Source organism: Homalodisca vitripennis, chromosome 2 (genome assembly GCF_021130785.1).
Source record: "Homalodisca vitripennis isolate AUS2020 chromosome 2, UT_GWSS_2.1, whole genome shotgun sequence".
Lineage (NCBI taxonomy): Eukaryota > Metazoa > Arthropoda > Insecta > Hemiptera > Cicadellidae > Homalodisca > Homalodisca vitripennis.
The window spans coordinates 143,938,119-143,999,047 of record NC_060208.1 but is presented as its reverse complement, the minus strand read 5'-3'; the positions used below and the strand labels follow the sequence as shown (position 1 = coordinate 143,999,047).

The 60,929-nt window shown below is 33.0% G+C and overlaps 1 protein-coding gene across 1 annotated transcript; it reads left to right on the top strand.

The window, feature by feature from the left end:
* Positions 1 to 6,327: 6,327 nt before the first annotated feature.
* Positions 6,328 to 59,936, top strand: LOC124354834 (cartilage oligomeric matrix protein). The gene is made up of 23 exons (XM_046805584.1): positions 6,328 to 6,473; positions 12,253 to 12,423; positions 29,742 to 29,965; positions 30,738 to 30,882; positions 31,295 to 31,324; positions 31,893 to 31,966; positions 33,011 to 33,068; positions 36,854 to 37,024; positions 38,957 to 39,076; positions 39,217 to 39,317; positions 39,459 to 39,680; positions 40,227 to 40,376; positions 41,294 to 41,398; positions 41,518 to 41,625; positions 43,005 to 43,173; positions 44,288 to 44,465; positions 47,985 to 48,160; positions 49,240 to 49,345; positions 52,195 to 52,316; positions 53,409 to 53,496; positions 54,995 to 55,178; positions 58,679 to 58,916; positions 59,518 to 59,936. Exons 1-23 carry the CDS (start codon positions 6,401 to 6,403, stop codon positions 59,616 to 59,618), a joined length of 3,114 nt encoding a protein of 1,037 aa, XP_046661540.1. The 5' UTR covers positions 6,328 to 6,400; the 3' UTR covers positions 59,619 to 59,936.
* Positions 59,937 to 60,929: the final 993 nt, after the last annotated feature.

Genomic DNA, 60,929 nt, shown 5'->3' with positions numbered 1-60,929 from the left:
TTATCCCAAATATACCACAGTCCGTATTTTGAATAAATGTACTAATTCCGATAGTGAAAACTATAATTAATATGATAGTTACATTGATATATCAGATAATCTTACGTTTAGTATATAAATGTTTATAATAATTAATCAAACCAACAGGCAAAAAAATACTACACAAACTTTACTGTCTGTTTTACTTACTATCAAAACTGCCATCAAATTGATTCCATTCACTTTAGGTTGTCCGTCATTCCAGTCTTCTTCCGTCATCTTCTGCAATTTTCATTATTCTTACATTAGTTTTATTATTATATTTTTAAATTTGTAAGTTACAAACGGTGTTTATAAAACGCATTAAAAATCGAAGAAAAAATTAATTGAAATATGGGGAAAATATAAAAACTGTTTTCTTCGACCATACACTCTTTTTTTAATTTCAAATCTTTTGACTTTTAGTTTCTTGTCAGAAGCCAAAATTAATAAATAATAAAAATTTAGACATTGACTTCCCACTAAGGTTAATAATTGCGGCCTATCAATAAAATTAATTACTATTGCGCTAGGTCTCATCAATGATAGTACTAGGCCTGACCGTTGCAACACGCTGTAGGCAGTTCTTTCAATGAGAATATCGTGTATGCCATGTTCCTACACAACAGAACTGTAAGTTTATACGGTATTTTTCGTGGTCATCAGGTTTTGTATGGAAATGACTTAAATGATTTAAATAATAAACCAGGTTAACCGCACTCCAAACAGTGTTGGAGGCTCTGCGTTCGATCCACAGCAGAAACCCCGGTAGTCACAGTGGTCCGATATTGACCATTGCGAAAGGTACTAAAGGTGAAGTTTTCAAATTTCAATCCTGTGCGTTAACTTGTCCAAAATGTATCGTTATAACAAAATGGACAGACACTCAGGAAGACTACTTTCATTATCAACCGGTGGACGAAACTATGCTAAATTCTCAGCCAATGAAACTTTGCGAGGCTACATTTATATATAAATACGTTTTTAGGACACGACCCTAGTTTTTACAATTACAATAAATACATATTTAAATATTTTCTTGCTATATTCTGCACAAAATAAATCACAAAAGGAGTTCACTTGTACCTACAAAACCATGCAAATAAATAAACACTGCATTATTCAATAATACACATAGGCTATATTGTTGATTTTCAGGTGGCAGAAGTTTTTTTGTCTCTTTAAAGCTTCAGCTTTCGGCTATTCTGGCTTGTTTAATTCACTGTGGCTGTTTTCCTGTATGATACAGGAACCTCCCCGGGATTTGAACCCGTGATGACTATATCCACTGGTCTACGGAGGAGGAAATGGCAGAATTTGCAAACACTCTTGTATGCTAAGTGTGCACGAATGTGAAATATGTAAGGGAGTAAATTATTGTTGCACTGTTATCTAATTTATGTTTTTAATTTTACGATTTTGAATTACCATCCATGAGATCCTTCCTCAATCATATGACCATCATTCCTTGTCTGTTTTTCATCGATAATCCCAGTCAACTTAACACAATAAGAAATCCTTTTACCGCTTGTTTTGAAAATGACATTTCAAGCTAAAATGTTCAAGCTTTATGAAAACCACCAATCCAGCAAAGTAACTGCATCACGTCATGTGTTAATAAGTTACTGGATAATGTCATGATTATCACAACATCAACAAATCCGTGTACTAGGCTAAATTTGTCTATTTTGTATTTCTCGTTGTTCACGTGATTACTTATAAGACCAATATAAAAAACCACATACAGAAAGCAAGTCACCCGAATTGGGTGTTTTACAGTAGCTTTCAATATCGATGTTTCTAGTAGAGGTAGTGTTTTTTACAAATTTCAACTCTCTAGGTCAACTCGTTCATCAGTTATCGTGCGTATACACAGAAATCGCATTTCGTTCATCTGAAACTATGGGAAAGTCTTTGTAAAACGCTCGGCCAAAAGAGACGATTTTATTACTTTTTATTTCTTTATATAAATATAGATTATAATTTTTAAATATAATATATTAATGTAGACTATGTTGTGGCAATTGAGTATGTTTGATGTTGTATTCAATAAAGACATTTTTCATTTCATTTCAAATCACATTCCGTTCATCTGAAACTATGGGAAAGTCTTTGTAAAACGCTCGGCCAAAAGAGACGATTTTATTACTTTTTATTACTTTATATAAATATAGATTATAATTTTTGAATATAAAATATTAATGTAGACTATGTTGTGGCAATTGAGTATGTTTGATGTTGTATTCAATAAAGACATTTTTCATTTCATTTCAAATCACATTCCGTTCATCTGAAAATATGGGAAAGTCTTTGTAAAACGCTCGGTCAAAAGAGACGATCTTTCTAGCGTTAAAAAGCGACTGTTATAACATTTTAATATAACCTAATTAGAAAACTAATTAAGTAGAAAAGACTTTAAAAGATAAAAAATATAGTTAAAATAATATACAGAAAATGATAAATAGCTAATTTAAACCTCTTTCGCGTTAGCTGAAGTTGATTTATATGTATAAATATTCCATGTGAGTATCAAGCTAAAACATATCCATTTTATCTGTCGATACGAGCTCGGCTACAGATCATTCCTTTTCTTCCTTTACTGGTTTCATGGAAATCTACAAACAATTTAGCTCTCGTCTCTGTGACTATAATCGTGTCGTGAAGGCAGCAAATATTACGTGAATTGGTTCCCAACCCTCATGATTGTAAAGTTAATTACATATGTAGGTTTTGGTACAATATTTTTATTTTAGTTTCATCAATGCCTAAGATAACAAAATTAAAATTAAGATGAAACTCTCTGCCAACCTTTTTAAGTATCATTGCTGGACCAAAAACAGCAGAATATCGTATTAAAATGTATTGAAAATTAATTACCTAGTTTTGAAATTAACTAGTTTTAAAACGCTAGTTTTCAGAACACCTTGTTATGTTAATTTGAAACTTGGTATGTATCTTTATTAACCATATACCTAACTACAGAAAAATAATAATAATTGTGTACAGGCTTTATTTTCAAAATAGCGGTTTCTTAAAAACATTAAATGCAAAAATCCTTATAAAATAAATAATTACAGTTGGCATATTTTATTTATATAATTTAAATTAAAAATCCGACAACACCAAATTTGAAACATTTTTGAAATAAAAGAAATAGTTCGTTTCTAAAAAGCCAAGTAGTGAACAATATCAACTGTAATTATGTGACAGCGCTGCTAGTGAACTATAAAAATAAGCTGTTTCAATTTTAGCTACGCCAGTCAGCTGATCATAACACTATACTGATGAATTGTGATCATATCCTTACTAATTTTAGGATTTAGGTATATTGTTATTAAAATATAATAAAATGAAATGTGTATAATCTATGAAAGTAAACAACTTTTTTTATTGGGATTGCAAATATATTTATCTTGATTTTTTACCATAAAAAAGTACAAAATAGAATTTGGAATTGCTTGGCTAACTCTGGTGGCACAGTTCAAAATGTGGAATGGCGGAGGGTACCGGTATATTGAATGTCACCTGCTCAATATTAAACTTAAACTGTTCAGCAGCGAAAACTGTTCTTTTAATCAAAAGTTAGTCCTTACTCTGTTCTATAACATAAAAACTTATGTTACATTTATTAAAGTCTTATGTTAAATAAATCTTTTTGTAGTTTATACATATTGTTTTATTTTAATATATTTTAATTCAAATATACACAATTCTACAATTAGATATTATGAACACATCCGATCCAACACAATCCAACAATAATCAACTGCTTACAAATATCATTGTAAGCATTGTGTCACGAAATTAAAGTTGAAATTGTTTAGTACTAGGTTTTTTTTTTAAAGCTAATTATTTCATTTATTTACCAAACAATTTTCTTAAATTTAGCATCATTGGATTTAGGCTAATAATATTGCCTAAATAAAATGTAATAACTTTATTCTTCATCACATGAAGTTTATAGATAATTACATTTAATTTTTTAAATAGCCACCACTTTGTACATAAAACAATAATAATTATTTTTATAATTACGTTTTTAGGTTATAAAGCTATATACCGAATTGTTTATACAATGAGGCGTTCTGAAATTATAAACATTTACGTGAAGAACACGATGTGGCTGTTTTGGTAATTATAAAGTTTTTGAAACTTTGAATGTGATAGTTTTGGTGTGTCTTTCAAGCAGGATTAAAATCTGAGAAGTTTGGTCGAGAGTTCTGGGACAACTGTACATACGTGAAACCAACTGTTAATTGTTTAAATTTGCAGATTGTTGAAGTGGAATATTCCAATGCTAGGTTTTCTCTCGCAACAAGTAAACTTTAAAACGCTCCATTTAGCATAATTACAACGATATCACAACTAATCCAACTGTATCACGATACAAAAATTGAAATCTTATCAATAGCAGTGCTACGGTGCTGGTCGAGAGTCGAGAAGGCGGTGGTGGGTACTGTAGTGTTCATACACAATAATTTATATGTGCACTTCTCGGTTGTCTTCATTCTCCAATTGTTTATTTAATCAATTATTAATGTTTGTTGCTATTGTTTCATTGTTAGAAGCTCTCAGGACGTTCCGATTGAACCTTGGATTAGGATATATTTCCTAATCCACGATACAAAAATTGAAATCATATCAATAGCAGTGCTACGGTGCTGGTCGACAGTCGAGAAGGCGGTGGTGGGTACTGTAGTGTTCATACACAATAATTTATATGTGCACTTCTCGGTTGTCTTCATTCTCCAATTGTTTATTTAATCAATTATTAATGTTTGTTGCTATTGTTTCATTGTTAGAAGCTCTCAGGACGTTCCGATTGAACCTTGGATTAGGATATATAGATTTCAGTTTTATTGGTATCTCTGGTATCAGTTTTATTTTATCAGAGATTTATTGGTATCTCTCGATCTGCTTTATTTCGGAAACTCACATTTGCTAATAGTATTGACATACACATTCCTATTCAGAATCTTCCATATTTATGTCGTAATTAAATTCAAAATAATAAAGTATAAAGTACACATGTAAATGGATAACAAATCTTCGAATTCTATAAACAAAACGTGAATAGTTTCTAATTCAAACTCAGGAATCCTAAAATTTTTAGGAAAAATAAATTAAATTAACATCCATATTAAATTTACATATTTATAAATTAAACTAAAGTTGTGTAGATGTAATGAGTATCGCATATTTAGATGTGAATCTAAAACTATTGTCACTTGAAGTTATTATTAAGAATCGGTTGTACTGGCGGCTATTTTGAATGTAGCTCCGTTAAAACACATTTACGCCTTTCCTCCCTTGCTCATTGACACTCGTAGAATTATGGAAAATATCTCCCGTTAACGATATAGTTATTTCGAATCCAAACGCTTATTAGCTTTTCTTCTTGTTATTCGTTATTCACACAACAAGTGTCAAGCATTTCAGATTTTTTTTTCGTTAAACATAGTATATTTCGTAACATAAAGTATATACCTACAAAAAAATTTGAAAGAGATTGGTTGCGTATAAAGTACATATCTAAAAAGAGACACGTTTTATAATTCTACGACCAGCATTGCCGCGTAACAATGTTTGACGTTTAACATTGTTCTTATGGATTTAAAAGGTCGTATCAGTTCATTGGTTAATTTTTTTAATTTTATGAATCTTTTAGTTTTAGTAGTTCCTTTCTTTATTCCCGCAAAACATAAAATATATGTCATCTCCTAAATGGTAATTTTCATATATATATATATATATATATATATATATATATATATATATGTATGTATATATATACACGAAAAACAATTTAGCTTCTATATTGATGCGTGGACATAGTCTGGATTTATATTTTGTGACATGTTTGGTTAATTAAGACCCTCGACTCCGTGTTGTTGAGTAAAACTTGGATTTAATTTATAAAGCATCAATTACTTTCACTTCCCGAATTTTACAGTTTCATTCATAATGCGATCTCTAGGTGTTCTTGTTTATAATAAAACCTTTTGAATGATCATTAAGTTTACATTCATTGCAAAAGTATTGAACCGTGTTTATTGTCAAACGTGGTATTCATTGACCACAAATTGTAAATATTTGATAATTTAATTCATATATGGGGTAGAAAGAGCGTAATTCTTGAATTTATTCTTAGCTATTCTCTCATTTAATATTCTAGAAATGTGACTATTTCCATAGTGTAATCAACATTACGTACCAGCACTTCCAAGATGTCACAATTTCAAAATCATCTCTAGATTTGGACAGTTTCCCGCTACTCCTTACCACATCCTGTGCGGTGGGACGGTCAAGGAGGGCGGGGGGCGAGGCCCCTGCCTCGGGTCCGCTCAGTCAGTGTCAGCCTCCAGCCTCCGCCGCCGCAGAGATGCGGTCTCTCCTCCCGCTCGTACTGGCTGTGGCCACTATAGGACATGTCGCCGCTATATCTCTTGACTCAGGTGACGAGTCTTAATGTTTTATTTATTATATCTATGTTTTATAGTGTATTTATCGAACCATTATTTTAACAAAACCTCACAATAGCGTTAAAAATGTATTCATAAAAAATACAATTTTAGCAAAAATTACACTGCTCCAAAGGAATCGAAAAATGTCTATCTCACCTTTACTTGAAGGATATGATGTAATACGACTAATATTATATTTATTATTCAACTTAACGACTACCAATCTACTTAAGGCTAGATTCTTAAAATACTGTGTCCAAACAAAAATTCAAACCTCTGAGGTAATAAGTTTTATTAGAAATTTCGAAGGGAATCCCACATTTTCTAAGAGGAAATATGCTTTGTACAGTATCATTATTTTTACGAGCGATATATTGTACTTTGCTGCATTAAGGATTGCCAATCTTTTAAGGGAAGGATTTTAATAAGAATTAAATAAAACCACTTAATGTAATAATCTACAAAAGTACCGCTAAGCTGATTTTTTCAATATTTTCGATTTCCACCTACTTAATTGGCCGTAGAGCAACAGAAAGTCGAGGCTACTCTTGTCCCGGGCGCCACTAACTCTAGGAACGGCCCTGTGTAAGGAAATATTACCAGGTGCATGAGCAAACAGTACCCTCCGTCATGATATAAGCCACGATTTTATGTATTCTTGACTCTTTCTTGATATAAAACTGGTTTATAAATTTGAACGTTTGCCAGGGATACAATATTACTCGTGGCATATTAATTAGTTTTTTGCTAGGAATAGTATACAACTGCAACGTTCTCGGGTAAACTGTGTTATTCGGTTGTGATAAAATTAACACCTACGGCTCGGTCACACTCGACATCGTAATAGCGACAAAATATGTAGTATATAGTATGTTCTCTGAGCCCAGAGATAAAATTTCTGCCTAATTTAAACCTATTACGCAGCCGGTCACACGAGCAGTTTTTAACGTTCGTATGCAAAAGAATTCAACGTCCTTTTTACCGGATTAATGGAATACTTCCTTTAGTAATAAGTACAATTTTGTGAATAGTTGGTTCAATAATGGTGCTTTAACCTTGATTAACTAACATCGAATGACACAAAAATTAGACAAATTCACTGAGAATAAGGCATGGTTTATAACTCCGCGATTTTAATTAAATCCAAACTAAAAATGTTTTTAAACTTTTTTGAGAATTTTAGAGCAGGTATTGTTAGACAGTTTTTTAGACATTTGATGTGTTATAAAAGATGAAGATATAATGATAGTTGTTAAAGGCACTTTTGGTTTCTTGTAACAAAAACTTACGTTGTAAAACAAAACAACGATTTATTGGCTGTAACAATACTATAAGAACTTCCAATCGACATTGGTTCTATTGGGATTTGATTTTTGAGCCCCTGCCTCTATGAGCTTCTAGCCTCTGGAAGTTTTACTACCTTTAAAAGCTTTCTGTTTTTCGCAATTTGTATCCTCCGAATCCTTCCGGTATCAAGAAGTTTTCATTCTTTAGAAGGTATCGGTCTGTGAGAGTTCTTGGTGTCTAGCAGCTTCTAGATTTAGTAAATACTGGTCCCAGGAGTTGCCACGATCAATAAACTTCCAACCTTTACAGGCCATAAGCATTCGGCTTGCGGATCTTCTAGCCTTTAGAAATCTCTAGGTTCCAACCGCCATTAACATCCTTGAATACATGGTTGCTTAATAGCATTTATTTATAATACATCCGTACCAACTACGAAGAGACCTAAGAATGCTGGAAGGTTTCTCTTCCTTCCTTCCAAACACATACGACACACATTTCGACATGCATTAACTGTCCTCGATTAAGATTCGTTCCTTTGAATATTCATGTTAATTTAGGATAAAAGCATTAAATGTCTAGACTAGTACAAAAACCTTTTTGATCCGGGAACTCTGTCCAAGACTCAGGAATTAATAAGTTTTCACGCCTATGTTTCCAAAGGGCCAATAGTGATGAGCAGATAGTAAAAATCTTTCTACACTTACACATTCCATTGTGTAGGTTTAATAATACAACTAAAAGGTTCAATACATAAATATTTTGAATTTCACAATCTGTTTTGGATCAAACTGTGTCATCTTGTGCACTCCAGCCTTAGATTTTCGTACACCTTGCAGAGGGCAGGAACATAGAAGGGTGTTAAATCTTTGGAGGAAATAAACCCATGCCAATGCAGAAGAGAGGAAGGAGCAAACAACCACTAGAATCACTCAGCAAAATTTGCAACCAGGAAGGTTTATGCCACTCCGCTTTCAGGGGAGTGAGTATTTCCTCAACATTCCTCTACAAAGCGATAACAAGCCTACTTCGAATACTTCCCCTAATTGGATATATATATATATATATATATATATATATATATATATATATATATATATATCTGTAGTATACAGCGTTCGTAAGATTAGTAAGTAGGAGGTAGGTATTTTGTTTGTTTGTTCACTTTAGGTGATGAAATCCTGCATTGCACTTAGTTCTTATAAGACTTATGCGCTGCTTCCGGTGTTATAGGATATTCAGGTTGGGCAAGGAGGGGACTCAGACCGTCTCCTCTCTAGATACCATGTTACAACCACCATGAGGAGGGGTTTGTGAGTACTATTTCAGTTTGCCGCCTTAAAAAGAGGAGGCTGCTATGATCCAACCTCTTATCAGTTAAAGCGAACAGAGGACTGTCATCAACTCTAACAATCTATTTTCACAGTAAACCCAATCAAACCTTTACTTCAATATATTGACAGAGATATGCCACTCCTGAAAAGCCATTGGGTTGCCCAGATATGACTTATCGGCCACGGCTGTACTCAGTGTACTTACATACATGAATTATTTTCCCTACACTGTACCAAGGACCCGAAATGTATTTGATATTAAAATTATATCTGTCTAGTTGATTACAGCATTAAGTAAACTAAAACATGCACATTTACTTATTCAAAATGGTGGTTGTTTTGAAACAATTCATAAGTAAAAAGTAACAGCAAACTCATGTCCAGAAACAAACACCATTCCACGAAAGTTTTGAGAAGTTTTGTATCACTTGTTACATTCCAATATTGTAAGTGAATTTAATTACCATTAATGATTTTTTAACTCTATGCAGATGTTCGATCAAACTAAAACTTGATTTGTGACACATATTTCATAAATTTTTATAAATATAAAAACTTCAATAAATGAAGAGAAGCACTAGTAGTGCAGGATAATACAATGTTCTTGTAACAATATAATGTATATTTTTCGTTGTTAAGATTGTTATCTCTACACCAGCGTTATACTAAAAGGAACTTTAGGCCAACGTCGTTAAAAGGAAAATGGTTCAAATTTGCTAATTTGTATTTAGGCCTACCTTCTCAGGAATTGAACCCAATACCTCTCGGTTCAAAGCCGCAGTCTTACTCCTACTTTGTGTGAATGTTAAACTCTGTATGTACATACAAATTCTCAGAGGTTTATTGATTATTTTTGTAATCAGCAGTGTGCTCAGCTCAGTCGTGTGAACGTAGACACACGCGCGCCCAGTGGGGCAATCTCGGGCCCTACAGTGCGTGGGGGTCCGTGGGCCGGTAGGTTACGCACAAGTGCGTAGGTGCCGCCATATGGCGAGTTAGGAAACTATCAATTATTGAGCCTCTTTCGGTCCCTGGCTTAGTCGATTTTATTTACTTTCTACGTGTCACAATATCACAATAGGGTCCATTGTCAGTGTTACAATTGTAATTGAAATAACTATTTTACTTTCTTCAAAACCTTTTGTCTCAATTATTTATTATATACAGTGGGATCATAAAAGAATGGTGCGGTTTCGAACATGGTTTAAAGAAAACCTGAATGACTTCCAGTTAATGTTGTTTATTCATCTAATTTGTCGTGTAAAACAGTTTTTTTTACATAATTAATACGTTTAAATATGTGCACCCTTAGTCGCTCCACAAATGTCCAAACGATACTCAACTTCTCTCCAAACATTCGTTAACATCTCTTCGGTTATGGCTGTCATTGCTTCATTAATCCTGTGTTTTAAGTGGTTCAGGTCGCAATTTTTTTTTAATAAACAACGCTTTTGATGTACTCTCACAAGAAAAAAATTAGAAGGTGTCAGGTCTGGACTCCTTGTCGGCCTACCATCGATCTACAACCGTTACAGTTTCAATTCTTGCATTATCTTTTATAAGATTTTATACGCGTGTAATTTGAGTTTTTATGTAAAACTGTTGTTTTTGGAATACCTAATTCAACACTTCGACGAGGGATGGACACCTCAGGACTTCCAATTTCCAAATATTTAATTAGTTCAACCGTTTCGTCTGGTACACCTGGTCTGCCAGTTGATTTCTGCTTCTTAACTGATCAAGTTTCTTCGAATTGTTTAAACTTACGTGTTATGTTATTTTTGTGTGGTGGATCTCTTCACGGATTTTAATTCAGCCAACATCAAAAGACACTTTGCTTTATTTTTATCCGAGAACGTAGCAACTCACAAACTCACCGCAACAACAGTACAAGAACTGATTTTGAGGTTAGAACAGCTTATAAACTAACTTTTGATTTGGAGGCTTTCAGAGATACCAATATAACATGTAGAAATTTCCCTACTATTTTCCTACGAATTAATGAAACTACACCATTCTTTTATGATAACCCCGTATTATAAATGCATTCATTAGTTTGTTGTTAGAGAGTGTGTTCACTATGGAAAGTCAAAAAGACTCATCTCTGATTATTAGTTCACTTAAACTAATTGTATTATTTACATAATTTATCCGGATGCTAATAATAAGGACTACACAAACACTTTTGGAGTAAGAATTAATTAAAACATTTATTGCTTGTAAACATATATTCTAAAATTGAGATCAATCCAAATCTAAATATTCAGCACTAACAATTTTAAGTATTGCCATTATAAATCAAACCGTAAAGTACGCCAATGGAGCAAAATATTGACATGTTTACGGTGCCAGAATGTATGTATGTTTGCTCTTAAATCCATTTTGAATATAAAAAACATTAAGGATACTATTTATTTACTACCCCATCAGATACAGCTAAGATCAAATTAATATCCTAAAATAACCATTAACCTAGGTTTTAATTACATTACATGAAATGTGTTACTTTCTTTCTTCCTAACGTTTCTCCCCGACCTATTTTAAACCTATTTATGATATAACTCCTCACACTTTATCCTTCCTTGAATTGCTGGCTCAATCTCTTGAGGCACATTAAAAACTCCTTGTCTTGATCTGAAAACTGAAAATGATTTTCAAACATTTAGATTTAGTACATACAAAACTCTACAGCTTTTTAAAGGTGTACATACGTCGGCTAAGAAATACGTTAACATTTTGAGAATCTTAGCGTTTATATCTCACGTTTCTTCATTAAGATTAAAAAACATACACACAGTATCCTTGAAACTTAAGGAAAAGGGAAATATTAACTTTAAAGTGTCCTCTTTAATCATAAGGTACGTTATTTGTTTTGTTCTAGAGAATTTCACGCTTAACCTCAGATTCTATGTACGTGAAATATCTTACATAAACGAGCTAACATCTTCACTTTAACGTAATAAAAACAACATCTATGTTAATTGAATGATGATAAACAATTTTATTGTTGATGATTGCATGAATTTAAATAAAAATCATGTAGTATCTAGAATAAATCGTAAAGTAGCCTACTTAAGAACAATAGTGTTCAACACAATATTGTACAAGATACTTATCACACTTCTAAGCTATGGCGGATGTTTTTGTTGCAGAGTCGGGTAAGGTGCTAGAGGAAGCCCTCCACAACGATCAGCTGGTGATCAGCGTCAAACACATCAAGCCTCGGCGTCGTGTGAGGACAGGCGTCGAGACGCTTCTTGCCATCGACTTCCCCGGCAGTCGTCAGAAGATGGTGATGCAACTTGATCGCCGGTCCAGGCGAGGTCAGTGATAATGATTGAATGCTACTAACAGTTCTATTTATAACCTGTATCTCATGCATTTTTCTCGGAATCATTTAGCTTAGCAAAACTCTGAAGTTCCTTACTGGCTTTTAATATAACTATACGTAGTTCTCTTCATTGTATCCGCCATGACTTTCTTTCTACTATTTCTCCAGCCTTAAATAATCTAATTTTCCCTTACTATCATGTTCATCATCTAACATTCACTTTCCTGTATACAGTCGTTAAAAGTTATCATACTTTTTACTTCTTCTTTTTGGATAATTTCATATTTTTTCTTTTATAAATAGATATAATGATGGTTTTCTTTATCATATTTTTTTTCTTTTAAGAAATTCTTCTTTCTTCAATCTAGCTTTTATTTTTTCATATTCTCCATACTTTCTTTATATTCTATGTTTTGACCTTTCTTCTTTAGCTTTAAATGACAAAATTAATAATTTTAGTTCTCTGTCTTTCCTTTATCCTCTTTCCTCTGTTTTGTATAATAAAACAGATTTGTCTTTTACTTTGTTCACTTTCAAACCAGTCATCTTCTCCCTTTCTTACTATATTTTCCTAGGTACTATTTATCTTCAATTTTGTATAGTACCAGTAGAGGTATTTAATAAAATACATGTATAGGATACATGAATCTTTATTATATTTACCTAAACTTAAGTCCCCTTTTAAGTTTTTTAATTATATTTACATTTTCTGTCAAGTTCTCACGAGTATTATCTAAGCTATTTATTAACTATGACAGTTCATAAGAGATATAATACACTGATTCATAGACGTATGTAATATCTATATTTATTATTATCTCTCACAATTACTGGTGGAGTCATTTGTGGGGTTCTCGGTAGAAACAATATAATCAGATCCACTGATGACGTGGCAAAAGATTGGAACATCATAGACCAGTTGCAGTTACACGATTGTGGTAAACCGCAGACTCTTCGACTACTACTATTTTTGCTGGTATTGGTATAACGATGAATGTCTAGTAGAGGGTTGGCAACCAGAACTGCATAAAAACCCGACACATCGACAGATATTCTTTATGAGTTCAGTTTTGTTTAATTTTTTATTAGTTACATCAGGGGTTCTATGGATGTTATGGATCATTGTTAAATACGTCTACAAGATTATTGTATACAACAGCCTGGTATGAAAAATAGTGGTAAATATCAGTACATACACAAAAACTTTTTAATATGGTGCTGAAACTGAAACTGATTGAACAAAGTTTACAAAAACTTAATTGTAACTCTATCTTAATTTCTTTTTACACTATATAAGGTGGCTGCATACATAAACTAATCAACTTTCAATAGGTAGGATGTCATAACTATAATCCTTTTATGTAATTCAACTTTTTCATTACATTTTGTAATGTTATGTATAATTTTCGTATACTAGCAAAATGTGAAAAACGTAAAATGTTGCCTTTTTTAATTTAAAAGAATTTTCTTTACACTGTCGGCAGCTTTTAAGTAATTAAATATGAAATAAAGCCTTTTATTTGTTATATGTAAACAGATATCAATATCATCAGATAGATAATAATACATTCCTGGAAGTGATTATCGAAAATGAACCCGTTGTCACTACATGTATCATGTTATTCATACATCTGAAAAATATCTTCCTTTTCCACACACATTCACCATTCTGTTGTTGCGACGGTTAAAACCAAACAACGAAATGTAGTTACTGCTAGTTTCCAGAATTTAACGATCACGACACTATTAACTGCGTAAAAAGTAATTTGAACAACTCAGCAACTTCTTATACGAGTAGAATACAATCTTTGGTTAATTGTATCACACCTCTTTATGTTGGATTCCTGTAATGTCCTCTTTTCTATTATATTGCATCGTTCATGTTAGATAGTGAACTTATTAAAACTACTAAATGTCTATTTACAAGATAGAAGAACATCATATCACGTGTCGCTTAACAGGCTTCGCTGAGCTTGCGTGCCAAATTTCAAATCTATAGCTCGTTTTTACTATTGAGATGTCTTGCGGACAGACAAGCAATCGTACATAAAATGATAGGCCATCATAGAAATCATTCTTGTCTACTTATACATGAAATTTTATGCAAAATTTAAAGTCATCAGATGAAGTCTCTCTAGAGAAAAATCTTTCTAAAATGTATCTTGCCACGCGTACATTTACAATTTTGTTCATTAAGTTTGGTTTCATAATATTGTTGAAAATAATAAAACTCTACACGCCAAGTTATCGAAAGATGATACTGTATATTTTGGGGTAGTTAGGATACATGGTTACATGTCACACGTTAAAATCTCATATTATTGTACTCCGTTTGTTTACAACATTTATTTATTTTGCTATTTTCTCGTTGCGATCATGTTTAAAGCGTAAAATGTTCGCTAAGACAGCCAAATCCCATTTAGTAAATGCACCATCATGGTACTCAGTGTTGTGTATATAATATAGAAAACAGACAGATAGAAATTACATATTTTCCAATCCCTCGAGTGATAGACTTCGCTACCATTCAATCAACAAATTTACAATTTGGAATCGGTTGGGAACGATAAGAGAGAGCGTGGGATTTAAATGTAAAATTATTGCATAACCAGCAAATAAATTATTTTTAATTTAAATTTAATTTCAACACAATAATTACCTTTTTACAATTTAAGCACTACTAATCTATAAATTAAAATTGCTTCTTAAAGATTATAAATGTAGCTCGTAACAACGAGGAGTAATTTAATAAGTTCGCTGGAAAGAATAACAATATAGTACTAAATTCCCTCCCCCACATCAACATCCTATTTTAGATATGAGAATGTGCTCATGTACAACACGATTATTAACGAGATTTGTGAGGGCCGCGGGTCAATTACCAGTTAAGCGGCCTACACACGTTCAAATCGGCTTGTCAATTCGATGTGAACAAGCCGAACTGACAAGCCGAATTGACTGTGTGTATGCAAAAGTTTGTTCAAACGATGTGAGCTCAAGCCAGAAATTTGAACCGATGGCATGATGGAAATTCATCATTTCGGCTTGACACATCGGCTTGACGGCAAGCCGAACTGATCGTGTGTATGGGAGCGTCAGTTCAGTTCCTCAAATCAACTGTCTGCGCATGCGCACCAGTGACAGGCGTCTGTTTAGCAACTGTCCCGCGTGTTTGCTGCTGTGTCCGTAGTCAGTGAAATTTATAGCCCTTTTCCAAGTGACAGCAGACTTTGAAAAAGTAGTTTTTTTTTATTTACATTACACTGTGTTGTCAGTGCAATGAGTTCTTGGAGTAAGGATTTCCTTCTTCAGTTCATAGAGTTGTTTAGGGTAAAATAATGTTTCTTCGTTCATCCGCAAATAATTATGCCAATCTTGGGGTGAAACCGAAGTTCTTTTAAAAGGTTAACATGGGAGTACTGGGCTTGTTTTCAAAGCCAGTCCACTGATCCCGCTTGAGTTGACGCTTTCTTCTTTTCACAATTACACAAGCCACTGCACCATATATTAGTAATAACTCATCGACCGAAAACATTATTTAACTTGCAATTTTCGAAACATAAGCACAACAAAATTTTGGAGTTAATTAACCAGATCGAACTGACAAGCCAAACTGAACGTGTGTATGTGATTGCTGCGTCAGTTAGAATTGACAAGCCGAACTGACAAAACCGAACTGACAAGCCGAATTGAACGTGTGTAGCGGCCTTTAGACAAGCCCACTTGACTGAAGTCTGGATTGTTGTACTTGAACTTCCTGCTCTGGTCTCGTCTATTCCAAGCCAGGGTAGTAACTATTCATGGACAGCGGGGAGCATTCCCCCCAAGCTGGCAATTATAAAATAGATTCGCGTAATTTGTAAAATTCCAAATATTAACTTTTATAACGGTTTTCGCTTCAAATCAGAAATTTGTTTTTTTGCTGTTAGGTAAATTGCAATTGCAATCTATGTCGGTATGGAAAGGTTTTGCATAACCTCGCCGTTCATAGTCCTCAGATCGGAAAAAGAAACTTTTCGAATATATGTGTTTACATTAATAGGATTATTTTACGCAACGCAGGCTTGTGAACGATTACTTTTGTGCGTGATTTATCTCTGATTTAGTTTAAACTTAGTTTACAAACACGTACTTGCACGTTTTGGATAACCAGGCAACCTACATTAGCTAACAAAACTTTAAAGATGGCACCCCTTTCGATTTTTTGAAAAAGTTGTATCTCAAGTAATGCATATAATGAGCCAAATAAGAAAGACACTTTTAGTACAAAAATATTTTGAAACCTTTAATTCATTCCTACACATTTTCAAAGGGAATTGATATAACGGTTGTGCTGTTAAGCGCCATAAGCAAAAAATAAAACAGTCAAGTACTTCACAATCATTTCTTGCAAGTGTTTTGATGTTTATTCAATTTTTTTAAATGGTAGTCATAGAAAGTTTTGAAAATATACATAAATTTAGAAGCAATATGATGAATTAACTCGATAAGTACCGTAATTCCTAGCGGATTTCAATTACAAGTTTCATCGTCATGGTCATTTACTTTACTTTGTGAAATTCTTTTTCCTAGTATTTCATATTTTATGCTATTAAGTTACATACTCTTAAATGGTAGTCTTTTACATCGATACAGTATTTTTATTTGTCATGACTCCATACCAAACAAAAACGAACATTTAGGAACTATAGTAGGTTACTTATGTGCATATATAATTCACGTAAGGTTTCAGTATGGTTGAGCTTACAAATATTTGAAAAAAATATGTAGCCTAGATGCCATTAAACAATCATCATAGCAATAACTTTGAACATATTGACGTACGAAACTATTAGGGGATCAGCAACTTTTTATTTCAAGATAACAGCCACAAATCAAATAAACTTTCCATCTGGTTTTACAGAAAGCAGTATTTTACATTAAGGTAAATCGGTTAAAATTATAGGATTGTTTTTCTTCATACGATCTTTAAGGGGATCTATAGGGGGATTCATATGGATGACCCAAATCAGGTACTCTAACTTGGTGATTGGTGTAACTGATCACCGAGTTCACTTTAACTAAGAAATTTCAAAATATTACCATTCTTTATACTTATACTCCAGTGTAAGTGTAATTCATAACTCTACATAATACTAGGCCCGGCCAAGAGATGGTGCCAGCAATCCTTTCGCCCTGGACTTTAGTAAATTTTCCCATTTTCTCCATTCCTCGCTATAATTTCTACATAAATTATTACATTAAGCAACTCTGATTACTCCCTCCATTATATAACCATAGCTACGGCCCTGCACACATCCCACTTTATCGTACTTTTCTAGTACAGTACGTGGACTATACGGCTCTGTAGCGGTCACTGTGGTTTCCGGTGACAGCCTACCTATCTCTCTCTACTGTACCTGTTCTGTCCTGCCTGTCCCCGTCTAGACAGTTTCCCAGAAGCTGTCTCTGCCGCAGTGCCCAAAGATGGACTCGTTTCTCGATTCGCTACCGTTTTTGTAAGAGCGAGATTCGTTAGGTTGTGGTCTGATGGTTGCACAATGCGTTCCCAAATTTAACGTTCTCTCGACGTGTGGCGATATATTTCTGGATTACTGGTGAAACAAAATCCAGTTTTTATGCTTATATACTCGTAGATGCCTTTCATTAATTATTATGTATGTGGCCTTCCCACGGGAAAATAGATTTGACACGAGCATGTCTAGCAGGAGGATGTGTATGAATATCACACAATTCAGACAAGGATGATCCAATTACCATCTTGACACCAATTTCTGAATTTAATTTTTCGTTCAATAGGGCTGTTTCCAATAACAGTTGTCTTCAAGTGACCAAACTTGAGTAAGTACAGTAGATAAACAATATAATATGAATTACAACTGGGTTAGAAAACACTTTTTGAGTGATTTTCTCACCAGAATTACTTTATACTTTTTTCATTTTATCTTTTTTCAGAAGATGGCTTAAAATTGTTATGGCCGTGGCATACAAAGGAGCCTTCTACATCGCTGATGTCAAATGTCTCTTTAATTTGACATTTTCAAGATTTTCTCTTTGTTTCGATTTATTTTATATTTCTACAAGACAGCTGTAAGACGTCGTAACTAAATAATTCTAATGTTCATTCTAATGTATATATATATATATATATATATATATATATATATATATATCCATAGTTAAATAAAGTGTTATAAACAGTTCAAAGAAACTGGTAATTAAACGAGATTGAATATGAGAAATAAGAAACTGATTAAGTTAGTGAACACATACAAGATAGCCAACTACTCCATCATAACTCAACTCTATTGTTTCACAATACCTTTACCTTTATTCTCTATGACACTCTAAAACAATAGATGACTAGTTAGAGAATCTGTGTTCCATTCCTGCCACGCTCTAACTTGTCGCCTCTGGAGTCGTAGGATGGTCCTTGCAGACGCGACCGGGGGCGGCGCGGACGCCTTACAAGGTCTTCTGTCTCAGTCCAGAGCAGCCCGAGCCGTCTGGATTAGTGATTCACGCGTTTGTCTACTCCCGGCCTCTGTAATATTAATTGTGTTCCAACAATTGTGTTGTTTCAGTTTGTTTTGGATTTTCTCAACAATCCACGTTTAGTAAATACTAGTAGAGATGAATATTCTAAAACCTGGAACGCATTGGAAAAGGGATTCTTTATTCTTCAATATGTGGACAAGTCTAGGATATACTAACCGGGTCAGTAGTACCGACGACCGACCACTTAACTCCTTATAAGCTAAAGACAAAAGGTCAGATTATGAAACAGCTGAGTTGACCGTACTTTCCCGCGTGACACCTGATTGGTCAAGGGCGAGTCGCACCTGTGAACAGCTGGTGAACACTACGATCAGCTGATACCTTGATCTTGAGACCAACTCACTGAATACAGATTGAACCAGAAAATGTTTTTGTCACAAAACAAAGTGTTATTTTTCAATCAGTACTAGGAACAAACCAATGAGCCATTTAAACATCTGTCTGGATTTCTCAATGAGTGACAGAAGAAAAAAATACTTCTTGGAATGGCCAAATTAGCTATTTCCATAACAACTGGGTTTTCAGCGTGTTAAATTAATGTTCTATGAACAGGAAGTATTTTAATATAATTAATATTGTTATTAAGTTGACAGGTATTACAGAGTATAGTGGATTTATCAGTAGTCTGCTGTTCACGTAGAGACTACGAATCTTTCCGCTCTGCTTCTGGGTTTCCGGCACAAATTTATAATCTGTAAGGAAAAGGATGGGTAAGGCTATAAACCGAACAGGCCTTTTGTATCTTAAATAATAATATAATGGAATAAAATGTTTCAAGAGGAAAAACTTTTTTACTTCGAGGCCTCAAGTGTTTGAACCTAATGCCTCGTACACTGAAAACTAAATAGAGTTTAATTAAATTTCATCGTATTGATTAATTGTTAACTAAGATATGATATTTATTTTTGACAGCGTCTTTAAATTTTAATTGCATTATCTTACAGTTCCTAACAATCAAAACGTAAAGCTAATGTTAGAGCAGCAAGATACCAGTGCTGTCACATAATGACAGTTGATATTGTTTGGTACTCAGTTAAAAAAAAAAAAACAAAAAAAACAGAGTTATCTCATTTTGTTAACTGATTTTCTTAAACTTAATATTTTTAATTATTACATAAAATATAATAACTCTAGCTTTTTTACAATATGCCATTTTGTTATTTACAGTTAAAGATGTTTAAATTCACAATTTTGAAGATAAATATTGTAAAAGATTAGGTTTTTTTTAATTACTTCTATTTATTATAAAGCTATATACCAAATTTCAACTTATTACAACAATCTATTCTTAACATTAAAATCTTAACATTAAAAAATTAAAATGTGCCTGTTTGAGTAATTATAGTTTTTTAAAGTTTATATGTGTTATTTTGGTTTGTCTTCAGTTCAAAAAGACTACATGAAAAGGTGATACAAAAGAAACAGTTCTTGTAAATATATTACATACTACTTTGAATAAACTCTGACAGTGCCAACAAAATTACTCTACAAACTTAATTCGCCCAAATGAGGACATCATTAGATAACTAGAATGGGTTACAATTCTAAAGGAAAGATCTAGCACGTTAGCCGTATATACAGTACAAATCACCGTAGGCTACATTTCTCACATAATCCTCACATACAGTATATGCAAAAAGATCTATTCTATTTTATCAATGTAAAAGCGTAAAGGTTCATTACGCTTTTGCTTTAATTTAATTGTATACAATTATTTAACAGTACATTATTTAATAGTGATTCGTCTAATCCAGAAGATTTTTGTAGTATCAACTGGAGCTCAAAGGGTTAATTAATATCTTTTCGAAAAGAATTAATTTGTTTTTTAAACATAAACCTTAAAAATAACTAAAGAATAGCAAAACAACTAATACGTTCATCATATAACAGAAATTTAACGGAATATCAAAAATTAAGTTCCTTAGAATAAATAAAACCAGTATAATAACGATTGTAAACGTATAGTACTGTAATTGTATTGTAGCTACTGTTTATTTTCTATAAACTATCGATGAAAAATAGAAACGAATTTTAAAAATTATTGTAAATAAATACGACAAACACTCATTGGTGTAGTTGCGATACTTCGCATTAAAAACGTTGTTAATCTAATCAATCTCACATATTAAATATTATTATATTTAGAACATTAAGATTTATGAATTCAGAAAACCCTACATAAGTCGCGTATTAAAGTCCTCGTTCTGGTCAAAAAGAATGCTTTTTTAATGGTATTGTTTGATGATACCACCGCTGACTTAAAAAAATTTCACTCTCAGTATACACGCGAATTATCAGATCTCGGGGTTGGTTGAAAGTATTTTTTAGTAAAGTGAGGGTTGCCGATGACGCTCACTTTGTAAACTACGAGTGTTCCAAGATTGCTGCAAAGAGATTCCATTCAATAAGTAGGATATTATCAGGTACAACGATCAAAACATTTACTCAGTGTTATTACTCTGAATGACCTGAGCAGTTTCCTCTCGCACATTTTCCGGTCTTACTATTTAGGGACGCGAAGCTCTTTGAAGTAAACATTCACGCTAAACGAAAATGGTCTCGACAATTGTTATATCTTCCTATTGCCATTACTTAACTCTGGAATACCTACTTAGTTACCCTCGACATCTTTGTCATATAGGGTGGAAGGTAGCGCTCAAAGGCGTGGGTAGCTGTATGAGTAGTTATGCCAGACCACGTGTCGCGTAACAGGTTTCGCTACGGATAGAATGTAGAACATTCCATGTATGGATATGCACTATCATCGAACTCCATCTTACCTGTGTAGAAATGAAGTTTCATGCAGAATTTGAATTCGTCTGAGATATCCTCACGAGAGTGCAAATAACACATGGCATGACCAACAAGGTTCAGTACATGAAAGTGATTGATAGACATATTTAAAACACATTAAAGCATCCACGCCAAAGCGTAACCTTTAATAATGGCAGTGTTTTAACAATAGCCACTCCACCGGGCACAGTCCATTATTTTGGATGATTCAGCCTTCTTCGCGAGACTCAAGATTTATCTGTAGGCCTACTTTTGAGTAACGAATAGAACCAGACCAGGCGCTCCCAATACGGGTTCTGTGGGAGTCCAAGGGTCCTGTAGGAGTGAGCATCCGGCCGCTCCTTCAACCTTATACTTCCTTTCACTCTACCGGTTCTGCCATAGAAAGCAATTGAGGAAGGGAGTTGTAAGTCGCCAGTGTACTTTTTTTATAATTTCAAGGGTAAAATGTACTTGTTCGACATTTGAATAGGCCTTTTGAAAGCAAAACTAATAAGGAAACAGAGTTAAATTGATTTTGTAAGTTAGGCGGTTGATTTTGTATTGTTATTTTTTATTAATAAAGATGAAAGGAGTGTTACTTCTATTAAATTAATGTGCACAAAAACTTCAAATACAATTATTAAAACCAAAAACCAAATTGTTTGTCATTAGGCTAACTCTCATCAAATATGAGGGCGATCCATTTCACTAATCAAGATGGCAAAAACCTTGAAGGACAGATAGACCACAATACAATAAAACGACTTGCGTCAAAATATTAGCATACTCTCAAGTTGCACTGTAATAAACTTCAAATTTATAACAGGATTTTGGACAGTTGCCTCGCTATAAATCAGAAAACTTTAAAACTAGAGAACTGGCACCTAATCTTATTATTCAGATGGTCGTCATGAGACTATACGCATTCTCTTGGTGATTGATACAAGGGTAACAAGTGAGTTACCGGTGCTAAGATTGAAGGATACAGGGAAGACGTTACCGGTCATAGATAGTTCCCACGGTACGGGCGGTATGCGGTTAGCTGGGATAGTTACCGTACTAGGTACTCGCTGCTGGTAGCTATCCTAGGACTGGTTATGGTAAATCACCTTGGTCTCTTCTGGAACTTGTTTTGTCGTATATAATCTATTGTTGTACATAGAAGCCGACAAAGTAGGTTCTAAAGTTGCACTTTTAATAGTACTGTTAACAAACGAGTAGTTTCAGGCCAAACCCACTATTTAAGTGTTCTTAGCCAAACTCTCGCAGATGTATAGTTAACTTTAGTTTAGAAGTAGCCTTGCAAGAACTAACAAAGAACACTTCAAATATTTTAAATGTCAAGCACTTGTTTCTCTTCGATCCGATTGAGATCCCACAACGAAACTATCAGCACTTATAATCAATGGAGCATATAAATTTAACGAAATAAAAAACATAAAATACTTTAAAATTATGCAGATATTTTAAAATTTAATTTTTGCCTAAACGCACAATTTTTTACTTATTGTACTACATAATCCTATGTTATAATAAATCCCATAAAACACAATAATCAATAATAATATGTTCAAGATAACTTTTTGCTTTACTACCTCAATTTATAATTAAAACCGTATTTTAGCTCGTAAACGTACTAGTTTATGCCTGGGTTACTAGTACTTTAAATTTAGAACAAATCTGAAATGGATTATGATTTTTTTTGTAGTACATGGAACGAATAAAATAGATACAGCTATTGTATTATATTAAGTGACTCTTGATAGTTTAATGCCAAAACGTCAAGAGATTGTACAGAGATTTAACATTCTCTTTATTATAACAGAATATTTATTAAATAAACATTATAACAGTTGATTGTCGTAGATTGTCAAAAGATTGGGTATATCCCTCCTTAATTGTCTTAGCGTTGCACACGGCTATCACAGCTTGTACACTATCGTGTGATACGTCATGTTATAGATCTCGGTAAAAGGATATTTGTGCATGTCAGAGTCTCAAGTTGACTACATTCAGTAAACCTTCCAACTTCAATTGGCGTTAGAATCTTCCTTTCTTCCATTTTGGATGGAACTGTCAGAAATCAGTGTTTATGCCTTAGGTTTTGTCTCCTCATTGATGACGATGATTCAACACAAAAAAATCATGTGACATCAATGGCATGTCAGTGTGGCTACTCAAACGTTGCCTAAAGCACATTTTGAAACCACTGACAAGACTGGTTAACATGTTCTTTGAAATAGGAGTGTTTCCAGCCCAGCTAAAAACAGCCAAAGTGATTCCAGTTTTCAAGGACGATTCTTGCCTCGCAAGCATCTATCGTTCCAACTATCGTTCAATTCTGCCAGTTTTAAGTAAAGTATTTGAACAACTTTTTCTTGCAAGACTCATGGATTTCCTCAATAGGTTTGACATTTTGTCTTCAAGCCAATTTGAATTTCGAAAAAACATGTCAACAATTGATGCTATCACAAACCTTGTGGATGCGATCGTGGAGGGTTTTGAGGGTCGGGAGCACACAATTGGTGTATTTCTCGATCTTTCGAAGGCCTTTGATTGTGTTCACCATGCTACTCTTTTGCGAAAACTGGAATCGTATGGGGTACGTGGTCTGCCACTGAAGTGGTTGAAATCGTATCTCAGTGGCAGATATCAGTTTATAGAAATTTCCAATGTTCAGTCACAGAGAGTTCCTTTGAATCAGGGAGTCCCCCAGGGATCTATCCTTGGACCTGTACTGTTCTTAGTTTATGTGAACGATCTTGGACTATCAATTCAGAATGGAAAGACAGTCCAATATGCGGATGACACGACTCTCTGCGTCAGAGCAAAATCAAATACCGCTCTAGAAATAGAAACTTTTCTTGAACTGAATTCTTGTATTCAGTATTTCTCGGACTTAAATCTTAAAACAAATAGTACAAAAACGAATTATATAAGTTTTTGTCTTCGTCAACAAGTTAACGAAATTCGACCCATTGTCATGGTAGAGGACACCCTTTTAGAGGAAGTGGAATCCACTCGATTTCTAGGAGTATATCTCGATACAAGATTAATTTGGACCAATCATGTTGAGCATGTATGTGCAAGGGTTGCTTCAGGCGTTTTTGCCCTGAGGAATTTGGCACAGGTTTGCTCTTTTGACGTTCTAAAGATGGCCTTTTATATCCTCATTTGACCTACGGCATACGCCTTTGGGGTGGATGTGCCAGGATCAGATTCAACAGAGTTTTCAGGCTTCAGAAAAAAGTCATCAGAATCATGTGCAAATTGAATCCTAGAGAGTCGTGCCGCGATGCTTTCAGGGAGCACGGTTTTCTGACTTTACCCTGCCTCTATATCTTGGATGTAGCTCTGTATTGCCGATTCCGATGTGAGTTAGTGCGTGGCAGGGACGTCCACAGGTATGATACTAGAGGTGGGGACAGCTACAGGATGCAACATCATAGAACACTGGCATCTGAGCAACTTTCTTCACAGGCTGGTGTCAGATTAATTAATAATCTCCCTGAGAGCATAAAAAATGTCAACAACCCAACCCTGTATAAAGCTCGATTAAAGGACCTTTTAGTGTCTAAAGTGTTTTACTCTGTAGATGAGTTCATGTTACGCCGCTGGGACCACTAAATTTTCGTAACAGTACCGATACTGAAGCCATGTATGAATGAGAGGGAGAATGTAATTTAATGTATGTATGCGAGCAGTGAATGAATCTTAGAATAGCAAATTGCAGGATTTTTAACTTCATTTATTGACGTTTGCAAATACAATGTAACATTGTTTGAAAGCAATAAAAATATGATTGATTGATTGAGTTATCTCATTTATTTAGTGGGCCTGCCATGTCATTTTCATTATGTGAGGAGTAATTTTGAAATCCGTAATGAACATACTGAAGTAATCTTTTTGCATGTCCTCAAAATTTATAATTTGGGGGTGGGATTTTTCGACACCAGACATCAAATTACATGCAAATTAAATTGACCATTCACAATTTCATATATTTACATAATTATTTTACATGTATAATTTGTTTTTAACATGGTCGCAAATCTGTTTAAATTATTCAAATGAAACAAAAATATTATCAATTGTATTCGGTTTAACTAATGGCAATAATTGGCAATAATGTTTTTCTATAGTACATATAAAAAAAATTTACGTTGGCGTTAAAATCCAAAAACAATAAACCCTCAATCTAACTTTAAGACGGATGTTCGTAAATTACATGAGCTCTACATTCCTTTACTATGAAGCTCAAAGGCTGATTAAATTGTTAAAGCAAAATCTTGAACAGTTGTCCTTAAAATAACTTATACATCCAACTATTGAGAGACATCTCTATTTCAGAATTTTCACGAACAACCATATTTACTGAAAATATTTTTTTCTTAGATAAACAATTTTTATTTGTTCCAAAATCAAAAGCGTCCGTTTCAGAAGAATTACTTCAACACCATAATGAACACGTGATTTACAATGTTTAAGTAGGTACCTATTTACATTTTTCATAATTACTAGATATAATTTTGTTAACTTTTTTATCTTCACAACCACAAATTTTAATATGATACCAGAAGAAAATACTTTTAATGTTATCCAGTTCAATATCATGAATGGGTGAATGATGAACATTTTTATTTTTTCACCAACACACCAATCTTTTGAGTTTATAATTCCAAAATCAAGTACCTATGCAGTAACCGTTTATGTAATTTATTGATATCTAATGTTAGGAATGTTTACTTTAGTACTTAAAAAACGAATGGGGTTTCTTAGTTCCTCCTAAGATGTGTGAAAATCTTTTCGTCCCTCAGAAGCAACGTTGCTGTTTAATAGAAATAACACATTTTTCATGTTTGCATAAATTTTTGGAAAACAGAAACTATTTGTTGCCCTTACAATTTCATGACGTCCACTTAGACCCGTATCTACTTATACCGTGCATAGAGTAGCAGTAGGGTATGCACGTAAAGATAAACGGCCAAGAATACTGCTATGTTAAGCACAGCTTATCCCAAACAATCCTGCATAAAGATGGACAATCATGCGATGTGGTAGTAGCCAGTGTTGGCAGCGAAATGGCATATCATCTGCATACTGATGACACCGGCCTATATTTAGGCTTCCGGCTCTGCAATCAGCAAGTTCAAGGTCACACATTTGTCACAATTCAATCAATTGTACTCGCCTACGTTAGCCCACCACTTGGTTTTCGCCCATTCATTAGGATGCATGGTGATGTGCCAATTTAAAATATGGTCTTGTCTGGCTGCTAGTTCTAATTTTAAAAGTATTATAGATCCACCTATTTACTACATACGAATATATTGTTTCATGTTGATGGAATCTTATAAAACTGAAATTTAGGGAGCAAGGCTCAGCATTCATTATAACTTTGTGCATTCTTCTCTAAGAATACAAAGTTGAATATAAATTGGACAAATAAAAGAAACTGAATGTATTTTTTTGTTAGAGAACCTTTATTTAATTCAAACCCGTTCAATTGTAGCAAAATAATTTAACGTTAATAATATTGTATTGTAATAAGTCTTTAAAACCAAAAGATTAAGGAAACTGGCTGTATTCCAGACCCGGCTAAGTTTGCTAATACTAGTCTTAATTTTCACATATTTACTGTCTTACTCGTGTAGTGCTTTTTCGAAAGATATATGTATTTTTTTTATTTATTAGATAGAGCATTAGTTTTGCTGCATATATATATATATATATATATATATATATATATATATATATATATATATATATATATATATAACCAAATTTTAGAGCCCTTTAATGGTATACAGTATATTATTTATTTATACCAAAGTTATATGTCTGTCACTAACCCGTTTGTATAAGAATTTTTATTACAGGTAGAACCTACTCATTTTGTACCTTATCTGTACAGCAGCATCACCATTTGTAACGATTAAATAAAAATACAATAAAAACTAGACAACTTAAATACGAACACAATTTTAATTATGTCAATAATGTGAATTTATACATGTGTTAGAATCACAATATTACTTCTCGGTAAACATTTTGTGTGTGTAACTATTGCCATCATTGTTTATTTTCTTTGTGTGCTTCTAGTTTCTATTTAGGCTACATCTTTGTCTTAATAGCTCACTTGCTTTATTAAGAGCTACATATAATTGACTATGACTCAAAACTGGTTTTCTCAAATAGATACCAATTTTATCCAAGGTTTGTCGTTTAGCTTTATTTATAGCAAAGGTTATTAGTAATCAAAATTGTGTTTTGTCGAAGAAATAAGGCATGTTATGTCAGTTGTTATTTTATTCGTGGAGGCGGCCCGCCGTTGAATTATGAATTACAGCCAAGTCCTCAATTATGAGTTCTTTAAACTAATAATATAGATTTAATGGCGACGTAGGTACACAGAATCAACATACACACGGAAATAGCTCTCTAAGTTAATAAAGCATATTGACAGTTACGACTTCTTCTAGGCAATTTACCCGCGCTTTATCGTCTTCTTGCCCACAGGCAGTTACTACATATACCATAAAATTCTCCATTTATTGTTGTGTCTCTGAACGATTTTGCTCCTATGACATGAAAACGTAGCACTCTAATGTAAAACCACTGTACAGTGTACATCATTTGGTTAAACAGCATACACACATCCACCCTATAATTTTTTCCATTCCTTTTATTTTTTAATATGTCTTAAAAAATTCCTAAGAAATTTATGAATATTGATGAGCTTCTTGATCTTGATCTTGATTGTTCAACTCAAACTATGCTGTAAAAGTTGTGAATTTGTTAGCAGGATTTTCAAAAGCCACTTCTTCAAGTTTATAACATTATGCATTCCCTTTTCCTGAACAGCCAAGCTAGGAATAATATGTAATTATCCATGCATTTCATTTTGATGCAGTCTCAAATTTCTAATCTTCCTACTCTGATGTTTGCAGCTCATTTGGAGGATAGAGGTCTGAGATATACATATAAATCTGGCCTTGAACCTTAAAAGTATAAGGCCCACTGTAAAGTATATTTTTGCTACATGCTGAAACACTATGGCACTATCATATTTTCTCATGTTGTCAATAAAATGTCTACTGTTCAACATTATGTGTTTTAATTGTTAGTTTGTTTTGAGCTGAGGTAGCCATACTAGTCCATTGTGGAACGTTAGTTAATTAAGTGCCCTCTCACTGATGAATCTCTAAAGCTATCTTATTTTCTTTACAGTTCAAAACATTTTTTGGGGACCAATTTGCTTACGAAATTAAATATATAAATTTTGCACTAATATTAACTTATTGCGGTAAAAAGCTATTCATTTATTTTCTTATTTTCAAACCAATATCAATAAAGTTTTGTTTTTTGTCCTGTTTTTCACTTAACAATTTAGTACAGAAAAGAGAAAGCACTAAGATCACATTGGAACAAGCATGATCCGAGGGGAGAGCCTGTACTACCCTTTACAGGACCTGGTACAATGCTAGTGAATTCTGTGACTGGTCCTAGTTTAATACTGACTTCAGCACCTCGCCTAGTTTGGATTATCTTTGGTTGAGAAATGTGTATCACCAAACAAAATTATAAATGAAAACTTATATGTTGAGTGTTTCATTACCCTCAATTGAAATAAATATAAAATATGTTATTAATTTTATTTTACCAAATTATGCAAAATTCCGTTTAAAACACTTTTTGAGAATCTAATTTGGATTGTCCTTTTTGAATTAAGTTGCAGTGTGAGGTACCTTTTAGCTCTTTTCACCTTCAAATGAACAAGACAAAATAACAAAAATGAACAATAAATAGCATTGGAATTTCGGTTATGGAAAAAAAAACACGCTGAGCTGCTCTGGTACCCCTTTTTAAAGCTTAAAAATCATAGTTTAAGAACTACAGTTGTTCTTTTGAATGGTTATTATCATTTTAATAAGACCTTAAGAACTTGGCTCATGTGTCATAACTTCTCTGTTTCAGTGGTACTTGAAACAACAGAAAATGGCCGAATGAGGGGACAGCACTTTTCCGTGGACTCTCTCACCGAAGACTCAATCATTAACTCTCTAGTCCTATCAATCCAACAGAACAGGCCACAGCCTCATATCGCTCTGTATGTTGACTGTGTCAAGCAAGGTGTCATCAACACACCTCGCACTCTTCGAGACATGTTCCTCACCATGCGCAACCCTCGGTTACAAGTGGTGAGTATCCTTTCATATTACATATACTCAGCATCCCCACCACTGTATCCCCATATAACAAAAGTAGTCAACATATGGATACCAAGGATCTCTCCTACCCATTCTGGTAACCAGAATCTCCTCCATGTCTCAAAATTACTTATATTTTTTGTACATGGTTTGCACAATATCTCAGCTCTCAAAAACATTCTCAACAGAAAAATAACCATGCATCTACTCCACATTAGTTTAATTAACCATATCGTGAACAAAAAGCAGAAAGTCCACAAAAAGTTTATATTTTTATAAAACTGACTTTGGTTTAAAAATTGAAAAGTCAGTTCAGTTACAAATTGAACATTCAATTGTGCAAATTTATACAGTCATTAGATAATTGATAATAAAATTCAAATATACCTAAATTTATTACCATAACCACATTATTGTGAGTAAAAACTGTGCAAATAAAAATAATCATGGACAGAAAATCATACGATGATTTTTAACCCCAGTTCAGAATTTTTTAAATAATGTACTTTAGTTTTCTCTGGACTATATTTTTAAGTTTAAAAAGGTTTTTCTGCCAATATCACAGCTTAAAACTGTTTGCATCTATGAGAAAATACTAAGTTTCCTGATCATTTAGCACCTGACAAAGCAGACCTGTCCGGTACAAAGGTACCCTTTCTGTTCCCTTGTCCAAGACACCCTACATCAAACAGCATATTTAAAATGAGCTTCACTTTGAGGATAAAATGTCTCATATATGAATGAATACTACCACATGTTTCAGTATCGAGAGAGGCGGTACACGATGGAAGTTGACTCAGATACAACTATAGAAAAGGTACTCAACCGCAACAACTGTCCAGACACAGTCCAGATGCAGGCCATTGAGGCTGCTGCTCCCACACTAAACGAGATACAACGTGTCAGAGGTACACACTTCTCCTTACTCACAATACTCCTTATTCTTTAAATAAATATTCATACATTAGAGTAGAAACAATGGGAAAATAATAAGTGAAGAAAATATCTTTCTACTTCACACTACTTCACGGTACGCATAAGTAATAATGTACTTACTCCTTTACTATGAATTATTTGAATATAACCTTTGTAAATAATGAATGAAATACTTTAAATTATATCTCTCTATCTTCATTAGTCTAGAACATTTTTTTTTACAAAAATTAAACATAAATTATAATTAGTAGTTACACATTTAGAATAAACTTTTGTTTATAGAAGCCTATCTCTGAATTTGTAGTGGTAGATTTGAAATGTGTATTAAACAAATCTAGAATTATGATTCCTTCAAATAGTCTACTAATTAGTGTGTTTTTTCAGGAGATATTCCCATCATCCACGACTGTGATGGTAAGTGTATAAACACATTTTTATTTAAATTCAAATGATATTCCATCAATCTAGTAATTTACTGAAATTTTCAAAAATGTTAGGTACCTAGTTACATCAGTAACAAGTATGGATAAGCAATATTTCTGTATTTATACTCTTCAGTTACTTGTTTATGTTATGTTAATAGACTGGTGACAACTAAATTTTTGGCAGGGTTATCCTAATTTAAAATGTTTTAAGCATGATAGTACAAACTATCATGCTTAGTTTAAAGCTTTCCATATACGTCTCCTAGGTGGGAAAATACTGAAACCCTTAGAAAGTGCTCCTACAATACAAAACATGCATGGCCACTAAAACTGAATACTTTATACCTCAAACAGCTTTCAAGGTACTGTATATATATACAAACAGACAGATAAAAAACATTATGTTTCATCCACCTGAGATAGTGGCTTAACTAATACTAAACAAATTAACTCTTTAGCCTACAAAGTTCACTGAATGATTGTCAACATAACAGTGTTTTACTTGTGATGAAAAAACAATGGTACTTTTATCTGATGCAGTAATAATTGTGTTTCAGACAACATGCTGGTAAAAGCCATCAACGAATTAGTCACTATTGTCAAACAGCTGAGAGAGGAGGTCGAAACCCAGGTATGTTCAATCTGTTATTTTGCATAGCCACATCATTATGTACAATAACAAAGCATTGGATTGTGTCTATTATATAAGATTGTGAGACAGATGTCCGGTAACCCAAAGTTGTAGAGTTACAGATCACATAAACTCTGTATTTCTTCTTTAAATTCTTTCCTTTCACATCATCGTATCAGGTTCTATTTACTCTACCTCACATAATCTTCCACATTTACAGTATATTCTCCTCCATCTCCATTGATGTTTTATATTACCATATCTTATTTTTCTTTACAAAATACGTTACTTTTCTCACTTTTACATCCTGAGTAAAGCTCAAGTCTTTTCTCCCTTGGTGCTAAGTTTTACATGTTTCCTAAAATGATCTCCTTTGCCCCCTTCTTCTTTTATTTAGATACATGCCAGTTTATTTTCTTCCAAATTTTTCCATTCTCTCTACCACTATCATTCATTTTTTTCTCTCTTCTTTCAGTACGAAAGTCATACATTCTACGAGTAAATCAAACTTTTTAGAATAAAATAAATTCTAAATGAATTTAGAGGCAAAAACATAAAGTTTAAAAAATACAAATTCTATATTTCATTTCAAAACAAAATTAATTTAAAGAAATGGAAGTTAACTGCAAATTCTTTTACATAATATAGTTTGGTATATGATACAACTCATTTTGTTCCACAATGGAACAAAATGGAATGGAAATCTATTGTTAAAACTGTTATACAAGGAATAGAGTTGAGTAATGTGCTCTAATATATAGATGGGATATTATTTGATTCATCTGAGTACTTACTATTGTATTAGCAGCGTACTAGTAGCATATCAATATTATATAATATAAAATAAATAGCTTGATGTGATTTAAGATCAGCCTGTTCAATATTAACATCAGTGATTTTCAAGCTGAGGTATTCACATATTTTTCTAGAATTGTACATTATAAATGCAATTCATTATTATTATATGATTATTGTACTTCTGTTTTAACTACTCAAAAATGTAAATTGTAAAGTTTGACTAAAGAGGTATGGTTGTGATTACAGAGGGTGGAAACGCACAAACTGCGGCAACTACTGGAAGAGTGCGACATGTGCCAACCAGGTGAGAGCTGGACATGATCTGACGTGACACAACACACGTCGACCTGTCGTCACCTTACTGTACCAAGGCTGGATAACTCAACTACTTACCTCATCTCACTTGCTCACACCGCTGTAAACATCTGTTTATATACATTTTATACCAGAAATATATCCTGAATTTTTTACTTAACACAAAATTGTGTGCAGTGAGTTTATTTTAACCCGGTTCCAAGTTATCCAGCCTTGGTAGAGTTTTGATTTTATTGGCATATTTTTTATTTCAATGTAAATTTAACATTAATTTAAGTCAATCCAGTTTTTCAAAATTTTTGTGTTTTGTACTAGCAAACAGTTTTTGTTTCAAGCAGTTTATACCTCACCAAGGCTGGAAACTATTATATTTAAATATTAGAAGTAAAAGGTCAAGGCTATTATAATGTTGTCCTTGAAGGGAAAAAATTAACTGAGTTTAGTCTTTAGACGAATAGTCAAAATTATTTAGAATGATAACCATCTACAAAAGGGTATTTTTATCACGTCAGAATGTACATCTACTACAAATTACAAATACAATGACATGGCATGAACAACAACTGGAATTTCAAAAAGTGATCCTTTAGTGAGAATAATGGAGCTAGAGATTTGAATAGATGTAGAAGTAAATTCTGTAACCTATTCATCAAGCAACAACATTCATTGGGTACAATTTGTGTCTTGTCTCATTGTCTCATCAATAAATATAGGAATTGAAGGAGTTTTCAATGTTATAATTTTATTTATTCCATTTGACCCTAAATTATAAATGATAAGAACAATTATGAATGAAACAATTCAAAATGTTTATGTTTGTCTCATAACTGTTTAATGTAAGCACCATTTGTCGCATGGCACACATCCAGTTGATAGGCCAGTTTTCATTTACCTGGATCAGTGTTTCTAGATTACAGCCAGTTGATAGGCGAATCCTTCCCAAAGTTGATCAGTGTTTCTGGAATAATACCTGCAACAACTCCAATAAAATTACCTCAGTTTCTTAAGTCGGAGAGGTCAGCTGGTAGTGAAGGAACATGTACATGATCCTTTATAGAACCCCAAAGCAAAAAATAGTTCAAAACATAATATAGAAGACAATTTTAGAATATGTTCTCCACTATTCTCTGAAGGTAATCGTCTACAAGTTAACTCTGTTACTTTTGTAACTACTGTTTTGGGATTGGAACTCCATCTCTTTGGATTCACTTAATCTAAATAGAAAATTAATTAACACGTTCACTGCTGACATGGAAATTCATTATTGTGCAAATGCTGAAATATTTTATTTTATTTTCGGATGTTTATTATTTCTTAATTTATTATGTACATGTTCACGAAATGTTTTATTCAAAAATTAGCAATATAATGTAAAAAATAATAAATGACGTTACTTGGCGTCATCAGCATATGGCATCTGGTTTTGATGGGATATGCTGATGACGCCAAGTGGCGTCGTTCTTGTTTTTACGAAACTAACTCGAATTATAATATAAGTATTGATAAATGTATTGGGTACTTACCTTGTATCCATAGTTTTTATTCTTTACAAAATATAATATTCACAACAAGTTTATATTTACACTATATACATTGACACTTTTATACTTTTACTTGTGGTGATTTATAAAACAGTCACCCAGACATAGGCCAGGTTTACTGTCGCACGCCTCACATTGATATATTGTGTCTTTACGAATACCTTTACTGTAACACATTACACAACATTTTCGTAGCCTTCTTCCTTTATATCCCATTGGGAGCTTTGTCGGTTGGTGTTCGGAAATATTTGCCATATTACGGGGCAACGGCTGGTTGTCTGCGGCATTCAAAAGATTCCTTATTATGTCAAGTCTGAATGTCAACAATGTCATTTTATCTCCAATATTGTTTTGACGAAACAGTAAAAAAGCATTCAAAACTGCCATTTGTAAAATGTGCACAAATACCTTTTTGTACCAGCGGATTGTTTTTCTTTCTGCTGGATAATAACTAAGCATCTGATCCTGCCTATCTATGCCGCTCATATACTTGTTGTATTCTATTATTGGAAGAGGCTTTTGTTTTTCTACTCCTCGTTTATTCACTGACACGTTCATCTCATTTTCAAATTGGCTGGATATATATAGAACGTTTCTCTTATCCTTCCATTTTCCAACTACAACTCCTTCATGATATTTTGCACATGTTTCACCCTTCTTGAGTTTAGCTTGGACAACTTCTACTGGATTTTGTTGCCTATCTACACGCAGAGTCCCTGTTATGTACGTTCTTTGTTGTAACAACTGTTTAGTCAAATTGACACTGTTATAAAAATTATCTGCATAAACTGAATGGCCTGCGTTCAGACGTTCTCTTAGTAGATGCAGTACTACTTTTTCAGTGTGTCCCACACCACCTAACTCATCCAAAGCTCCAGAATATATACAGAACTTCATTGTAAGTCCATTAGGTTCACAAAGAAGATAAAACTTTATACTGTATTTGTGTTTTTTGTTTTTTATATATTGTCTAAAGACTAGGCGACCACGCCACAGGATCATCGACTCATCAATGGACAGTTCTCTTTTTGGTGCATAAATGTTAAGCATTTTGTTATTGAAATGGTCTATCAGGGGCCTAACTTTCTGTAGTCGATCAGTACTATCTTGATCTATTTTGGCAAAGTGAAGGCAACGTAAAATACCCATAAACCGATCACGTGACATGTGTTTCCCAAAACAAGTTTGGAACAGTTCATCTCTTTTCCAATAACTCTCTAGTCTTGGCATTTTTACTATTCCTGTATGTAGAAAGAGGCCCAAAAATACCTTTAGCTCTTGGATATTTAGGTCTCGCCAGTAACTCATGCGTGAGTGTTGTGCATGGGAACTAGAAAGAAATACTTCTTCTGCGTATATATTAGTTTCCCTAACAATTGATTGCAGCATAACGTCATCTAAAATTAATGTCAAATAATCCATAGGCTTATTATTACCCGGTATTGGAACCTTAAGACCAGTAGGTTGGTTAAATATAAAAGTTTTCAAAGCAGGATTGTCATTCCATACTAACTGAGGTAAATCAGCTCTTCTCCTACCTTGTGTAGTTTGGACTGCACTGGCAATGGCAATGGGAGCAACCATAGCTGGAACAGTAGGTGATGGAAGCGTCTGACTGATCCATCCTGTTCATCTTCCTGGGTGTCATTACCACAGCTATCTAAATCCCAATCACTTTCCCCAGGAATATAACTGTCACCACTACTCAGTGCTTCAGATTCCGTGTCAGAATTCAACTCGTGGTCAATTTCACTTATTGTCATATCTTGGGTTTCACGAGAGGTACTCAGCATATTATAACTCATTATAACATATATTTATTTACGCACTGATAATTTAAACTCAAAACGAACACTTAAACTCATAAGTATAACTTATTACACGAGTAATCACTCTGAAAAACAACCACTTACTGACTGATAAGACAGGATAATATGGCTACAAGTTTTGGCTTGCAAAAAGGTGGGAGTGACGCCAACTGGCGTCATCAGCATACAAGGCACGTTCCGTGTGACGCCAACTGGCGTCATCAGCATACAAGGCACGTTCCGTGTGACGCCAACTGGCGTCATCAGCATTGAACGTGTTAAAAAACTTCCATACAACTTTTTGATGAGATCTGTCAATTTTTGTGTAATTTTTTATACATATAGATATAGAACACACACAGCACAAAGGGTAGATTATAAATAAACTTAAGTGACAGAAGCGGTTTCAAATGTATATTGTACAGGGAGACCACAGAGGATCACATGTCGCAGCAATCCCTCGCCATGTTACCCTGGAGTGGAGTGTCGAGATGCTCCAGAAGGACCCCGCTGTGGTCGCTGTCCACAGGGCTTTGTGGGAGATGGCCGGAAGTGCAAACCTGGTCGAACCTGCAATGAAAGACCATGTGCCCCAGGTATATCAGTTAGGGTAATTCTTATTTAATTGATATCTAACCAACTTCAGATTCAGCAATGTTAATAAGTAATTAGTATTTGTGATCTACACTTATCATGTTAATAAATAATTAGTTCATTTTAGAACAACATATTACGATGTTCTTTGTTTGAAATTCATGAATGAAAATGGATAATTTGAAAGAGCAACAAGTTTTCGGACATTTACCATTTACATATTACTAAATAAACTGGGGTGCAGCAAGGGGTGAGGGGAGCGAATGGGACCCCCGAGAGCATTTTGTTTTAATAATTGATCGCCTAATAGTCTATTTTTGACTAAAAATATCATTTATGTTGAAACTTTGAGATAAATTACAATGAAATATATGAATTCAAACCCTACAACTATATTAATTGATGATATACATGGCAATGCACATGTAATTGTTTACTCTAAATATTTGTATTTTATCGTTACGCAGCAACCACGAAAGTGGGATTTTTCTTACTTTCTGTGGCTTCTACCTGTACCCGGTGCTTCAGGAACCTAGTATAAAATGTACTCGTACAGGTTTATAATTATACGTAGTAATTATAAGTCCACCTAAAATGGTAAAGGTACATGTTCCAGTTACTGCAAATACTAAATTAATCCGAGTACTTTGGAGCAGGAATGGCGGTAAGCGTGTACAGTATCTGTATTTAACAGTAACTTATACCGGGTACTTTCAGTTTGCGCTAACTTTTACTTTCTGTACAAACGAGTAACCAGTACAAAAAGTATCTTTTGCAGTAATCTCAACGTGATCAGTTGTCATAGTTATGGTCACAGTGAGTGAGTAGTTCTGTTTGTGTTAATTTGTTGTCATGTATTGTCACTACGAGGCAACACCGCTCTGGGCAGTCTGCTGATTGCACGTGAAAAGGAACAGTTATCGGTTACAGTGAATGAACAAAAGTAGCTCAATTTAATATGTGATAAAAATTAAACCTTTAAACTAGTGATTTACAAAATTACACACTCAAGTTAATGACTAAGCTCCATAATGTTACCAATGCCGAATTTTATGAACCATAGGGTCAAGAATAAAAGTTATGATAGTTCATATTATTCTTTCTTAACTTACATAAGTGTAACTATCTATCTTGTACAAACACCTGGTCTTAATCATCCGATTGAGGTCCACAAGTTTTCGAGTTATGAATTTTCCAAGTTAAAGTTTGGTTGAAAATCACTAAAAACCTGTAGTTTTTCATTGTTATTTATTGATGTAAAAACAGTATCGTTATTGTTTGTAAACAGTTTGATATATAAAAACACAGAAATAAACAAGCTAAATTTTAATAAACTTCCATTATTGTAGCTCTATTAGTTTGTGGTCAACTTTCAAACTCAAATATCTGAACTTTCTGATTCGAGAGAAGACTTAGCTTTCAGGTTTTAGCTTTGGTATATTGATATTTTATTAAACTTATCTATTTTGTTCAGTATTTGGTTAATGTTATGACTAAATTTTGTTTTAGTTAAACTTATTACAAACTGTACTTTTAATGAATATTTTAAGTATCTCTGCATAAGCTTCCCCTAGTGTTTAGTAGTAGAGTGGTTTAGCTGTAAACCTTGTACACTCTGACTTAATTTTTGCCTCCCCTTTATTAGTTCAGAAGTACTATAGTTAACAATTTTAGGACCTAGACTTTAAAAATTTTTCTGGGGATGGGCCCTCGGTCTTCCCTGCTAACTTGGGTTTTTTTCATATCTCCAACACTCCAGTGATTCGAGCACCCCCCAGAGAAGATTTCTGAGTGCACCACTGATTATAGAAAGTTTTTTATGTATAATATAGTATTTCAGTTTTTGTAACATATAAAAATGATAAATGTTTGAAACTCTGCCTGTCATCATATCAATACATGATAGCTCATGTGATAACTTAATTGATTTGTAGGAGTGCGATGCTATGACACAGTTGAAGGATTCCAGTGTGGTCCCTGCCCCAGTGGTATGGTGGGTGATGGCCAACAGTGCAAGCCGCGGGGTGGCTGCGATCTTAAACCCTGCTCTGAAGGTATGACAAATCTTAACTTAATGTTAGAATCTTTTATGACAAATATAAAGAAACCAACCAATCCAGTCTATAAACTTGGTTAAGTGAGCTCTGAAAGATTTCTGACTACATTAGGAGATGATAGAACATTGATGTTGCAGGTGTTCAATGCCAGAACACAGTCGAACCTCCATACTACAGATGTGGGGCTTGCCCAGTCGGTATGGCTGGAAATGGAACAAACTGTCACGATCTTGATGAGGTATTTGTGTTAATGTACATTTTAGAGTCAAAAGGCTCTCCTGCCATAACCTTGAAGTATTATAGTGTATTTCATTATCCAAATTAAATAATTATTATTACAATACCCTTGATATAAAAAAGAATTCTTTTTCACTTTTAGTGTGATCTGGCTGAGCCTTGCTTTCCCGGCGCACGTTGTGTCAACCTGCGCCCTGGTTATCGTTGTGGTCCCTGTCCTGCTGGGTACACGGGATCTCGTGGCGTAGAGGGAGCTGGAATAGAGGAGGCGCGACGTAACAAACAGAGGTGTCAAGATATAGACGAATGTAATGATGGTAGAAATGGTGGCTGTGCTGCTAACTCACTCTGCATAAACACTGAGGTATAAAATGTAGTGATTAGTACTTATTTCTGTTATTATTATGAATCCTCTTCTAAAAACCCAGTCTTATCCTATCTGTCCCAGTTGTCTCAAAGAAAGATTATTTTAATTTCATCAATGATTTATCCTGATGTATACTTAAACAAGCCAAAATATCTTTTCTTTACTTTGACATAACTGAATCGCATAAAACAATGAGGTGCATGAATGCAAAATCTTTAAAGATATATTGAACGTCATGTAATTTAATGTATTTATGAGATAAAGTCTAAAAGTTTTCAAAATAGTTACTTTATTCAAGCTGCTGTTTCACAGAAAGAATGGAAAAAGGTAGTAAAGGGCTTGCTGTACCACCAACAGTGCTAGTCCTGCTAACTACAAGAAAAAGAGTTTTTTTCAGCAAAACACTCCTCTAATATGAGTTAAAATTTTTGAAACAACTACCAATTCTCTATACAATTATCAATATAATGATTTGCTTTAATAAACCAATCTATATCAACTCAAATTTTGATACAGTAAGAATTATCATGTGAAATGTTCCAGGGTTCATTTCGTTGCGGCACTTGCAGACCTGGTTTTGTGGGTAACCAAACGTATGGTTGCCATAACCATCCAGGTATGTGTCCTGATGGTACTCGATGTGACACCAACGCTCAGTGTCACCGAACTTCTCTCAACACATACGGTTGCAGAGTATGTTGGTTTTCATTTACTCAAAATAACAAATAAAATAAATGGTTCAAGTTATTCAAGTGAGTAAATATTAAAAAAATGTGACAGGAGACTCACTTTTTCTTTGTAAAAATCACTTTAATATCACTTAAAATCTTATTTACTTATTAATAGAAAATTTGATCTAATGTGAAATATAACCAAACATTACATAATTTTAATATTAAATTCAATTACTAATTTTCGGTGATTGAAAAAAGTGATTATAATGTAGTTATATACTTCTATTACAGACCATTAATTAAGTCTTGTAAAAATGAAAATTTTGAACACTCTAGCTCCATCAACTTTTCTAACAGTTCAATTATAGATATAGATTGAATGTATTACCACAGTAGTCAAAATGTACTTCATTAAATTCGTTTATCAAAACATTAAAAAACTTATTCATTTGTTTGAAAATTAAGTAGTAGTTTCAAAGAATATTTGTCCAGATTTGTCTGACATCTTCATGTCACATTGCATTTATTAATATGGTCTATCCACTTAAACTTCTTTGCACTTAAGTGATAGGTTAATTATCTAGCCTACTTGGGGAAAAGATCAGGTTACAGATCTTGAAACATAGATTTAGAGTTTTTTTTTTTATTTCACTTAATTATAGTACATTTCTGAAAATTCTGTTACTTCACAGATTTTCCTATCTAAAATTGTTTTAATGCAAATCCAATACACCTCAGAACTATTTCTGAAATAAATGGTTTTTTAACAGCCTTCAAATGCTGTTAAAATTCTATCTATAAAACCTAGCCAGTACTTTGAACACTGTATGGAACTATGTTTAATAGTTTACAAAGGTTTTGAACTTAAATCTCAATTTACAAGTTACAAAAGTAAAATACTATACTCACAAATAACAGGATTCTTCTCTGTTGTAGTGCAAGACTGGCTGGGCAGGAGATGGAAAAGCGTGTGGACCTGACAGAGATCTTGATGGATTCCCAGACTATGATCTTGGCTGTGCCCACATTAAATGTCGGAAGGTAATGGCAATTTTTTGTTGAAGCTGTTATTTTGAGACTAGTAATCACATACACTATTTAACACATGTACTCATGGTACCATTGTGTACATATTCTAGTTTAAATTTTAAATATTTCAGGACAACTGTGTAGACCTCCCCAACTCTGGTCAAGAAGATGCAGATGGAGACAAGATCGGAGACACTTGTGATCCGGATGCAGATAATGATGGCATACCTAATCGATCAGTGAGTACTGACACAACTACTTAAAAATTGTTTCCGTCAGCTAATTACATTTCCATTATTCATGTGATATGTATCCTGGTTGAAACAACATTTGTTGTAAACAATTTTTTGACCACTTGTCTAAATAATGTATCAATAGGTTTGACCAATTCAGATCAATATAGGTGAATTTCAAAAATGTTATAAAATAAAAAGCCTATAATTTGTCAAATGATTTCATAACTAACTCACTTTACTAATTTTAAGTAAAAATAAAATTAGTTTTATTACACCACTGAGAAATCTATCCATATGTCGTTTATGAAGGTACTGGCCCAGTTATTTTGCGACAGTGTGATGCCTTTTATGACTGTTTTCATTTTAAGGCTCACTTTTATCAGTACAAACTGTTACAGTTGACGAAACATTTCACTTTGGTTGAGGGGGTGTGAAATTGCTGTCTATGCAGGGTTTCAGTGAGTTTTACTTACTGACCAATCATATAATGCCTGTTAAGGTGCTTTATTCTAATGTTATTCCAACATAAAGATGCTGAATCAATGGAATATGCACAAGTCTGCACAAAAAGCTGTATAGAAAAGATATGATTATAGCTGTGTCAAAGGTGCTTGCCGGTGTGAACGAAGATAATAATCCTGTAAATATGAAGGTTAAATATTAACATTTATTTTTATCCAACTATTACATCCAATTCTAGCAGGTTTTCCTATGCCTTAGTCATGTCATTTATGCTCACTCTATTTCTGCTAGGGTTCCTCTAGTGTCATCATCTAGGCTTGACGCTGTTACCCCTAAGCAGTTTTAGCCTCTTTATTTAAATTCATTATTAACTCTGATGACTTCTGACAAATATTTTGGTAATATATTTACTACTTCTATTGCTGAAAAAATCACAGTAGTTGAGTGGGGACATTAATTATATTGTTATTTGACAAAAAGTGCTCTTTTGGAACTTCAGCAATGCTGAGAATTGTGTTGTGCTTCCATCTTTCCTATCTTTATTACAGTGTATAGGCAATGTAGGACAACACTCTTTGTTTGTACTTTAGTTTGGTCATGGCTGTGGCTGCTCATAAAATGTACAATATATTTTAAGTGGAAAATATGCCCACAAATGTAACCTGTTTTGGTCAAATTTTGTAACCTCTAATGATATTAAGTCATACTGTTGCCTGAAGTTGTAATTATCTATGTTCTTCAATGATTAGTGTTCATATGAGTCATCTAAAATCAACTACATCTTACCCTTAAACCTCAACCTAAAAAATTAATGTCAACAAAATGGTTATTCTCTTCATGAAACTGATTTTTTGTTTTATATGTGATTGAGTGGTTAACTCCAAAATATCTACCTAACCGTCATGTTTCTTGCTCAATAGGACAATTGCCAGCTGGTACACAATCCTGATCAGCTAGACACAGACCAGGGAACTCCAGACAAGCAAGGAGATGCCTGTGACAACTGTCCCATGGTTCCAAACCCCAATCAGGAGAATGTTGATAAGGATCAGTTTGGTGATGCTTGTGATCCTGACATTGATAACGATGGTAAAACAATAATAAATCATATAGCAATTACTTTCTATTTAATTTTTTTAAATATGTTGGAAACATGCAGACTTATATGGTCTGTAATATTTTCGGTCTGGGCTACAGTGATACCACCAGTGGCATAGCAAAAAGGGGGCGGCGAGGGCGGGTTGCACTGGATGTCACCTTTTTTGGGGTGACACCCACCCAGTCTCTCAACTATAAGAACAATGTACATAAAAAAAAAAAAAATCCCTAGCACAAAAATTTCTTCTCGAGGATTCCTCCACTAGCACCAGCTCAGCTCTATGTATAATTCGGGGATTCCTGCAAAAGAACCTGAAGCTGTCATGGGGGATTCCCCGTCTCATACTCGCGATCTTTGATGTTTAAGTTGCAACATTTCTCATTTGTTCCGTGAAGTGTGTTGTGTTAAGTTGGCATGAATTGTTAAACGTCTATTATTCTATACTGATAGATAATAAAAAGAAAAAATATATGGTATCCATGACCTTTATCATATAAAATTTATTGCTTTTTACTTTCGATGGGGTGACACTACCAACTTCCGCACCGGGTCACTTCCCAAGGTAGCTACGCCACTGGATAGCACCTGCCAAATCTTATTTTAAAATAAATTATCAACTAGAGAGAATCTTTGATAAGTTTTTTAAGGCTTGTTTGATTGTATTTTGTCAAACTTATCCCTTTACCTTAGAACAAATAGTACTTGATTGGCAAATCCAAACCCAAACATGAAATTGTCTTTTTCAATTTTTTTCTCATAGCAAAAAAAACTTTTTTAAGTATGAATCCCAACTAGAAGTGACCATTAAAAAGTTATTGCTGCCAAAATATTTGTTTAAAAATATTTTGTAAAATGTCATTCTACTTGATCCGTACCAATTTAACTATGTTTAAATAACGGTAAAATGATCATTTTGGATTATCCAAGAAAGATTTTTCAAGGATTATTCACAGATACTTAACTAAGATATTTAGATATATCTATAACTAAGATACTTAAATAAGATTTTTACTAGTAATCCTAACTGTACATAATAATCAAATTTTGGTACATAAACATAACAAGTCAGTGATATACAGAACATACATGCCCTGATATTAACAGGAATACCCAACCATCTTGACAACTGCCCCCGTCGGGCCAACGCAGACCAGCGTGACCAAGATGGTGATGGCCTGGGCGATCTCTGTGACAACTGTCCTAACATACCAAACCGTGACCAGACTGACACAGATGACGACCATGTGGGTGATGAATGTGACAATGACATTGATCGTGACAGGTATTAGCATAGAACAGTTAAATATTAATGCTATGTTTTGTATTGTATTTAAAATCATTTTAACGGAGATATCTCATTTTAAAGATCGCCACATAAACTATGCAATCGACTTAAAACGTTTTCCGTTGACCATGTAAATTGGCTATAGTACATGAAAATATATAGGCCTCTTCATTGCCTGGGTTATTTGACTGACACTCCAAGTGAGCAAAAATACTTTTATTTAATCCAATTTTTCAGTCTGAAACAATGTGAATTGTATGGTTAGTAGAAGGGTTTTTCACACATCCAAACACTTTTTAGTTTTTCTTCCAAAGTTTATACTTTTTGAATATTTATAAAGTGGAATTCAAAAATGATTGAGATTTTTCTGAATAGCCTATAAAAATATTGAGATGACTAAATAGCATTTGGATGTGTATAATTATATGTATAAAATGCAACACCTCATAATTCTAATACAAAAAATAAGGTTATATGAGTGCATGAGTAATATTTTTCTTGTGGGGCAACAGTAAGGTTTGCTGCCAGTGTAGTTACTCTAAGCTATAATAGTGCAGTTAAATTATTCTAAGCTTAAAGCTGTAATAGTCCTCAACACGTTTGTTATGAGGGTACACTGGTTCACACACAGCTACCATTCCCCCTTTCTCCTTGTTTAAAACGTATTTTGTGAACATGCAAACAGCATTCTTCACACTCCCAGCTTGTGCTGAGAAGTTTTTTTTTAGTTTCACATCCTCTCAACCAAAGTTAAACGTTTCTTCAGTTGTAACACTGATAAAAATGAGCTTTACAATAATACCATAAAAGGCAATGCCCTGGCCCAAAATAACAGGACTCCACAAATAACATGGGATATGGATAAGATTCTGATTTAACCATGGAACAACAAAGCTAATTTCATTCAAGAATTTATTATGATTTGGAATTAGTAAAGTAAGTTTATGTTACTTAAGTTAATTTATAAACAAACACTCCAATAATCATGGAATTTTATTTTTGTGAGGCTTTTCATATTCAAGGAACACATCATCAGATGCACATAACTGAAATAAAAGTGGTTAAAATTATGTGAGTCTGATGATGTGTTCTTTGAACACAAAAGGCCTCAAAAAATAAAATTCAATGATTATTGGAGTGTTTGTTTTCAAAATAAGTAACATATTCCAATAAGAATAAGCTGGTAGAATGTAAATTTACGTTTTAGAACTTATTTAGACTTAAAATTATTCTAATATCAGAATTTGATAAATTAATTACTTTTTCTTAAATGACTATTAATTACAACTGGAAGCATATTAAATTTTTTATTTGCTTTGTTAAGGATACTTAAAACCACATGAAATGCTCATTTTAAAATAAGATTTTGGTTCCTCTATACAGGTTTTAAACAAAGAGGAAACTTTTTGGTATAGTTAATAAATTTTAATATGTAAACCCTACTTCTTAAGTCTGGTTATGTTACTCCAATTCACAAATCTGGTGACTTGGGGAATGTTCAAAACTACAGACCTGTAGTTATACAGTCGTGTCTGGCCAAGATATTTGAAAGCATCGTTTTGGATTTCATTTCTTTTTCTTTGAGGAGCTTTATTTGTCCCGAACAGCATGGATTCTTTGCGGGTCGCTCCACGTCAACTAATTTGGCTGTTTTTCATAACACTGTAATCCGGTCCTTCTCTAGGGACACTCAGATCGACACAGTCTACCTGGATTTCTCTAAGGCTTTTGATCGCATTAGCCACGTCCACCTGATCAAAAAACTTGAGGCCTTTGGGATCCATGGTGTTTTGCTTGACTGGTTTGAGTCCTACCTTAATAATAGACATCTACAAGTGCGGTTTGGGGGAGCAGTTTCTGAACCGATACCCGTTCTGTCAGGCGTACCTCAGGGCTCACTCCTGGGACCCATTTTGTTCAGCCTGTTTATTAATGATGTGGGCGACAGGCTTTCAACTAATTTCTTGTTGTTTGCAGATGATGCTAAGGTCTTTGTTGAGATAACTGGTCCTGATGATTGCCGTAGATTGCAAAGTAACTTGGATGGTCTTGTAGAATGGTGTGTGTTGAATGACATGGACTTGAATCCGGACAAATGTTTTGTGATGACATTTGCACGTTCTCGGTCAGCTCTTGAGTATGGTTATAGTATTGGAGGTGCCCATCTGAAGCGAGTGGAGAGTGAAAAGGACCTTGGAATAATAATGGTACCTAATCTTGACCCTCGGGAGCACTTGCAACATATTTCTAAAAAAGCCAACGCTTCCCTTGGATTTGTCATAAGAGCCTCATGTGATGGTCTTTCTGTTCCCTCATTGAGACATCTCTTCATCTCGCTGGTCAGACCACATCTGGAGTATGCGTCCGTGGTGTGGGCTCCTTTCCAGAAAAACCATTGTGACCTACTGGAAAGAATTCAGATAAGATTTTTGAAGACAGTTGGAGTCCGGCTGGGATTTAACTATAGGGAGGTTCCGGTGACAACGCTAAGGGATGCTCTTGGACTGCCCCTGCTGGAGTCAAGAAGAAGGTATCTGGACCTGATGTTCCTGCACAGACTGCTAAATGGTAGTATCGACTGCCCCGATCTCCTCGGCATGGTGGATCTGCGTGTTCCAGTCGGAGGCACCAGGTCGAGAGACCTCTTTGGAAAGACACATCAGCTAACCAGCTACGGCTACCACAGTATCATCCCTCGTTTACTGAGACATGGGAACTCTGTTTCAGCACGGGCCGACTTCTTTGGCTCTTCACCCACTACCTTCAGGGAAAACATATTGCACTCGTGATTATTCGGGAAATTTTCTACTTATTCTTTTTCTAGTCTTATCTTCTTTTTGTTCTTAGGCATAGCATTTAAAATGTATTTAGATCAAATGCTAGTTGGTCCCATTGTAGTTAATAGCATTTATATATCTACATATCAGTATTGTTCTTGGGTTGGTTGAAGTCAATTGTTGTTAGAGATTATTTATTGATTGTTGCTTAGTTTATACTCTTTGTTGTTACTATTTGTGTATTTAAAATAATTATTTGTTGGAAATTATTTATATACATCTTGAAGCTATCTAGTAAATATTGTTGTTAACTTATGTTGTAATTTGTACTTTTGTATGTACTAGTTGCTTGTTTGTACATTTGTGTAAATGGCACTGACCGTTGATAAATAAATAAATAAGACTTCTTAATTTTTAGTATTTTCATAAAAGTTTTACTGGAATAGTATTGAGATTGTCTATGAGCTAGTCATTTAAAAGTATCCATAAAGTCACACTTCTTTTACATCTAGTATCCACATACCTTCAAAATTTTTCAAGTTGATTTTAATTCTAAAGACAAAACAGATTTTTGCTAATAAAATTTAAAATCTACGTATTTACACTATTGCTCTACTGTGGCTATACAGTTAATGTAAGAAATTTAATTTATAGCATGTGATTACTATAAAAGTAGATCCCAAACTGTAGTTTTAAGGAACCACAAAAGTTACAAATACATTTCCATTTTTGCCTACAGAGATGGTATTCAAGACAATGCAGACAACTGCCCAACGATTCCCAACAGTGACCAACTAGACACTGATAGAGATGGGCGAGGGGATGCTTGTGACCCAGACAAGGATGGAGATAGCATTCCCAATGAACAAGATAACTGTCCACTGGCTTATAATCCTGGACAAGAAGACTTGGATGGTACGTGTTGTTAATAATGGTTCAGAAATCATCTGGTTAAATGATTAGAGATAATTTCTTAGCCTCAACTTCACTTAGTTAAATAAAGGTCCTCATACAAATCTTAAATCAAACATGATAGAAATTTATAAACTCTTATAAAAATCTGGTGCCAGCTTATGAATTTTGATCACGTATCTAGTTTTATCAAAGTCATGTTTGACCAAGATTGCTAATTAATTGGATTAATAAATAGTTAATTAAGTTTGATTCCGTAATTCTATGAAAACTTTGTTAATATTTATATTGGAGACCCCTTATTACTGTATTATCTATACCACACTTTAACTTAGTTTAATCCCCTTAACCAATTAACTTTTTAACAAAAAGATTAAACTAAGTTGGCAAATTAGATGCCATATTACTTTTAAATATGGTCCGAAGATGAGAAGGTGTAGGATTTTCCTTCTGTTATGAAAAAATTTCTAATTGAATTATTTTTAAGGAAACCATTACTAATATTCTTTGTTTTTAAATTTTGAATTTAATTTAGTATGTACCTCAGGAATTTATCTTATTTAATTATACTTGTATATTGGAATAGTAAAAATAATCTAATAATGTAAATTCATTAAATTTTTTTAAATTCCTCCTCAGTTACTCTTTGTATATTTTATATGTGTTTATTTAGTGTTGATTTTGGTGGTAACTGTCTCATGGGAAACAATATTAACATAAGGTATTTTTAAGTGGGACCTAGAAATTCATTCACTTCTTTCTGAAATAGTTAGAATTGGGAAAAAAGTTTAATTAAGATTTCTTCAGGTATTTAACGAAATCCTTCTTTGCCTTTTTAGGCATGTATATTTATACTTAGCTTTGACTACAAAGATCTATCTTGTAGAATACTGAACAATGAGGTAAGAATTTCAGCCACACATCTGAGCCAGTATCTCAAGCATTCATCTGGCTTAATACCCTCTCCCCTAATGTGCATGTAGTTCCGCTGAATTGGCTCCCACCTTTGAGGGGATTTCATTTATGATTCTTGACATTTTTGTTTATGTTCAAACTAATCTTACTTTATATCTTTATTCCAGGGGACTTTTGTGGAGATATCTGCGATGATGACTGGGATCTGGACAGAGTTCCAAACTACCTAGACAACTGTCCCAATAACTCCAAGATTTTTTCCACGGATTTCAGGTAATTATTAATTTGGCAAGTGTTAAAGAGTAGTGATTGTAAATTTACTTAAATTTATTTAAATGGGAAGCATAAAAGCAGATACAAGACTTACAGAACCATATCTTGTTTTAGTTACGGTACTTCAAAAAGCTGAAGAGTGATATACAAGTATATTAGTGTACATAACATTTAATTTCTTCAAATATTGAGGTTCTAAAACTCCTTTTTCACTGTATTAGTGCTACACTCAGTAGATTCTGTTTCATAATTTCAATAATAACTTAAGTGTAATAGTTGTAACATAAACTATTAAAAATCCCTTCTTCCTGATGATTCCAGAATTGATCATTAAGGGCTGTAATGAAAAGAATACATCCTCAGACGGCTCCATGCAATTCAAATACTGAACTGATCAGTTTGTGTATTCAGATATACAAGAAGTGTCTTGTTAAGTTGCAGTCCAATTAATACTATCATATGAAACAATAAAGCCTATTTGTTCACAGCATTTACAGCCAGAATTCTGCACTAACAGAAGTAGTCTGAGCTCATTTCTTGGTTTGGAGATCAATGTCCTTGTTGTCTATAGTCCTCCTATGACTTGACCATAGAACTTGAAGGATGAAATTGTTGACAGAACCCAATGTCAGTACCAGAATTGGTTTGAGATTAGAGTACCTTTCCTGGGAAGCCAGCACTAAAACTTTCGAATATCGGAATTTGTCCCAAAACAGGTGACAGATTAACACAAATTTAATTGAATCTAATGAATTCCTGGGCAGAGTTTTTGAGATGTATTTCAGACTGGGTGAGAGATTGGAGTTACACTTTTCATGAAACATATTGTCGTATCAACAGTTATCAACGTACTGAACTCAAACCAATCTCCGCAGAAAGAATAATCATTTGTTCTTCATAATTAAGTCTACATCATTAACATCATCCACAACAGCAATGGCTGTTAGCTTATTTGGAACATGGTATAACCACATCATGATTTTCAAGTGTTATCACCACTTCATTAGGTTCTAAATTTACATTACTGGATAGAATAAAGAATAGAAATACAGAAATCTTTATTCATCAACATCAAGATGAGAATGGTATCAGTTACAATAAATTACAATGTTTAGCTTTGTACGTGTTTTAAACTTTTCCAAACCCAGCTAGCCACTGCCGAAGTCTTCTCCGATATCCGGGACCATTCTTTACTTTTGCAGGAAAGAGGTCAAAAAATTTGGCTCCTGCACAGGATGGCTTCTTACAGTATAGTGTGGTTCTGTGAAGAGGTAGGTTAAAGTCATTTGCATACCTGTGAATATCACTGTTACAGCCCATGGTACAGAGCTTGCAGGTGTGTAAAACCGCTTCAGAGATGTAAATTGATACAGCTATTAAAATTCCATGAGTTCTAAAAGCATCCTTGCACCTTTGCCTTGGGTTGGAGGTTGGATAAGACTATCAAAACACGCTTTTGCAAGATCAGCAATCTCTGGAGGTTTCCCTAAGAAGATCCCTCCCAAAATATAATTCCGTACCTAATGTGTGACTCAAATTAGGCATAATAACTCAGCTTTATGGCTTCTGGTGTATTGATTGTCTGAATCCGCTCTATTGCAGAGCTTAACCTAAGGAATAGGGAGTCAACATGGTCATGCCTTGAGAGTCGATCATCGATGTTCACTCCAAGATGTTTTGTTAAGGATATATTTTGGATTTTGATGAAAGAATTTAGAAACATTTCTGAATAGTTGATATGTAATAGGAATTGGTTGCAGAGAAAGATATATATATATATATATATATATATATATATATATATATATATATATATATATATATTTCTCTGCAACCAATTTTTTAACTTAGTAATCTATATATGTCCATGTCATTCTATGATCAAATATAACTCTAAAATATTTGTAAGCTGTTGTTTTATCTATGCTTCCACATGTACATAATTCATTTAGACAATTTTCACAGCTATGAATTATCAGTATTTTGCAAATTGTAGTCACAAATAAAGCAGAGATATTGGCAAGATTTAGTTTTTAAAATTTAAGCGTTCATACATTTTGATCAAAACATTTCTTTACTGTCATGAGGTCACTCTGAGCTTTCCTTTGCACTTCTAACCAGTCATTACTGTATAAAAAAATGAGTGTCATCTGCAAATTAAATAAGTTTTCCATTTAAATTTATTTTTGAAATGTTATTGATGTAAAATAAGAATAATATTTAATTTATTGAGTGCTTCTTCTACAACGTGCTAGAAAAGCAATGTGCATTATCAATACTTATTGCCCTTACTAGCTCCATATATTATATTAAAGTTAGACTTATTATAAAATGTAGAATATCGTCTTTAAACATTACAACTAGGTTCTTATCAGTAATTAATTGTACTAACAGAAAGCAGATTGTAACATAAATTATAAATAAATGTCATAACAGTACTTTCACAACACACATTTGCTTGCACTGTGACCTTGAAATCACTACCCCTTTTAATGACATATTTGAGTTGTTAGCAATGGAAATTTCAGAGCTGCAATGGAGATTGATGATCCATCCATATCACTTTATTTTTCTGAACTAAATAAATTAATAATTTTACTTTAAAATTATTGATATTTATACTTAAAATTTCTACCTGCAAATTACACCTATGCTTGTACATTTGAAAAAGTGTTCAAGATAAATTCCAAATTGTCAAGTAACTTATAAAAAACTAATAATAAGAATTCATTAACACTGGGTCAAAAGATAATTTTTACAAGATTCAAGATATGCTCGCTGAACAGAAAACCATAATGGATGTATTGATTGGACAAGCCACCAAGTTGAATGTGAAATTCTTGTTCCAGGACATACCAGACTGTGGTTCTGGATCCTGAGGGAGAGTCTCAGATAGATCCTGTCTGGGTTATCTACAACAAGGGAGCTGAAATCGTTCAGACAGACAACAGTGACCCCGGCCTTGCTATCGGTATGAGAGTAGAGCCATATTCAGCCAGACACTAATGTGTGGTATCGTGTTAAATAACTTAAATATTTTATTTGTAATATATGGACTGAAGACATGAAAAATAAACTACTTATATTGTATTACAAAATAATATATTTATTTTACCACTACCTAGTGTTTAATTTACCAAAGCATTCATTAAAATTAAATATAATTATTTCAAAATAACGTACAATATCAAAAATATTAATACAACTAAGTTAAATCCTTTTGTCAGGAATTCAAATGCAGGAAAACTAAATTAATTGTTCTAATATTCTATAATAAACTACAAAGAATAATGAAATAAATATAGAATACATTTTCTGAGAATAATTATGAAAAGTCTATATTAGTACTTCGTTTAGGTCCTCATAGTTTCAAATCCATTTGTACACAAAATCAAAACTTACAGTTAATAGCCAACTTTCATTCTGAAGTGATTATGCCATTTTAACCCTATTATGGGATATAAATTATGTTAATGTAATCAACGTTATTTAAAAAAAACATTTTTATTTCTCAAACCAACATTTTATTTTGTTGGCAAAATAATTATGACTCATTAGATTCAAAATCTTATAAAATAAATAAACACAAAAATGTTATTTACAGATGTAACGTACAATTAGACTTACTTGTACATTGTATATAAATTAGACTTGTACATTTTATTTTACTTATATAATTTTTACAGTTTCTATAGTGTGTTAAACAAAAATAAAAATGGTACTGTTTTAAAACATTTGCTTCAAAATACTGTAGACAGATCGTACAAATTCTTAACATTTTATGGATTTGTGTAGTATTATTATCTATGTGTAGTAAAATAAAATGGCCTGTGTATATGTATTATAAATTATAATCTATAAATAAATATGGTTTGTTTCATAAATTAATATTGTTTATTTTATTGGTTCTTGCAAAATGTTCTTGTCATAAAACAGTCTTCTACTTGTTATGATTTAAATAGTTTTGAATTATCATCCAAGCACTATTTTAAATGGCATAATATTTTTACTGGAGGTTTTGAGGATGGAATTAAAAAATGTGACGTATTCCATTTTCTTTCAGGATATGATGCTTTTGGAGGTGTTGATTTTGAAGGAACTTTCTTTGTGGACACGACAATGGATGACGATTACATAGGATTTGTTTTCAGGTAAATTACATGTATCTAAATTTATACAGTACGGTAGTTATGTCTTAAAAATTTTACACTACTTTAATCCTAAATAAGGACAGTGTAAAAAGCAGAAATATTTCACCGCAGAAGTTTTAATTGTTTTAAATTTTATCTTTACTGTGTCCTAAACATGCCAAAATAAATAAAAATTAACTGTTGGTATACAACTGGAAGAAGGCAAGACAGTCACTGCTATCCTGCTTGAATAAAATGAAGCAGCTTGTTCTAGGAAGGTACCAAGAAACTACAGGAAGAGTACTAATTAAGGAGGAAATTACTACTTCAAAGTACCTGGGCGTAATAATTGATGACTGTTTTCGTTGAACTAGCCACATAGATTTCCTTTGTAACAAGCTCAGCACAGCATTGTATTTAATCCGCAGAATAAAAAGTATTAGTGACACAGCAACGGCAAAGATTGCTTACTTTGCCCTCTGAACGTCTGAAGTGCTGGGTGCAAGAACACCTTTCTACCAACCAAGTTAATAAATTTTATCAATGGATTGACATTGACATGCCTAGCTACTGAATTTTAACAATGTATTTATTTAAGAACCCTTGTTATTATCTCTATAATAATTCACAAAAGAACGTCAATAAACAATACTCAAAATTGGTTTTAAATTTATGTGCCAGTTTGTTACTGTTCAATCTATACTTTTAGAAGTCTAGCCTAAAGCTTATAATATTTATTTATGTGACATTTTTGGAAAATATTCCAAACTTTTAATTCTTACTTGTTAATTTATACAAGTGTGTGTAAACAAGAAAACTTAGGAAATAAGTCATAAATTTGATATGAAACAATTTTTTTAATACAATTATATAATCATTTACTATTGTTATGAAATAAAATATGACTCAATAGTGAATATTTTATTTTCAATTAAAAATTAAAATATTTAAATGTGCCATTAATTATGGGAAGTGACTTTTGCTAAGAAGCAGTACTTGGTGCAAGCTGAAATATTTTGTACTCTATATTTTGTTTCTCAATATTATTGTTGGTTCAAAATATTGTTTTAATTCATTTGCAAATTTAGTTTTTTTTTAGCAAGGCACAGCTAGTGTGAGCAATTTAGTGGTTTAAGGATGTTTGAGAATGCAGAAAAACTTCACAGTTTGACTTTAGATTATTGTTCTATAAAAAAAAAAACATGGTGTGGAGTGTATCACGGAATCACTTATATCTCATCAACCAGATGAAATATAGTCTTGATTTAAAAATGACCAGCTACAAAAAATATTTAATATAAAATTTTAGTATGTTGAAGAAAAATCCAATCTAATCAAAAACTACATATTGCCAAGTAGCCTATTGATTAGTTAGATTATAGAAGAGTATTACAGTATAATTTAATATTAAGTTTATTTTCACTTTTTATTTAATTGTACTAGAAAGTAGTAATTTTTTATTGGTAAACAACAATATTTCATAAATGTCATGACTTCTTACTTAGTGACATGCCCATAGCTACCAAGACAACCACAAATTCTACTCAGTCATGTGGAAGAAGAGCGAGCAGACATACTGGGAGTTGACTCCATTCAGAGCTGTGGCGGAGACAGGTATCCAGATCAAAGTTATCCATTCGAGTACAGGTCCTGGTGAGATCCTGCGCAATGCTCTGTGGCACACTGGCGACACTGATAGCCAGGTTAGTGAAATGAAATTTAATGTTAAGGGCATCTTAATATAAATTAATATAAAGAATTCTACTTGAAAAAAACTTCAAAATAGTACAGGCTGATTTAAAATGATGGGCTTAGTTCCATAGCTCTCAATTTTAAAAACTTAACAAATATGAATGATTTATGTTCCAACTTAGAATTACTAAAATGTAGTTGGAGAGAAATTCTCAAATGTAAAAATCAATAGGGACAAAAGATTTGTTGGATAGTGAAAATGTAGCAGCTTTTCTGAACTAATACATTAATCCTGTGACTCCAAGCTGTTTTTGTCTGACTGTAATATTAATGTTTTAAATCATTAATCTCAATATAAATATGTGTAAATTTTTTGAAAATGTATAATACGACACATAAGGTAATTTTTCCAATTAGGGTAATACTTCAATTAGTAACAGCAATACATAATTTTGTTACCAATATTTAAGAACAAAACAAATTCACAGGAATTGTCACACAACTGATCATGATGTAAAAGTTTTCATATATTTGATATGGATATGAAAAATTAACACACATGCGTAAACTTTACCAAGCTCTGATTAATAAAATTATTATGTATTTTCCAGAACATTTGCCTATATTTTTATGGTAATTTCCCAAAAATTCTCATGAAAAGTTGGCAGCAATATAAAATCAGTTGTTACATCAGTCTCACTACTTCCTGTCTTTTCAAAAATATTTAAATGTGCCATTTATATTTAATTTTTATATCCATTTGAGGAAAATCAATTATTATATAAGCAATAGCATTGATTCCAAGAAGGAAAATTTATAATAACAGCAGTTGTAGCCTTTACTAAACCTATTACAGAGGCTGTAGTCCCTCACAAAAAAGTAATTGGGGGATTCTTAGACCTTATCAGAGCTTTTGATAATGTTTCACATGACAAATTGTTAAAACCAATTGGTAGGGGAAGGGTAGAACCCCCTAAAAATATAACAGCAATTCAACTTCTTTGAATACAGTAGTTAAATGTTTTACTTTAAAGTAAATCTATCTCATTTATTTAAATTTAGATTTTTTCTGATCTTTTTCCAGCAAGGTGTGAACTTTAGTCAGATCTATCCTCCTCAAAGCTGTCCTACTTACGCCACTGCTTGGTAGCTTTGGAATACATATTTGTTCATGGGGAGTGATTTGTGGGGTAACCATTTAGTTTAGTACTCTATGAAAATCAGTTCTCTAATAATCAATTTGAGACACCCTATCTATATCAATATATTTCCATAATTTAGTTCAAACACACTGGAAAACTATGTAACTGCCTAATAGTATTAAATAGCTACTTTTATGTAATTTTTATTACGTTATTCAATCATTTGAGTGCAACAGGTATTTTTCAAGTTGTGCTCTACCAGTGCCAAGTATTTATTACAAGTGTGTACTTGCCAGTTTCAGAGGGTTTATATAACGTTTTGCAATGTGTTGGTAATTAATTTTATATCCCTGTTATTTGTTACACAAACTTAATGATTTGTTACCTATTTATAGATAAAACTTCATTCTATTGGAATAAAATACTAAAATAGACGGACTCAAATTGAAATATTTTTTAATACAAACAAATGTATTTAAATGAAAAAGTTCTGTTTTTATAATTTTTTCAGTAATATAACATTTACAAAAACAAACCTAAAAAAATGTTGCAGTGATGAAAGAAATATACTTGGGATGCAAACCCTTTGTGCTTTTTCTGCAGATAAATGTTGATTTTCTTCTCTTCCTACCAATTTTTGTGCTAGCTGCACTAGCAATACAGCAGTTCTTCTCCCTATCATTGGGATTTTCTTTTAAATACATGTCAGGATTTGTATCTCATCCGGGACCTCTGGCAGAACGCCTCAGTGTAACATTTTTTAGGTCAGCTACATTTGTAAGGTCTAGACTCTTGTTCTAAAAGCCACCGTCATATCCACCTGTAATAAAATCTTATACATACTATAATCATGGTTTTTATGTAAAACCATATATTTATAAGTAAGAAAATGTTTCTAAATAAGTAAAATGTTTATTTAATTTTTAATGATTTTTTGTAACGTTCGGTTAACCGCATATTGGCATTTTAGGTGTAGTTTTTAGAACATCCGGTAAACAGAACGTTAGCAATTTATGCATAGTATTTAGACATCTGCATAACAGGATTTTGACACTAAAAGAGTTAACTCACAAATAAAGTGTTAACATGTTTACATAAACAAGAATTATATTACACACTTCTAACAATAGTCAATATAAAGCAGCTGATTAAGAGATTTTTTCTCTTGTTTTTACAACTTTAAGATGTGTTTAAAATTTATCTATAATAAATTTCCCCTTAAGGTTGTATTTTTAATTATACGCAAACAAATCTTATTTTATTGAAGTTTAAAAAAGGTTAATACATACAATTTGTATATAAACTCCTCTTTACACATGCAATTAGTCTCTGCAATAACTCCTTATGTACATTTAAATGGAGAATAACATGTGTTTGTAGTTTTAAAATGCACACCCTTATTGATTGTCTATAAAACTATCATATGAGAAGTACAACAATATGAAGTTTTTAGAGTTGTATTTAACATTAGAAATCTAATCCTTGAATTGATCCGTCGAAAATAAGAACATTTTTTATTTGCAGTGTTGAGAACTCACTGGAGGTAATAATACTATTAACATGGCTCTATTATGACGTAACAATCATCTTTGTTTTTATGAGTAGTTAGAATGTTTTGAAGGGTTCAGACTACTCTCTCAGCTTCTCCGACATTTATCATTTCTAAGTATCGTGAATAATATTCTACAACAGTTAAGAATTGCTTTTAAGAAAGTCAAAGTAATCGATGGTATCTACTGCCATGGAGGGAGAATGGTCTGCCTGATTGAATCATATGACAATCAGAGATTTAATCTGATAATTGGTTTTTATTTTTTGCCGAAGTTTTACAATTTTAAATGAAGAGCTGATATCAGTAGTAACTCGGCTAGAAAACCGATTGTTTTGCTCGAAGAGAGTGTGAGTAACTCCGAAATGACCATCATGCAATTTATTCAAAATATCATCTTTATAATGGAATTATTGGCTATAAAACTATCTTATGATATTTACAGTACTTATTAACTGTAGACATATAAAGTTGCTTCTGGACACAAACTTCCCAGTACCTTTGACCTTGGCTCCTCGGCTGACACACATAAGAACTATTGAGAGCAGCCGTCTGCTTAATCTGATCCACTATTTGAGCAAAGAAAAAACAGACTAGTGGAAATTGACATGTTGAAGTCACAAAAACTTTCAATTGTATTTCACATTTCCCTCAAGTCTAAACAGCATCTATATTCCTTTAATTCTATTTTCACCAGAATATAGATGCTGTATGTTTAAAAGACTACATTATCAATTTGTGTAATGCTATGTAGCTCGTATAATCTAACACAACCTGTACTTTTTTAATGAGTCAACAACCAAATTACAATTGTGTGCAGGTGAGGCTACTGTGGAAGGATCCTAAGAACGTAGGTTGGAGGGAGAACGTCGCCTACCGTTGGCTGCTGCTGCATCGTCCCCACATCGGGTTGATCAGGCTGCGTATGTTCCAAGGCTCAACTATGGTAGTAGACTCAGGTAACATCTTTGACTCGACTCTCAAGGGCGGACGTCTTGGTGTCTACTGCTTCTCCCAAGAGATGATCATCTGGTCCGATCTTGTCTATAGGTGCAATGGTAAGCAGTTTTTTCGTAGCAAACTGATTTGATCATGGATTATGTATAAGAAATGTTTACACTATATAAAACTTTGTCTCAGTGTTACATTTTTATGACTAAATTTAAGCTATTAGTGTGAAGATTTAATTAAACACCTTAACTGCAGCTCAATATTTGTTATATAATAATGTGGACAACACAACAATTTAATTCATATATGTACTGTGAAAAATTCCTATTTTTATCTTCTGATTATAAAATTACTGCTTTAAATGGCTTAATACCTTATGCAGTGATCAAAAAAATCTATTCAACTTCTCCTGTCTTCAAGATATTGCCTTTACTGAAATTTACAAAAAATGACCCAACCAAATATTGATTCCATATTAAATAAATGGCCTCTTAATCCCACCTTACAGACTGGCAGATGCATTGTTACATAAACGCTCTAGCTTTTAAACTGAGCATTCTTTGAATGTTACAGCATTATAATATGTTGAATATGTTTTTTACATTCACCTGACCACAAATTTAATCTTGTACACTATCAAAATTAATTCTTTTTAAAGTATCAAAAAGTGAACAGATTTTCAATTTAACAAATTTTGCTTTTTTTCAGATAACGTTCCAGAAGCGATATACCGAGAACTACCTCCAAATCTTCAAAGAGAAATACAGATAGACCACAGTTTACCTCCTCAGCATAGGCTTGAAGGATGAACAGATGTAGTTAACAGTTTTCGGGTCATAACATAGAAAGTTTATTAGCTTCAAATTAACTAAAAGAATTTCATGATCCGTTTTAAGTATATTCTGTTCTAATTAATCTTTAAATAAATTAAATGATAAATTAAAAGCTTAATACTTTTAAGAATTGAATACAATTATTGTTTTTGATACTGTTTTACATGGCAAAAAGAAACCAAATCCCAAAAATATATATTATATATCATGGTAATTTTTTTAACGTGTTATAATAAGTTGATAAAATATATATAAAACATAAAGCATATGCTTTTAAAAAGCAAGAATTTAAATGTAAAAATGGAACAGTAAAATTAACTTCATGTAATTTTCAAAATTCAAAATAAATTACACTGAGTTGGTAATGTTTATATTAATTTATAAACATTAACATAAATTAACAATAAATTGGTGTATAATTTTAAAAGTTATTGTGGCTAATTATTAAATATAATTGTGTTAAATTACATGATGAAATTACTTTAGAAACAAAGCAATTAGCATATTAATCAAGCTTTTTAATATGTTTATTACTAAAATCAAATTGTGTTCACCTTTGGTACTGAAATATTAACAAATTTGTTAGGATTAACCTTGTGTGAGTTTGGAGAAAGAAGTGAATTACATTCATGCATGAAGTGCCATTTGCAGGATCTAAGAATTCCAATCTTGTTCCACAATTTAATACTATAGTAATGTAAATAACAACACATTGTTAATATACTAGTAAGACTTTTAATACTTTATTTGTATGGTTGTATATATTCAGTATGTAGAATGTAATCCAATAAGGTATGCTCAATTGTATGTTTTTGTTCAATTTTATCAATATGTTGTAAAATCCACAAAACATTTAATTTATGTAATCAAATTTTCAATACATGGAACTATTATCAATTATAGGTATAATGCAATTAAACAATTCACGTAAAATAGATTTTCAGCTATTTGTTATTTTGTTGAAGATAAACATCAAAATAAAACTTTTAACTTATTTAAGCTGTACAGATAATTAAATGCTGTTGTTTGTTTAAATCAATCACGAATTACAGAAAATATTTTACTGTTGTTTACGTTGATTTTACGTTATACTTTATGAATGTTGAACTAATTTATAATAATAAATATTTTAAGATAAAATTGTTGTAATTATTACTTGCCTCATTAAGGGGTGATTAAACCACTCTAATCAGAAAAGTTGTCCCATTATCTTCATTTGGAGAGAAGAGAGGGTGAGATAAAGGGGTTTTTTATACCATCCCTAATCCAGACAAAAAATTATCTCCC

What these genes read in the sequence shown, in the direction of transcription:
- LOC124354834 (XM_046805584.1), top strand. Translation starts at nt 6,401, where the DNA reads ATGCGGTCTCTCCTCCCGCTCGTACTGGCTGTGGCCACTATAGGACAT. An exon ending in CATCATCCACGACTGTGATG is followed by an intron (nt 31,325 to 31,892) that starts GTAAGTGTATAA and finishes ATTGTGTTTCAG; the next exon opens with ACAACATGCTGGTAAAAGCC. An exon ending in CCCACATTAAATGTCGGAAG is followed by an intron (nt 41,399 to 41,517) that starts GTAATGGCAATT and finishes TAAATATTTCAG; the next exon opens with GACAACTGTGTAGACCTCCC.